Source organism: Ammospiza nelsoni, chromosome 4 (genome assembly GCF_027579445.1).
Source record: "Ammospiza nelsoni isolate bAmmNel1 chromosome 4, bAmmNel1.pri, whole genome shotgun sequence".
NCBI classification, from domain to species: Eukaryota; Metazoa; Chordata; class Aves; order Passeriformes; family Passerellidae; genus Ammospiza; species Ammospiza nelsoni.
Window position 1 is genome coordinate 49346775 of NC_080636.1, and position 57479 is coordinate 49404253.

At 39.3% G+C, this 57479-nt stretch overlaps 1 protein-coding gene and 2 long non-coding RNA genes across 3 annotated transcripts in view; 2 read left to right on the top strand and 1 right to left on the bottom strand.

The window, feature by feature from the left end:
• USP38 (ubiquitin specific peptidase 38) overlaps window positions 1–11060 on the bottom strand; it is a 17145-nt gene extending 6085 nt beyond the window's left edge. Inside the window, exons 1-7 of the mRNA XM_059469952.1 lie at window positions 10297–11060; window positions 8793–8928; window positions 4203–4332; window positions 3851–3952; window positions 1247–1405; window positions 704–897; window positions 69–162 (exon numbers count right to left, since the gene is read on the bottom strand). Coding sequence (XP_059325935.1) covers window positions 69–162; window positions 704–897; window positions 1247–1405; window positions 3851–3952; window positions 4203–4332; window positions 8793–8928; window positions 10297–10981 — 1500 coding nt within the window. The 5' untranslated portion in view covers window positions 10982–11060. The remainder of the gene's footprint in view (window positions 1–68; window positions 163–703; window positions 898–1246; window positions 1406–3850; window positions 3953–4202; window positions 4333–8792; window positions 8929–10296) is intronic.
• Window positions 11061–21220: 10160 nt separating this feature from the next.
• On the top strand, window positions 21221–43719 carry LOC132072310 (uncharacterized). The gene is made up of 5 exons (XR_009418305.1): window positions 21221–21303; window positions 39944–40072; window positions 41747–41819; window positions 43439–43548; window positions 43674–43719. It is a non-coding gene; the product is annotated as an uncharacterized LOC132072310 (long non-coding RNA).
• Window positions 43720–43724: 5 nt separating this feature from the next.
• On the top strand, window positions 43725–48001 carry LOC132072309 (uncharacterized). The gene is made up of 2 exons (XR_009418304.1): window positions 43725–43840; window positions 44132–48001. It is a non-coding gene; the product is annotated as an uncharacterized LOC132072309 (long non-coding RNA).
• The last annotated feature ends 9478 nt before the right edge of the window (window positions 48002–57479 follow it).

Consider the following 57479-nt stretch of genomic DNA (forward strand, 5'->3'; position numbering starts at 1 on the left):
CATGTTTGTTTCTCAATTTTGATACATAGATCTAAGCTTAAAGAAAAACAGATGAAAAACTGACATACCTGGGTATGGGCCAAAAATGCAAAAAGATGCTGTAATTTTCTCATTAGGGAATTACAGCCATTTAGATTCAGAGATAAAACATGTCTTCTGAAACTGAAAGAGAGAGACAAATGAAAGACTTTCCTAGCTAGACTTCTAACAATTCAGTTATCATTCCAGCTCAGATAATTACTTCAAATTGAAAAAGCAAAGCACATAACACTTCCTTTAATACTGGAACTCTGCTCTAGTGCAGATATAAAATTACTGTATGGTAAGAATTAACACTGCAAAACACCCATGTCTTTAAACATTTAAATGTGTAGGAATGGGATACAGACAGACCTTTTTAATACCCTTCCAGAGTATAACAAAAGCATCACCAAAATTTTTTACAATACAGCAGTGAGCAAGGACAGTGAGGGAAAAAGGACTTCTCTTTTGACACTGGGTAGAAGGATCAGGATTTTTAGTGGCTAAAATTGCAGCTTCCAGAGCTGAACTTGAACAAAGCAACCAGTAACTGAGTGCAAAACAACCCACTCAGCTATAGCAAGGTAAGAGACCCCAGGACAAGTCACTATTCTGTGAAAATCAAGAATGCAGTAACTGCAAGAATTATTTGCAATTAAAAAAGCTGTTAAGAAGCACTTACTCTGTAGCCATAAAAAGTGCCTGAATAACACTGTTCATGTAGCAAGTATTTCCTAGATTTATTAGGCCTGTCTTCCCAGTTTCAGATTTTCCAGAAAGTCTAGATAAACAAGATGGCAAAGAACTGGATTGAGAAGTCCAGGCACTCTGACTGAGGATCAACTTAATCTTCTCTTCAGTGGGTTTGGGCATGTCCTACAAGAGAAACATTTAACACGCTTAATAGGTTTGTTTACTTGTTTCTGTTTGTTTGTTGCCATTGAGCAGTATTGTATCTCCCCCTGCTCCCCAGTTCTTCAAGGTCTTGCTGCTGCCCCTGATAGCCAAGGAGATACAACAGACTGCCCTCCCTTGTTCCCTTCCCTCCCCCAACCTTCTTCAAAGCTTTATACTCATTTTATATTTCAAACACAAGAGTGACATGAGATGATGTGGTTAGCTCTTTTCTCTATGTGGAAGCGCTAACGAATTTGGATCTGTGGAACTACAGCTTCACATCTGGGAAAACAAAAACCATTCCATGCTCTTAACATTCCTAATGTACCTTAATAGCTTCCAGAATGGGTTCATAGAGCTCTGGAAAACCTGAATAATGATACATCATACAGTGTATCAACTCTGTCAACTGCATCAAAAAGGCTGTACTGGAAGGCAAGCCATCTCTCTTGAAGGAGTGAACCAAACTCACCACATGTGGGACAATCTAAATGGGAAAGCAAAGAAACAAGCAAAAAGGTGTTAACTCCATTTTCTCCTTTTTTTCCTTCTACAAAATACTTAATTGAACTTCATTGGTTTATACATGCCAAATGACAGAAGATCTTTTGTTATTAAATAAGTGGTTGAGAAACAATGACTTGAAAAACATACATGACTCTTAATACATTACAATTTTCAAGCAGCACAATTAATTATTCAATGCTCTCTTTAGCTCACATAGCAAGTTTTAAAAGGAACTTTATGAACTTAAAAAGGTGCATGCTAACATTTTAAACAGTCAAGTGTCCAAAAGTACTCATCTTATTAAGGATATTAACTGCAAGCATTTTGCTTTTGTGCCACCACTAACAGTTTAGTATCTTGTTCTGATTTCACAGATACAGTTTTTAAAACAAACCTCTAAATTTTCCTTTAACAGAATCTAATGCTTGGACTCAGGAGACAATGAATAAATTCCTGCTATTCCTACAAGAAGGAAACTGGCCCATAGCTCCACCTAGTGAGGCAGCTCAGCTCCATAAACCACAACCATGCCATTTACTACGAGCTGAAAGTTTACCACAGCTATAGTAATCTATCTGAGACTTAGTTCAGATTCAGGAATACTTTAAACCGGCCAGATTGGAATCAGAAATGTTGACTTCATCTCCTTCCTCTTCTTCAGCACAGCTCTCTACTTTTAAATGCGCAAGACGTTAGCCTTAAGACATCAAGCAGAAGTTTACTTCAAAGCAGACACCTTTGCCAGTCTCCAAGTGATTAAGATTGATTAACTGTGAAAGAAGCTGATAGTATAATTTCTCATCATTAATTACTTCCAAACAATTTTTAAGCTAAAAGCATAAAATACAGAAGGGGAATCATAAGAAGATAGGAATCTGAGGAAGGCATAGCAATTACAAGAACTGATATAGTTCAAAACACCAAAGTAAAAAAGGCTAGGTGCAAAATACAGATTTGTATCTGAGATACGATAATTCTGAACAGACAAAGCACATGGGAAGAAGAGAAAAAGGGTAGGTTCTCAGTTCTGCCAAAGAGAGTAAAATTCTGCAGGCTGGATAATACTGCAAGTTACGCTTTGAATACACAGAATTATCTCTTCTGGCTCAAGGTTGCATTAAACTTTTATATATCAGTAGATTTTTGATGATCGTAATTTCTACATCATACACTATAAGTACAAGACTGCTTCTGCTACAAAAATATCAAAATAATTTACATTAATGATGCTCAAGTGTAAGGAGATGGAATGTAATTTCAGATGCATTACCAAGTAAATTAATTTCTATTTATCAAATGTGCATTTGACACTTTCATAATCAGACCATTTGTTACTAAAAAAGTAAACAAGTACTTAAAGTGAAGGAAGATATTACAGAACACTAAATGGTAGTAGCACAAATAAATGATAGTGAAGAAAATGGTTTAAAATGGTCATGAAATCTTGCAGGGAGATATTTACGCAAGACAGCATGCAGCCTCCAATAGAAATTTCCGTTGGTAAATCAAATTCCTCTTACTAGAATAGGCTATCTGATATATTACATTTTGTCTAATGTTTTGTCTCTCTCAGGAAAAAAGAAAAGACAGAAAAACATATGAAATATTTATGCTTTGAACATATTCAGAGCTTTTAATTGTAACTCAAATTTCTATCCTAAGACAAGATCAGGGCACTGGAGAAACTTCGGAGATCTCTCGGTAAAAGCCAACGTAACAGGCACAAGGCAATTACTCTGACATTAAACAAAGGGCTTCATGCCCCTTCAGAGCCTTGGAAACAGTTACAGAGACAACGTGCCAGGCTGTTACTACTGAATCTCAGATGTTCTCCTAAGCTTTAAGCTTAATGCCAAGTGTGGGAACACATTGCTGTGTTAACACAGTCACTCTCACACCCTATCCATGGCCTTAACTAATGGAATGCATTTTGAAAAGGGGTCATTAAAAATAGTGACCTTTAATTTGCCCATGAACACTGACACAGACTGCACAGCCTTCTGGAAGTTAACTACTTCTGGGTCTCATGAGCCTATTCAGGGTGACCAGGTTACACAGAGCAGATTATCTCTGTTACCTGTTTTCCCCAAACAGCTGTCCTCAAAAACCTACTTGCCGTCCAACTTTATCAGCAAATTTCACACACAAAATGGATTTCCAGAAGCATGCAGTTAAAATGTGATGCCCACATACTCCTGCCAGAAATAGGTACATACAAGGAAGGACAATGCTTGTTTCCAGTTATAGATGAAGTGGTTGAATCTGGAATCTAAAAAGCCTTCCTATAACTACAGGAACCCGATTCTACAACCTTCCAACAGACAAAATCCAAGCACATCAATTCTGTTGCTCTTTACACCCATTTCAGAAACTACACAGTGAGTGACATTTCAAAGCACTGAAAAACAATTATTTAGTAACTCACCAAATGAAAAGCTTCTGGAGAATGCTGGAAACTAAGTAACATGTGGGAAAGGACAGCAAGGGCACCAGGCCTCACTAGAGGAAACCAAAGTCGATTAAAGACCTAAAAAAACCCACATTTATTTCAGTGAATCTGCAAAGTAAAATTTCAGTTAACACAAAAAATCTTCAAACACACAGCCATTTGAAATAGACAAAATCATTACATGCAAGTGACAGCCATAAATGCATTTACATCATATTTGCAGAATAAGAAGATACTGTATGTTACAATAAAAAGGATGCTACAAAATTGCATAGCTGGTAGCAATTCCTTTCCCTCTCCCTTTTTTGAATGCTTTTTTCCAACATACCAATTCAATCTTAAGCAGGGTGACATCAATGAGGATGGTAAATTTCTGGACTGCAGCCAATCCTTTCAGCAGTGCAATCACCCATGTTTCCACGTGCTGAGCCAGAGGCCAGGACAGCCAATCAATCATTCTGCAAAACAGGAGAACAAAAGCTATTAAAAAAACAATATGCTGCTAACTTTAACCTCAACAAAACAGATGCTTGCAACATGCTTACACAGTAAGACTCACAATAAGTAATGCAGCAATGTTGGGCAAGTGATAAAATATTTTTTTTTATATCTCAAGTAATTTAACTCTGAAATTAATAATGATTTATTTAATACATTTGAAGTAAATATGCATCCCCAAAAACACCTTACCATAAAAAAGTCAATATTTTGTTATTGCTTCTTGTTGGTCTACAAAATGCACTCTGATGTTATAGACATTGAGCTAACATATGGCAAAAACTTACTGCTGAACAAGTGCCTGTACCTGGTAACCTCCCCTCTAACACCTTTTACTCCAAAGCAGACCAAAACTGACTGCTAAGGAGGACTCTTCAACTTACAGCTACACTCCCAGAAGCCACTCCAAATACTCCCAATTAACAGTAAAATCTAGTCATTTTAAATACATTGAGCAGCCTGGGGTCTGCTACAAAAACATCAAAAGGGATCATTTCACTTGAACTAAGAAAAAAGTGAAGGGACCTCCTGTGACTAGAAAATACAGTCAAATATCAGGAACAGAAACCAGAGGTATTTTAAATGAATAGTTAGTTTATCCTGATCCTTAAGGCAGACAAGCAGATGAGCTGAAACAATTCTAAGACAGACAATATTGTAAGGGAGTGCCAGCTAAAACATGATATCTAGGCTTTGTTCTTCTGAGATTTTACTTGGCAATATTTTGAATTTTCTTTAATTGTCCGTAAGATTCCTTTCTTCAAACAAGATGAGGCAGCACTAATTTGGCAGCACTAGGTAGAAGAAAAAGCTTTCTACCACAAGAGTGGACAGATAGAGACAAGTTATACTGTATATATCTTAGAATCTGCACTTATAAAGTACACAGGGTTCTCTAAAATAAGGGATCTTTAGAACTGCCTTTTTAACAAACAAGCACAAATCTTACCAAGTTTCATCCATATTACTATAAAAAAAGGGAAAAAAACATGGCAACATCATAATCAGTGCTCTGAATTTACACAAAGCTCTTATTTCCTCAAGATATTCAATTCAAACATGTTTATCCTGAGCAACCTTTCCATATATCCTCTGAAATACAGAATCAAAAACACAGGCTCAGACTGCTTTTGTCTGTGAAGAAATAACCTTAACCTAAAAACAAAACCCCACAACTCACAAACCAATCATGTTCAAATCTTCCCCTCCTTGATTTGTAGGCTTGGTATTTTTCAGGAGTCAGAAACATCTGCACAGCTCATTTAAACCCAATGACAATATATTGCTTTCTTAACTGTTTACACAAGTATTCTGTAGAGTCCTACATTAGAACCACTATTCTAAAACATCTGACTGTTCATCTGAGAGTTAATGATTTTGAGAACAGAAACAAAAGCCAAAAGAGACAGAAGTGAACTCATTGAGACTCTCCTAAAAGGCATCACATTTTACATCTGGTAGGTGAAGACCAGGTATTTTGGTTGCATTTACTTGGCTTCTGCTCTGTTGCAATCAATGAGTGCTCATTTTTAGGCAGATACTAGTATGGGCCATGATGATCATGAATATGAACAGAGGATTGCTTTTTTGGGTTTGACTAGATTAAGAAAACCTTAAAAGCCTCAGGAGGACCTTCTTCCTCATACCACCCTAAAATCAGTAGGATTTTACCCACATATATGGCTAGTAAGGACAGTATTTTTGATATCTTTGAAAAGAAAATTCTTTGTGCAATCTCAGACAGTAACTTCTTTCACAAAGTATCTCCACCACATCAAAGAATCTGGCAGCTCAGATTATGGAAAAAATGCCTCAGATTAGGGAAAAAACCCAAAACAGCAACAGAAGATCCTCTGACTACCTGTCACCCCCAATAACTTACAAGTCTTTTACATTTTTTCCAATAGGACAGAGCACCTAGTTATATCCGGAGTTTTTCTCAGCAAAATTTTCAGTTTCTCTTAACAAAGATACTTGGGTTGAATGCAAAGAAGCATTATACTTGCCAGGATCCTGAGTACAGCCAGTTCATTCCCTCCCAGACTTCTGAGGTAGACTCCTAAAGGACCCATATATCCTCAATGAGATTCAACAATTTTCTGCTTTTTCTCACTGATGCTTCAGGTAAGGCTTCAAGAGACAGCTCAAGCCAAATTCTAACATGATCTTGTGTCTAATGTACCGTCCACTCTGAGCAAACTCAACTTATGAGTGTGTTAAATATAAATTTTTACTATTCTGTGCTCAGCTTCATAAAGATTCTGCAGTGCCACAGATGCTATACTTAGGAAGTGAGCAACAAGGTCTCTAATTTACAGTCACCAAAGCTCTGCTAACTCTCATCAAACCTTGTTGTGCCTGGAGTTCTGCACCTCCTGGGAATGCTGCAAGCCCCACGACAGCAGAGCCATTTGGTGCTCCAGACATTCCAGCTGCATTAACCTCTTAACAATTGCTGCTTCACTAAGCCAGAAGAGAGTCATAACTGCAAGGGGCTGCCAGAGGTAGAAAAAGAAACTGGATGCAATGTGGACATGAGGCTCCATGGAACCAACAAGGTTCCATGGAACAAAACTAGAGGCTCTGAAGAGAGAGTATTACCTCAAAGAACGAACAAAGCAAGTAAGATTACCCTTCCCTTTCAAAAGCAAGAGAAAAATTCACCCATTACATGGCTGGTACCAAAAAAAAAGAGCACTTATTTGATAATAACAGCTCCTGCTGTAACCAAAGCTCAGTATTGCATTGCTTCCCTAAGCAGAGGCACACAGCAAAGGTGTTCTCAAGCCACAGTTTGTTGTATTCATATTGTTATTATCATGTTTCTAGAGTCCCATACCTTCTGGGTGGTTTTCTCACACACAGCTCTTCACAGCAGTGTTGCACCTGCTTCTTCACCAGGGCTCCTCCAAGGCTCTCCCTGACCAGCCAGCCCACCCCCTTTTATCCCAGTTATCTTCACTAGCCACAGCTGCCACCCAATTAAGGACACCACAGCTGTAGCCCATCTAGAACAACTAGGATGGGGCAAAGCCACTTATACAATACATAGATTTTACTAGGGCTCCTACTATAACAGTTCTATGATTACACTATCTTGATGCAGCAATGAAACAGAAATGTTAAAACTACACTAACTTGAAATTGAATCACCAGCACATTACTGGCAAATTATCAGCATGACCAAATCCTGAATTTCCCAGGTCTGACCTTTAGATTAGGAACACAGCTTTGTTGAAATCTCTTCAGCCAAGGGGATTCTCTTCAAGTCCCTACACAATATGTCTTACCCCAAATTGTATTGCTAATGCTGCTTCTTTTCATTATGTTTTCAACAGAAATACAGTTTCTCAACTTACTGTAAACACAAGGAATGTTTTCAGTGTGAGAAAGCCCACCAAGATATTCAAGTGCTACACTACATGAATGCTTAAGTATAAGAGTACACCCAAATGGATGTACTTAAAAATAATCATATTGCAGACACTGAACTCTTAGTTTAAGACTTCTTAAAAATTATTTTTTAAACAGTACAGATTTCTAGTAATCCCCTGTTTAACTGCATTACCCATTTTCCTACCCTTCAGTACTCAATAACAGCTTCTTCAATCGGATTCCAAAGAAAAACCCACCAATTTCAAGGTCTTCATCCTTCTATCACTGCCATTTTTCTGCATCACTATTATTCACATATCTGAAGATACCAGTCACAATTGCAATCTGAATCCCAGTCTGTTTACACTGCTACTCATCTACACCACACTTACTCGAGGTTAGATTAGTGACAAACATAATATGCAATTGCTTTTACCTAATTTCTATTTCTCTGTCATTCAAAGAACACCCAAAAAACCTATGAAGATTTGAGTGAAAACAGTAATAGAAGCTGTTCTCTGTGAATCCTTCAAAAAAAAATTAAAACATCTAAGCAGAAAAAAATCCCTCAAAGCTAAGCAGTTAACTGGCTCCTTTCTTCTGAGCAGGAGCTGATGGTTAATATCACACAAGAATGCTATCCTGCTTCTTGGAAAAGCAGAAAGGTTCATCTTCTGAAAACAAGGCCTTGTTTCTCAGCTTGACTGTAAATCCTAAGCAGTTTCCTACTTACACCATCTTCCATAAGGCAGAAGACCTCACTTAAGATGTCATCTAAGAAGAACACAGGTGTTTCCTCTCAGTTTCTATTTAACCCTCTTCATCCACCCCAGCCGGGCTGGAGAATGAAGCCACAATAGCAATAAAGGCAGCAACCTTAAACTGAAACCATGGGACTTAGAATACCATTTCAAAAGTTCCTCTTCTTCACACTTTTGTTTTGTTTGTTTTGTTTGTTTTTTTTTTACTGGAACTTCAGTAACAGCTTCAAGAAAGGCAAGATTAAAAAGATACTCTTCTCTCCCTTGACAATTAAATAGATTACCTGCACAGAGCTTGAGTCATACTTGTATCTTTCACGTTAGGGTCTGTAGTAAGGCTCCTGATGAGTACTGTAATCATCTGCAATGGTATGTGCTGCACAAGACTTGCCAGTGCAACAGAAGGCTCGAATGAAGTATCTGCAACAATTGAATATGACAATGTAAGGAACTAGAAAGAAAACCCCATAGGAAAAAAGTAAGCTTCTTGTTCTACCATACAACCTCACCATGGTTTAAAGTGACAATAAATCTATCCTATATCTGGCATTCTATTATCACAAACCAAACCAAAATTAGAATACATCAATGAATTAATTGATAGCAGTCAATTACAAATGCCATTACTTCACTTCATACCCATGCAAGAAAGTGACCATCTGCCAACTCCTTCCTCCTCCGCCCTAACTGGAATTGAGAAGTAGGTTTTGTATTTTTCTAAAAAGAAGTACCATAAGTTGTTTATTATACTTCATATTAAGCCTAGGAATTTAGTGCAGCTGGTATTCTCCACATCCCATCTCAGCAACTCTCTGCTGACCATACCACTTACGGCAAAATGCAATGGCAAGTTTCCCAGGTGCCTCAACAGCAAAGGCACTTTGCAATGGCAATTATTATAGTACTTCAGACTTCAGAAGTCAGAAAGGACCTATTTGCAATCACATTTCCATTACTGAGGCACTGGATGCTTCCTAAAATTTTATACATTGCTTTTACATATATTACTTATACATATTTATAAATCCGTATTTGTTAAACAGTTCCAGGGAGCAAGAAGAAAGAGTAGCCTTGCATGGAATCACAGAACTGTGTTGGAAGGGACCTCTGGAGACCATGTAGCCCCAAGGCAGGGTCACCTCGAACAGGTAACACAGGAACACACACAAGTGGGGTCTCCCTCTCTCCAGAGACTCCACAATCTCCATGGCCAGCCTGTTCCTGTGCTCCACCACCCTCAATCTAAACAAGCCCTTCTTCGTGTTCAGGTGAAATTTGTGTTTTAGTTTTTGGCCTTTGCTCCTTGTCATGTTGCTGGGCACACAAAGACTCTGACAGCAACTTCTTGGCAAGAGCCTTTGAGATATTTGTATGCATTTTATATTGATAGTTTAAAATCTTCCTTAATAGGGCATCCAAAATCTCATTTCAGTATATGATTTAAAGCACTGTATCAGGAGTTTTTACAAACACAATCCTGCTCCCCAGCAAAAAAAAATTAAAAAAACCCCAGTATTTTCTAGCTTTTGGGGGGTGGGTGGGAAATAAAAAAGGCTTTGCTTTCCCCACAGTCAAGAAGCTGCATTTTAGCATGTGGGTGAGAAAGCAGCGGTTACCAGGTGATGCCTGCAGAGCGCCCACTGCCTGTGTTAGGGCTTTCCTCCTCTCCGAATAACCCACTGCCTGCGCTAGGGCTTTCCTCCTCGCCGAATAACCCACTGCCTGCGCTAGGGCTTTGCTCTCCTCTGAATAATCCCCGCCCCGTTACTGAGCGCCGCTCCCGCTCACCCGCGGCGGAGATGACAGCGAAGAGCTCCTGCAGCGAGGGCAGCAGCGTGTCGGGCTCGGCCTTCCAGACGCTCCGGAGCAGCGCGCTGACCTGGCTCACCTGCGAGACGTAGAGGCGCAGCTCGGCCTCGCGGGTGCCCTGGCTCTGGAAGTGGGCGATGCTGCGCACCAGCTGCTGGCAGAAGGCGAGCGAGAGCTTCCTGCCGCGGGGCAGGCACTGCGGGAAATCGCCCAGCAGCTGGCACAGGCGGGCGCAGAGCGGCGGCGCCGGCCGCTCGCACACCAGGCGCAGCGCCTCCACCTGCAGCAGCTCGAAGAGCTCCAGCACCGAGGGGCAGCTCATGATGAGGCGCAGCCCCGCCTGGATGTAGTCGAGGATGGCGGGGTCGCGGTTGCTCAGCTCGCCGTAGCCGCGCTGCAGGAGGCCGAGGACGAGGCCGCGGTTGAAGAACGCCTCGAACTCGGCGCGGTGGAAGCGGCCGTAGGCGTCCAGCACCTGCCGCCCCACCTGCCGCTGGAAGGGGTCGGGGCCCTGCAGCACCAGCCGGGTGCCGAGCGCGAACATGGCGCGGCACTGCGCCTGGCTCAGCGGCGTCTCCGCCGACTCCACCACGCGCCGCACGATCACCCGCTTCAGCGGCAGCGGGTGCGAAGAGCTCACCAGCCCCTCCAGGATCTTGTCCATGGCTCCAGGCGCATCGGCCGAGCGGCGGCGGCGGCGGGCCGGACCAGGCCTCGGCGGGGGCCGCCGCCGCCGCCGCCGCCTCCCCGCGGCCCTCTCGCCGCCCTGCCGCGCAATGCCGCCGCTCCCCCCGCGGCCCTCGCGGCTCCGCCCGCCCCTCGCCCGAGCGGCGGCGGCCTCGGCCCCGCTCCCCGGTGACCCCGACGGACGCGACGGAACTCCCGGCCTGACCCGGAAGCGGAGCCCCGCGAGCGGGAAGCCGGTCTGAAGGGGGCGGGTGGAGCAGAGCGCAGGCGCCGGCTTTTCCGCGGCACGCTCCGCCCCCCGCGCTGTTGGCAGCCAATGGCGAGCGAGCGCGGGGCGGGGCGGGGGCGGGTCCGGCCGTGAGGGGGCGGAGGGAGCGCCGCGGCGGGAAAGCCTTGGCAGGGCCGTGTGAGGACGGGTCCGGCGTGCCGCGGGAGGCTCCCAGAGGCCGCAGAATTCAGAGCTGGCGCGGGTTGTTCCCCTGCGTGAAAAGCGCCAATCACTTGTTTTTAACATTTTAAAAGTTTAATAGTAATAAAGTGATTATAAAAATACTAGCACAATTAGAGTAGTAACAATTTGGACAAATTGAATTAGGACAATATGAGACAATAAAAGACAAAGAGTTACGGACGTCCGAGTACCTTTTTCTGGCCATCACGAGCCCGAAAAAGGACCCCTGCGAGCAAAGGATTAACCCTTAAGAACAATAGCCTGTTGCATATTCATACATCTCATACATGATGCATAAATTCCATTCAAACACAGGATTGGACTCGATGATCTTACAGGTCTCTTCCGGCCTAGAATTTCTGTGATTCTGTGATTCTGTCTGATCATTGTCAGCTTCTTCCTGCTAATCCTAACAGCGCCTTCAAGGCGGGAAGACATTAGTTTCTTCTGATAAGAAGGCAATAAATTCTTTTCCCTGAAAGATTTAGGTGTCCTGTGGCTGCTATCTGGTGCGAGTGCCTCATTCCTTTCTTTTAAAAAACCCCACTAATATAGTTCTTATTTTAACAATTTTTATAACCTAAAACTATATTTAACACAGTCATTTCTGACGCGATTTAGCTCCAGTTTCAAACAATCAAATCTTGTTAATGCACTTTGCATTTTGAGAATAAGTGAAAAAGAGTTCTGCAAATTACAAAGACTGAATATTATCATACACTCATGGAATGGTTTGGCTTGGAAGGAATCTTAAAGGTCATCTACTTGCAGTTACTCCAACCATGGGCAGGGATGCCACTCAGTGCATCACCTTCCTCAGAGCTCCATCCACCTTGTTCACGTTAGCTCTTTGAGAACAAGGTAACAAGAAAGATCACAAATTGAATTAAAGCCATCATTGCCAGTAAACAAACTGGAGACCAAACTGTACTCACTCAAATAAAATCCTTTAGGCTAGCTCGCTGGTGACATAAGCTGGGCAAAGCCTTCTTGGTTTGCTGTTTCTCAGTAAATCTTCATGCTATGTGGTTTAGCAAAGCCTGTAATTCAGCATCAGGAGAGTATGGGAAATGAGCCTAATTAATCCCTGCTAGTATTTGAACTGGAACAGGTGCAGAATCTGAGCTGGAGCTTAGGCTGACAACAGATACCATTTATTTTAGAGTAAGAAAAAAGACCCACAAACTCTCCAGGGAGAGCTGTGAGATACTACAGCTGTCGAACAACAAAACACAAAGCCAAGAAGTTCAGAGATGGCCTGAAAATTGAGCCCCCTGTTGATAAAATATTTCAGTTGCTCAGTTAAACAGCTTAGATGACTTGAACTTTGCTCCTCTGTCCTTCACTTTTCTGTTTGCTCCTCACAGATGTAAAGTCTGGTTCTAGAAACCACTGTGCAATTTGCTAAGTTATTACAGTCCAGTATAAAGTGTGTTGATCAAGGGCTTTTTTACAAGAACTTTTTCAAAGGCCAGATGCTGTTACTACCAACATCTTAACTATGTAAATTGTGTATGTACAGTGTTCTGTATGGGAATGGTATCTAAATTAACTAATTTTTTTCAGAAGGACTTTGTTGTAAATATACATTAAAAAATTAACCTTGAAGAAGGTGCTGGATTGTGTGGCTTGTATACCTGTGGAACTTAAAGCTTTGCCTTCTGTCATCTTGACTAGGAGTATTTTAATTTTCTTATGTTTACTAGTATGAACTTTTTTTTTTTTTTCTAGCACTGTTTATGGTGAGTTCTGAAGCCAGAAGAGGAGAGGAGTCCCCTCAGGATCCAAAACAGAACTCTGAAAGAAAGAAGCACTGAAATCAAGTTGCCAGTGACACATGCATGTAAAGGGATAAAGTGAGACCTTATCTGGGCAGGGAGTCACGGAGAATGGAAGGAGAAATAAAGTTTGGAAGTATGTGAAGCTGAAAAGGTGCTCAGAGAGTAAATGAGAAGAAAGGGAGAAAGACAGGTCATGTGGCAGGCTTGTGGAACACATGGAGTAGGAAAAGCAGAGGGATGTTGAGTGAAGCAGTTGCCGCAAGTAGGGAAGAAAATGTGGAAGAGCTACAACAGCAATTTGAAAAGCTGGAAACTTATGGATGATTTTCAGGAGCATGGATATATGGGGAATGCTGAAAGCATGAGCAGCTGCAGATTCGCAGGATCAGAGGTTCCTGTGAGCCAGGAAATCAGAGGTCTCAGCAGGTTTTTAGTGCTTTGCCCTTTGTTTACATAGCAGTGTGGAAGGGAGGGGAGGCAGTACCCACTGCTTGGGATAGGGGAACAGGTTTCCTGACAGCCTTGGAACTGTTCTGTCCGAGCAGCCCAGTCATAGAAGGCACTATGTAGATAAAGCAGGTTCTTCCCAAAAGCCCCAGGAAGGTCTGAAAATCTATAGCCCCCATAAAAATTAAAATTGATGGCTGGAGGTGAGTAGTTGGAAAGAGGCCAAGGTAATTCTAACAGAGAAGCTTGAAAATAGTAATCTTGTTTGCAGACAGATGACCAAGTAGGCATAGTCCTTATTTAATGATTGTATTTCAAGTATTAGAGCCAGCAATGAAAAACAAGTGGTTAAGTGTAAGGATGTTTGGTTGAGTCACTGAATTGCCTGTGACCTCAGCGCTAAGACTGACCTGAACTGTGGGGATGATCCTAATTACAACCTTACTATTAGATATGCAATTACCAATCTGTAATTACAAGCTGAATTGTAGAACACTGACTGTTCCTCTGTTTACAGTGTAATCTGACTCCTATATATAAGAACATTACTAAATGTGACAAAATTAAAAATAATTTAATTCTTTAGTGAGCAAAATATGTCTTTAAATACTTTCTCTGAAGAAGTAAGTAAACACCCAGTCATGTTTCATGAAAAGTAATGAATATTATTAAATACTAATTATTCTTACTGTGAAAAAGCACAAATAGCAGCAGAAGGTTAACCACAGTGGTATCTCTGTGATAACTCAATGTCACAGACATCTTTTATGAAAAATCCTTTCCTTTTTCTATTCTTTTAGTATAGTTTTGATGTAGTATATATCATAAAATAATAAATCAAGCCTTCTGAAACATGGAGTCAGATCCTCGTCTCTTCCCTCATCCTCAGACCCCTGTGAACGGACAGGAATGCAAACAGGCTTCTCTTTTCAGTCACAGCTTGCTCTTTGAAGTGTGACATGAGACTGCACCATGAATCAGGACAAGTCACTGTGACATGAGACTGCACCATGAATCAGGAGCTCCTGAGCTCTACTTGTAGCCTCCATATCTGCTTCAGTGGTGTCTGCAAGCAGCTGAATTAACTGCAGGGTTGGTATCTGCCAGGTACAAAGAGTGGTAGCTAGGTGCTTGAGAGCACTGCAAGGTTCAATTAATAATGTTTGCTAACTATTAATTAAGTGTTTGAAGTTCGGAAGTGTTGATTAGAAATGCCTGAACACTGAATCACTGTGTTCTAGTTGTACACTGTTGCATGTCCCCAAAGGTTCATTTAACTGATAAACAACAGGGCCAGAGTTTTATTTATCCAAAAATCAAGACAGTGGCCCCAGTGTCTTACTGAAACCTGTTATGATGCAATTATTTAGTTTTGCAGGAGAGAATCTTTGATTTGACAGAGCTGTTTTGCCTCCTGCAGATACAATCTGTCATGACTCAGTTTTGCATATAATAACTATATTTGCCATGTCAAGGAGCAACATCTGACTGAATGTGGCTTTTTATTTCTGTATTATTTTTTCTCAGTTGTAAAAGAGAAATATTCCAGGGCTTGCATTTGGTATTCTAGACCGGTGCAGTGATTGCTTTGAAAGCATCCATAGCTTCAGACAAGGAACTGACTATTAACAGCTGAGATTAAAGGCTTCAGTCCAGCAATGGTGGGAGATCTAGGTAGCTCCTTCACATTTATGTGGCTGTAATCTGCCACAGTATTAGGCTGAGGCATGAAGAAAGTTTAAGGAGACTCAGGCCTTAAACATATACAGCGTGGACTGTGGGGCCAGAAAGGGGGTGTTTTAAAAGGCAAGCATATCCACATGAGATAAAGTAATAGACAATACCTGCCACAGCAAATTTCCAGGAATAAGCATCCCTGTGATTCAGCACGGCTCAGATATATTTTGGCTGAAAAACTGTGTCTCAACTCAGGCTTCTTTGCCAGATATATCTGCCTTCTTCACTAAGTACTTCACTAAGAACTCAGTAAGGAGTTCACTCACTGGTCCACTGTGGTGAGTGTATTTTGTATTTCTTCCTTTTACTCAGAAGGATGACTGGCAAATCTTTACACAACATCTTTCTCTCCAATCTCCCTTACAGGAATAAACAATACTGCTTGTTACCAAATATACTTTTCTCTCTGATGTCTGTCTCAATGCACACCCTAAAGAAAGTGAAAGTACTAGCCATAGTGCAACAATGGTGGTTAGATTGATATTTGGGCAGCTGGAAACTCAGCTGTGCATTAGACTCTCCTTGTTATTCTTCACTTTGTGAGATTCAGAATTATATCAGTGAAGTCTCACAGTGGTCAGGAAGGTTTAAGGTCCCTAGACATTCACAACTATACCCCAGAGACAATCTATATGCCAACTTTGTGTTTCAGCAGTATGAAGTGAATAACTTTTCCAAGTCCTGACAACCTAAAAAGTGAACTTCTGGTGGCTCCATATCTCCTTTCTCTTGCATTGCAGCAAATGTTCATGATAAACATCCCAGATTTTAAATTGACATAAAGTCCTTTATGTTTGGGATGTGTGAACCTAGATGTTTAAATATACAGAATCAGATTAACCCCTTGAATTTGTGAAATCTTTTCTTTATTTTACTTGTGCAGATGCTTACTTTGCATGCATAAATTTGCAACACAAATGAGACTTGAGTGTGTTCATATGAAAATTTGGCGTTATGTAGAAATTTATGTGGAATGATACATACTGTTTTCAGGGAAAAATTTGTGATGGTGATCATCTCTTTCAAGTACAGACTGCTCTTAAACCCAGAAAAGTGAGCCTCTATGAAGAGCTTAATTTGATAAATGATACATTTGATAAAATTCAGATATCTGCTGAGGAAATGGCCTATTTATAGAAATAGAGTTATACATCAACCCAGCTATCTGACAGAAAATAATAAAAGTTGATTGCCTGCGAGGTCATCTGTGACTCAGAAATTAGACAGAATGTGGACTGTGGAAATCAGCTGTGAGGCTGTGGCAGAGAACAATGCATACGTGACTGAATCCTCCCCAAAAGATGTGTCAAATATCACACCTTTCTCAAGAAAGAAGAGATTCAGAAGGTGAAGAAAATATGAAGCATTCTACTTCCTTGCATAGCATGCACAACTGACTTAACAGGTTTTTCATGATGTGATGGTTCTGAAATTTTTGTGAAATGTTGGGTAGTTGCACAGGCATCCAAATAGATACATATTGTAATTTGTAAAAATGTGGCAGCATGCTTCACAGTAGCAGGAAAAGTAGCAGGTTTAGCTCAAGTTAGACTGCTGTTTCTTTTATCAGTTTTTAATGAGACACTTGGCAGAACCAATACTGAAATCCTGTTAGCTGTTGGCTGACACACACAATGTCTACTACTTAATGAAGGAGTAAATAGTATCATAAATCTCCTATTTTTATTGCTGTTTCTTTGTATGAGGAGTGAAAATCGCCTTTCAAACTTACAGATTTCTGCCGTCTCCTTCTTCATATATTATCAATGTGTATTGTAAAGGATACCATAAAAGGATGTAATTTGTCCAAGACCAAATATCAAAGATGCTATCACATCTTCTGGTTATATATGTTATATTTTTATTTTATAAAAAGTTTATATTTAAACTATAATATTTTATTTTTTTTATATTTTATGGATGTAATTTCATTGAATAATTGAGGACTAAATGCATATTATCATTAAAAACAAGTCCAAAAATATATGGGGAATTCAGAAAAAAAAAGTAGAAAGTAAAGTTTCACAGAATAAAAAGTTTTATTCCTGAGAGATTTGCCCACGGCTTGATTTGTGTGTATTTTAAAAGATTCACCTTATTGGAGTCCATAGATTTTCCAGTATTACAATATCTCTGCATCCTGTGATGATCTCTGTGTACCTTTTGCTAGTTATTACCTTACATTTACAGCATTTCTCTCACTAATCCAGCATTTTTGCATGTATAGAACCCCTTGCCCTGAGCTAATGAAACAAAATGTTTCAGTATATGCCTGATAATGCAGCACAAAAGAAATCTCATTATTTTCAGTGGGACTTCTGTAAGGTTAACTTGTCATCATTGCCTGGACCTTTGCTGTTCTGCTGATGTGTGCAGACTCCTCCCAAGTGGAGTAATCTTAATAAAGTCTGTATTTTCTCTTACTACCATAGTGCTGTTATTACCACTGGTCAGGCCTCGTTCATTTCCCAGGCTGTGCCACTTCATTTGTTCTGATTATTTTGCCAAAGATTAAGCATTGGTTTTCCCAGCTTCTGGGAATTTTGTTCCAGGTAATAACCATGATTTTCCTTTCCACTTAAGCCATCAATAGATTTGTTGGTTGAACATCAGTCACAGATATCTCTTGGCATCTTTTTTCACCTAGCAAGTGAACTGCTCTGGAATGAGGAATACAGCAGATCTAGACAATAATGAGGGGAAGAAAATAAAGAGTATTTTCGGCAAATGTGCAAGCATGTTTAATGAAACAGAAGTCAGTTGTAGATCCACTAGCAGAAATCCTCCAAGAGTAGGGCAGCATTAGTGCATTGTGTTGGCCTTGTACAGACATCCCTAAAGATTTCACACTTAAGTGAGCAGATCACAAGGGGTAATTTAGCCCTAAGACACGGGGCAGTCACACTGGTAATTAGAATGTACAATTAGTTTCTATCTTCTGCCAGAAATGTCAATGCAGTTTAGTGAATTTTTTGAAGAGTTTGCACAGCTGCAGTTTTATTTACCTAGTAGATTGTGGAATTTTTTTGATTTTTAAATTCAGCTCCAAAATTCAAATCCCCTGAAGACTTCTTAGTAACAAAGCCATGTATCTTAATTCAGAATATTTTGATTTGGAATCTGTGATACTCTTCAAAAGAAAGCCAGCCTGTCTGTACTTTGATACCTTGTGTGTGGTATTGGATGCACTGAGATGCATAACAACAAAAGGAATACTAACCATCATTTGGGTTGAATAGCTGCATTCTTTGTTAAAATTTGGATCACTAAGAAAATTTTGTAGACCTCAGGCTTACTTAAGATCCATGAAAATAACTTATGGGGTACAGAAAAACAGTGCAGGGTCAAAAGTATACTTTGAAATGTGAAATTTTTTAAATACATTTTTATTTTGATTTCATTTTAAATGGAGCTTGTGATAGTTCAATAGGGGTGGTATTTTGTCTCCATCTGAATCCAGGATCTGATGTGTTCTTCTCTCACAATAGCTGCTCAGGGGAGCTTAGGTTAATGTGTAAAATAATTGGTTCTCTGAACAGTTGGGCACAGTCTCAAAGAGTTCCAGTTTCAGTATCAGATTTCTTTTAATCAGAGAGAAGTATAGTCTTTTTCTGATGCTCTGTATGCATTGAAATTGGTTGGAAAGAAATTGCTTTGAGCAGTGCAGTGTAGAAGCAAAGGTTCAATGTTATAAATAACATATGATTATACAAATATTCTGAACTTATAGAGCTTATTTATGCTGAATCAGGTGTCAGGGTATACTATGGACTTTTCTGTCCTGATTTCAATGATCAATGATCTCATTCTTCTGGGAGATGACCTATTTAAAGTAAATTTCATGCAAAACATAAATACATATAGTCAAATAATGATTTTTTTTAATTTAAGACAAAATTCTCTACAACATATAATCTACAATACTAAAAAATGAAACCTCATTACTTGTGGCGAAAACATTTTACAAAAATGAGGCAGATCCAGCCCCATCTTTTAAAAAATTACCTGGTGTATGCTGACAGCTTGATATAACTTAGCCAGATTAAAAGAAGACGGACACTTTTCTCTCATGTAGTTGTTACATATGTTTGAGTATCTCCATTTTCCTAGAAAGATTTAAAGCAATGAGAAGATCACAGAAAGTTTATAGTGCCATAAATTACTGTAGGAAAATGTGGATAACAGAGAGGAAAATAATTTTTGTTTAAGTGGCTATAAATTGTTCTCGGTTTGTTCATTTAGCTTAATGTAAATCAGATGCCTAATGTATGTATGGAATGTTCTTTCTTTTAGTGCTTGATCACTTAAAGTTTGTCTTATCTACTTTCTCCTAGAACCCTTGCAAAAGATCAATTGTAGCCCTCAAGTTGCTTGTGAAATAGATATCACTGTAAACAGTCTAAATCATTCACCAAAGCCCAAATAAGGATTTTACAGCACCTGGGACTCTCAGAGAATTATACTTGACCTTATTAAGTAAACCAATTTATTTTTGTTTAGATAGTAATTTGTCTGTATTTTAAAAGTGGATCAGGGGAAAAAGAAATTACCCTTGCACCTTTCAAAGTGCTTTGTGAGTCACCAGCCTTACTAAAAACCAGTAGGACGCATGTTCTGAAATTTCTGAGATGCCTGTGAAAATCCACCTCTGCAAACACCTTAACATTTTTCCTCATGAAGCTCCTTCTCACATACCTTATAAATACCTGCAAAACCACCTCACTCTCTTTTTGTCACTTTTTGTCAAATTTGTCTTGATGTGATACTTACAGAAAAAATCTGGTTTGCTGTTGGAACCCTGGTTACTGAGAATGTTAGACTTTCTCTGCTGACCCCCAAGAGAACACTGCATTTGACCTGAGGCCATGGAGAAGGCTTCCAAAACTGAATGATAAAACTGGAATTATGGATGTGTAGTTTGAATAGAAGTGTGTAATATCACAGGGTGGAAAAGTTAAAGTTTAAGGTTTTAGAATATAGGAATAGTGTAGAATTGGAAATATAAATAGGGACTGTATAATACAAATGCAGATGATTAAATAAAAGCATTTCGGAATCATCTGGAAAGAATGAAATGAAACTGATTTTTACTTCATTTGGATAGTTTAAATAGAAAAAAGACCATTATAGTGCCAGTGACACACTTGCTAGCACAATAGAAATAATCAGGATTCCAGTTTAACGAGATATTGTAGAAGGTGAGAATATTTTGAAGTGCTAATGAAAAAGAAAGAAGTGTTATAAGCATTAGAAAATTGTAATTGGTAGATAGCAGCACTTTTAAAGAATAATGACAGTTTCATATGAAAAAGCATTGTAAGAATGTTGATTAGCTTAACTGGAACAGGAAAGATTTACAGAAAGAAGGGATTCAAAAGTAGAGCAGCTTTACTTCTGTCCTTGCAAAGCACTGAGTAGTGTTAATTAAAACTGAGACAGGAGAAAGCTTAGGGCATGCACAATAGCATGAGTATCCTCTGAATGGCATTGGCCAACAGAGGTGATATTTGAGAATATTGCAAAACTTGGGAGAATTACTGATTGCAGAGCTCATTGCCTTGTACCTGAGACTTTGCAAGGGTAAAGCATTCCTTTTCCAACTTTTGGTTTGCACTGCCCTATAGTAGGAGTCCCAGTAAAATATCAGTATTGTATTTGAATATCTGTATACAGGCCTTGCCCTGATAAGGCCCAGTTGTTCTTGATGGGCTGCAGCTGTGATGTCCTTCATTGGGCTGCAGCTGTGGCTAGTGAAGATCACTGGATAAAAGGGGGAGTGGGCTGGCTGGTCAGTGAGAGCCTGGAAGGAGCCCTGACTAAGATGGAGCAGCTTGCACAGGGCTGTGCCGTGAAGAACTGCCCCCAAGAGCTATCACTGAGAAGGTATGAGACCTTAGAAATATGATTGTGATGGTATGGGACTTTAGAAATGTGAATATAATGTTGCCCTCCCTGTGTTTTTGTATGTAATTGAGAGTTAGGGATTGTGATGCTTCTGGCATGGCTTTGTGCATGCTGGTTTTAGATGCAAAACAGTGAAGCAGCAAGTAATAACCTGAGCTTCAATCTGTTTTTTTTTTATTTAGGTCTGCCTTTTTCACACTACTCAATGATGAAACAAATGCAATGAAAACTTTGATTTTTATTTTATGTTTCTTATGGTACTACAAATGGTTTTAAAATATGGTTTTAAAAATACTTTTAACATAAAGTGGAGGGTTTTTAATTCAGAGCTGTCTGATGCTGTTGTCAAATATCTTACTTTGAATTGTACATAATTAATTTCTTACAAGTGAAGTAAATTACCATTTAATCATTATTCTCTGGTTTGTCAGCTGAAGTTAGACTGTATTTAATGGTAATGCTATGTAAAATCTGATATGCTGGGTGTATATAACGTGTTTCTGAAGGGCATGATGATAATCAGATTTGTCTAGACATGTAAAACACATTTGTGATGCTGTGAACTCCTCCAATTAATTTCACGAGTTTCTGAGACTCATAACATTTTAACTCAGGTGTAGTGTGGGAATTAGAAATTGTAGCAGCCAAAGTTTTTAGTGGAAAAGCCATGGATGTCTTAAAATATCAATGCCATGTCCCCATGTGTTATAAGTACTATTGCTGTGTTATTACCAGTGTTTAATGTATTCCCTAAGATTTTGACTAGATGCAGGTACTTGCCTGTCTGAAAAAGGGTAAATTTAGACATTGGGCAATGTAGTGTATCCACTGGTTAATTAATGGCATGCTGTCTTCTGCTGCAGCCATGCAGCTGTGAGCTTTTTCAGTTCATCGTGCTTCTCTCATCCTTATCCAGCACGTGCTGGTTGCAGCAATCCCCCTCCAGGGTGGCGGAGGAGTAGTGGAACAGGTCAGGATATCCATGATTTTCCATTGCAGCTCTGCCTGGTAGGAATATAACATTGTCCAAAACAGTACTAGTAAGCTGGTTGTGTGTTTCAAAGGTGCAAAATGAGAGGTGCAACAATTCCAGTTCTAAGCAGGTCAGTGGTATTGTTGCCACTGGCCAGCTTAAGTGCTGCAGTGACATTTAAGAAACAAATATCCATCACTGAAAGCTAGTCTCATGTCCTTTTTTTCCTCCCAGAGGAACTTGTAACAACCTGCTTATTCAGCTTGATTGCATTAATGTAACTGTTCTTTGCTGCTAATAATAATTACAGGGAAATATTACACAAAGAAAATAAAATTTGTCTTCCTTTAAATGGTGTGTCTTGAAAAGCTTTGATGTGTGAAATCCAGTTCTAGCTGGGAGCTATCTGAATTTCCCAAGTAAAATATTACCAATGGGGGTATGTGTTTCAGAATCAGAAGCAAAACGTGTGACCTAGAAGCCATAGGGGAGACCAGGAATTAATTGGAGAAAGCTCCAAATGGCCCTGCTGGGGAAACCATAGGAAGGATTTCCAGGAGGCTCATCTGTGTGGCATTGTTGTCACCTAGACGCCTCTGCAGGGATCTAAATGCCAGCCAGAGTGCATGAACAGGAAAGACAAGAGTGAAGAGTAAACTATACAAAGAGGGCAGTTCATTTCCTGTACAAAGGTGTAGGAGAAAGGAGGAGAAAATCTTTTAGGGAAAACTGGGATGATTGTTTTTCAAAGAACAGATGAAAACACTAAAGAATGATGCAAAATGGGATTTGAGGCTTTGACAGTCTGGGCTTGAGCACTTCTTGGAGTGTGTTGTGGGAGTAAATGAGTCTCCACTCTGGACGTTCTCCAAGTATCTGTAAGAGAAGGAGTGTTCCCACTGCCTCTGGGTTTATCAGCACAGGCTCTGGCTGTACCTTTGGAAGCTTTTGGAAGAACTGCTATTGCCAAAGCCAAGGCACACAACTTCCCCTTCCACCCTGTGTCCACAAATGGGTTGTCAGTGTTGTTGCACCTGAGGAAAAACAGCCTGACTGTAAACTTTCATTTGCCAGCTGTCTTCTTTTAGCAGTGCTTTGGTTTGTTCATCTACTTGGCTTCTTTTGTGTGGGTTGCTGCTAAAAGCAGTGGTGAGGTCTCCTCTGATGCATGTTTCAGCACAGAAGCTTTGGATACAGGTGTTTTCATTGTGAGCTAACATCTCCCAGCTTGAACGTATGGTGCCATGTTGCAGATATTTTTTCACAGAAATCCTTTCTTTGGGGTTGTGTATCTTCTGGGAAGCAAAAGGCCCCAGAAGAAGAATGTAAACAATGATTATCAGCTGCTGTGGAATGCAATAGGATGCACCTGTGATTGGGTCATGTTCCCATGTTTATAATTAAGGGCCAATCACAGGAGCAAGATGGGGACAGAGTCCCTGGACACAACTTTGTTGTAGATTCTTATTCTTAGCTTAGCAAGCCTCTGCAACTTCTCTCTTTATTCTTATTAGTATAGTTATAATGTATTATATATCATATATCAATAAATCCAGCCTTCTGATCAAGAAACAAGATTCTTGTCTTTCTCTCACCCCAGCGACCACCTCAGGATGCTGTAATAGTGCCAAAACAGCAGTTCCTCACAGCAGGAACCACGCATGAGCCTTATTTCTAAGAGTGGACCTTAGAGGGGAGTGCAAACAGTTTTTCCTTGGTTAACAGGAAAACTTTGAGGTAGCTCCCCAGCAAAGCTGAATCTCTCTCTCTTTGAGGGATGCCAAAGTGTCTGGGGAATACTGGTGAGCCTTAGCATCATCAAATTCATTAGAAGTTTTTCTTCCTCTTGAGTTTAATCAGAAATGTGGGGTTTAGCACAGGTCTGAACAAGTTTTTTCTTTTCATAGGAGGTCCTGAGCTATGGTATTCTTCATACTTGCTAGAAGTGATCACCTCTGAAATACGAAAAAATATTAGGTTCCTTTTCCTTCAGTTATGTTGTTGTAATGTCTTATTCCAGTACCCATCCTGGAATATATTAGTTATTACTAATACTGTAATACAATTAGAAGATCTCTTGAGTAGGTGCATGAATAAAGCCATCAAATAAGACAAAGTGCTAACAAAATCTAACACAGCTGGGAGAATATTACTATAATAACACTTAATGTCATAAATAACAAAAATACAGTAGTACGATGAAAACAATACAACTACCGTTAAGGGTTATTAAAATACTTTCCATTAATGTAATTTAATTATAGTCCTATTCCACTAGGGGTCAAATTCTTCCCTGGTGTTACTTGGAGGGAGTGTATTTGAGAGATGGATTTTTGCCTTTGGTTCGGGCTACTTAGAATTTTTTGTCATGCTGCTTCCGAAGAAGTTCTGAACACCTTCTTCTGGCATTTGTGTAAAACTGAGCTCCAGTTTTTCAGGTTTCTTAGCGCTGTTTGCTGAGTGTTCTTGAGATAACACTGATGAGTGTATGATCAGAAATCATTAAACCGTTTTTTTTCTAAATGCCACCTTTGTCCCCTGCTAATCAGCTTGCTGACTATTTCATAAGGATGCCCTGGGATGTATTGCCTGCAGTCAGAGGTCTGCATGTGCAGATTACTCTTTCATTAGGTGTGTTTTCTGCCTTCTCACCAAAGTAAACAAACCATCACTTGCAGTAGCTGAATTCATTCTGTGTTTGTTTGGGTTATTTGGTAATTTATTCTGTGTGACTGCTGGTGTTTGAGTGGAATAGCTGTCTGAGCTCATTAGTCAAACAATGAGAGGGCTTCCTGAAGCTATCTCTCCACGCTTGTAAATGTCTTGCTAGTATTAAAACTTTATCTCAATCAGTTCTGTTGTAAACAAAAAAACTGCCAATTTGTGAAAAAAGAGTTGCAAAACCAGTTAAACCAGTTACTGCCAAAGCGGAGTTCTACCTGTTATTGTAATCACAGGTGGTTTTAGCTAATTGCTCCTTTTGTATCAGTATAGCCCTGCCTGCCCATCGAGCTTCCCAGCCTTGAGCTGATCACCTTTAATAAAGGCATTAAAAGGGGAAAAAGTCTCCTGCCCTGTTTATTTCAAGCTTTACTGGTCCTTCCCACAATTTTCAGTTCTGTTAGACCACACTGCAGTCTTCTTCTTGTGTACATCTCATGTTCCACAGAAATTGGCTTATGCTGTTGAGACTGGATATTGTTTTTATTGTTTTAGTAGCTCTCAAAAACCATGGTGCCCCATAAAGCAGGCACTGGAACTAATACAGCAGTACATCCTGTAAGCTCTCCTGTTTTAATTCTGATCAACACAGCAGAACATGGAACACAGTAGTATTTCATTTGCCTCCTTTTTTGCATTTATGTATTGGACAGATGGATGTTTCAATGATTCTTTCACTGTAACTACAAAATCCCTTTTCTGTTCACTTTGCTGGGTGATTGCTCCATTTAGCACATTCCTAACTTTGATTCTTCACTTCCAGGCTAATTATTTCACAAGGTGCAATGGCTAATCTAAACTGTTATGTCGAGCTGTCAATACCTGTAATCCATTTTTTTCCCCCACTTACTGGTACAACCAACCAAACGTTCAGTAGAAAAAAATAATGTGAAGGACAACTCTCATTCAGCTGTCAGTCATATTGCTGTGTAAACCAGGTGGCAAACATCAATGAAGTAGCAATCACATTTCTACGAGTTTACTCTTTCAGTTATCTCGGTACTTTGCCACAGTAAGATCTGACAAGACCTACACTCTACCCACTTACAGTTATAATCTCATTTGTATGAAATACTGCTGCAGCAATGTTTTCTTTTAAAAACAGTAATCCCCTTTTTCTGCCATCCCGGGACTTAGTTTACTGTGACAGGCTATATGAGCTTTATACAGGAAACAATTTGGCATCCCTCAAACAGTGTTTTTTCTCCTTTTTCTCTGAGAGAGGCATTAACTTCTTTCAGGAACTTTCCAGGGACTTCATACTGACTAAGATATCTTAATCTTGCCTTTGCTAAAAATATCAGGGTAAATGATGTAGATCTCAGTATTTGCAATGAGAACTTGTTTCTCTGCCAACCAGGGATGTATCTTGCAGTAGGCTGATCCAAGATTCCAACATGCCATCAGGAAGTCCATGTCAGCAAAGCCCCAGCTGACTTATAGCCCTAAATTAGTGCGTGTATTTGAAAAATGCGTTTTGGAAGAAAGTCTGAATGCAGTCAGCAAGGACTGTTGCAACACCATGGTTGTCTAAAGCAACAGAAGTGGTCATGTTGTACCCAGATTTTGCCTCCCTCACTGTTGAAAAGAACTGAAAGAGGGTGTGGACTTAAAGAAGGCACCACTTACAGCAAGGAAAATTCCAGATAAACTCTAAGAAAATATTTAAGTTGGACAATCATTCTATCAGGCTGCCCAGGAAGGTTGTGGCATCTCTATCCTTAGAGATATTCAGCGTTGGACTGGCCATAACCCTCAGAAATTTCATGTAGTTTGGAAGCTGGATCCGGCTTAGAATTGGTGATACTTAGTGCAATGGACCAAGTGACCTCCAGAGGTCCCTTGTAACCTACGTCTCTCTGATTCTGTGGTTATAAAAGAGCTGATGAGTTGGAGTGAGAAAGTAGAGATTGGGAGGGTGAAGGGGAAAAGACAAGGCTAGTTTTGCTCTCTACTATAAACAATTTCCTTAGGTTCTTATTCTGTCTTGGGCTGTTGCAGAATATTTAAGAAAATGCTGCTGTGTCCAAATGACTCAGATTCACAATGCTTACAGCAGTGCCATGGCAGCACAAAAGGAGGTTTTATTTTAAAGCATTTTTTCTTAGCATGTTTTCTTGAACCTTGTTGAGTTTAACACTGTTAAGAGCTAGGAATACAATATTGAAATGTAGCAGGAATATGCATAAGAATAGACCATTTAAAGTCTGTCTTTGAAACAGTTATCTGTCAAACAAGAGCAAAAGTGCTAGTAACAATATCTGCCTTTGGAATGGTTGAATATTTTCTGTGCAAGAAAAACTAGATGGGATTTTTTAGTAACTTCAATAGTCAACTTCACCCTGGTGATTTATATCCATTCCTATTGATTTTTACATCCATTCATCAATCATTTGTTTTGTAACAGAATCTGCTAATTGTTTCTGGCTTAAAATTCTAAATTTTGGGATGCAATAATGCTCTAAATGGAAAATGACAGTTCAGAACAGAAGAGAAAGTAAGGAAGTACTGTGGTGATTATGCTGGTTTCTCTGGTTTTATCTTGTTTGCTTATGAGTCTGGAAACAGTGCTTACAATCCTTGGGCAAGGATGGTAGGATGGTGGTCAGTGAACTAAAAATAGCACTGATAACATGCACAGATTTAGCGGTGACACTGGTGATTCATGATTTATCTGATTCTTCCACTTCAAAAAATATTTTTTTGCATCTCTGCATGGCATCAACTTACATCTTCTCTCCAAGATCTGCATTAAAAAATCAGTAGAGCATAAAGTTTTTCCATTTTCAAAGTAATAGGAACCCGGTATTTTCTGGATTTCATGTTTTTAAGGACTCTGAATGAGATCTCTGCTTATATTGTACATTTTTACCCTTTCATTTTTCTTCCTAAAATATGCTGATCTAAGAGACACTATGTGAAAAGACCTGTAAGTAGTAAAAATTGAAATTATTTATGCTCCAATCAGTATTTTTCTTTAGAAATGCTGTGCAAACACAGCAGCACATTCCACCCTTTCACATTCATGGCAGACAAAGAATATACTGTCATTCAGTGATCATTGTAGGGGAAGCTCACTAAAGTGACATTTCAGTGTAAATTTATGATTTATTAAAACATTTGAAGTGTTCTGCTAAATCACTTCCCTCTTGCCTTTCCCTTGTGCCTTCTGTGCCTTATTCATTGGTAGTTCCTTCCTTCCTTACAGGAAAAGTCTTTGTGCCATACAAACAGTGACCGCATTGCCATCCACACGGTTGTTATTTCCTTGAGCCTGAGTGAGGGATGATGACATTGAAAGCAATGGGAAATGACTATGAGAAGTAATTTTAGAACCAATCTACTTAACTGAACACAGCCAAATGACAGTTACCAAAATGGAACTCCAGTGAAGTATTTGCAGCAGATATTTGTGTGTATGGCTCTGTGTTTATGGTTTAATGGTTAACCAGCAGTTGGTGCCATTGCTGTGCAGGCAGTGGAACTGGCCTCAGGGTGGTGTCCCAGCTCTGTTACCAGCAGAAGAGCTTCTGAAAGAAAGGTGTACACTCACCCAGACCCCTGTGCTTCTGTCCTTTCTGTGGGATGTAAGGGATATTCCAGGGCAGTCCCCACCAGGCAGTGCCTCCAGAAGGGCTGGGCTGGCCTGTGCATGCAAACAAGGAAAAGCCAAGAGTGTCAATGCAAAACATTTATTTCTGTGACTTTGCACAGAAACTGAGCTCCAACTTCATTTGAGTAGGGAAGGATATTGGTGCCTGTCCTGGTTTAGGGCAAATTTGTGAGAAAACCTCCAAAAGGGGGCCCCTCCAGAAAGCAAACCCACGCAGCCCCTCTCCCCAACTGGTTTGAGAAGGATTCCTCGGAGAGAAGTGGAAAGAACCTGTTTATTTAACAGGCACAGCACCCCCAGCACACAGAATGAACAACACTGGATTGTTGTCATATGTAGCACAAGAGTTCTATTATCATTACATTGCAAGAGTTCCATATTAGAGTTTTGTGCCTCCTTAATGCTTCTTGTAGGCAGCTCCTCTAGCACTGAGTCCTCCTTGTCCTCACAGCAGCCAACTGACTCCAGCTCCTCTTAACCAACCAATCTACAATACTTATTAGCTAGTGTTCCATGTTGCTGTTTTGCCAGTAAAATGTGAAGTACAAAAATCAGTATAAGGAAATATTTTGAAATGTCCTTAAATCATATAGAACATAGCTGGTCTAAGTGTAATAGGTGATAGAACAGATGGGTGAAACAAAGTGAGTTTATCTGCCAGTAGCTGCACGTCAATTAACCAAGAAAACATGTTTACCATATTTCTATTTCTGCCAGAAATGAAAATCCCAGAAGGAAAAAACCCACCCATATCTAATAAGAAAATGCTTGGTTTTGTAGGCCTTTCCCCCCCCCTTATAAATACTCTTCAATGGTGTGTGTAGGTGTTTTTAAATACTGTGAAGGAGCACCTCCTAGGAGAGCTTCTGGGAGCTGGTTCCAGTGCACACAGAAGTGTTATCTGTGCTGTAGGTTTAACTGCAGTACTTCATGCTTTCAGAGAGCAATATTCAAATTACTGTTCAGGATAAACTTTGTATTATGCATTAGCTGTTAGAAAAGCTGGTGCTGGAGCGAGAAAGCACAAATACCCCTTTCTCCCTTTCCTGACCTCAAAAGAGTGAAGAGAAATGTTTGTTTCGCTCCACAGATTAAGGGGTGAGAGACTGCAACAAAACCTCACTCTTTCTTCTTGTCCTTCTCATGTTTTTGAGTGTAGTGAGCAGTGACTCTAAAAATTAAAGTTTTATGAGTCAGTTTGTAAACCTTCGAGTATTGGTCTATCGAATTTCTTTTTGGACTCTGCCAATAATTCTTAGTCCCCTCATGACCCATTCAGTCCAGTTTACCTGCAGTTGCCTACAGTCAGGTTTTCCTGCCTCCAGTTCAGACAACTAAACCCCTACTGAGCACTTCTCTTTTCAATATTCACTTAGAAGTGTTACAGGATAAATGTAATCCTTGTGAATATAAAGAATGTCTGGGGCCATGACTCAGGTGTGTCTCTGGGGTACAGTGCCTTTCTGAGGACATGGCAGGGTGGCTTCAGGTGGTATCAGCTGTCCCTTTTATCATAACTGTCTCCCTTTACCATGTTAAAGGAAGCTTGGGAACAGGCATATGTCATGGCCAAAGATGGAATTCTGCAGGGAGGAACACTTCACAGATTCTATGCCCAGAACAAAATAATTTTTGCTCTGGAAACACTTTGAGTGCAATGGGGATATTCTGAAAGGCTGTTGAGACAGAATTGGTGGACTGAGGGCTGGTAATGGAGGAAATGGCTGGAATAGTATGAAACCGTAACGTGCAGTAACAGGATGTGTTTTCCAGTGTAAAACTTTTATGACTGCTGCTTTTTGGAGTAGGAATAAATCCCAGCTGAATTGCAATTGGCAGTTTGTTCTAGCAGCTTGTCTTGAATTTCTCATGAGCTGAGACAGTTGTTTTGGTTGGGGGTAAACAGTCCCCCAAAGGGAAGAAGGGTACTAACTAAATCAGAAAGAACTGCCTGTTGTACTTATTTAACTGGAATCTTATTCTAATATCATTCAGTCCTTCTGACGTCCATCTTTTTTCTCCAGATAATTTTAAAGAAGCATGCATACTCAAAGCTAATAAAAAAATGATTTGTTTAGGCAGTTTTTGTAAAGAGAAAAAATTCGGTCTGGTAGTTCTTTTCCCATCTCCATTTTATCTTCTACTTTGAAGAAACTTTCTTTTAAAGTGAAGAAAATTATTTTGGAAAACACTTAAATGTCTTGTTGAACAGCTGCAGAATGCAGTGCCTTGGGTTTTGCTCCTATTTAAAAAGTCTTTGCGTAAATTAACAGAATGGAAACATTTATAATTTATTGACATGTTTTGACCGTGGACTCATGTTACAAAAATTTTGATTAATTGAAACAATCACAATATACCTTTTTCTTCCAGCTTGGAATGAAATCACTGCATTTTTCAGTTACCACTATTTCAGAAAGAAGAAATATGGGAATGGGTAGGCATACCAGCTACTGAAATTCTCTGGGATGCCTCTTTACATTTAGTTCCTTTCTTACAATTTTGATCAGTTGTCATTACATTTGATTTTGCTGTGCTTTGGGACAAATGATGTACTTGATCGTGATAGCCCACTGTTTTACAACACCAATAGCAGGAAAGTGTTGATTATCACAAACTTAAACCAAAGCCCACAACATTAAATTATAATAATCCCTGGTTTTTTGTCTGTCTGCTGCTCTGTGCACTCCCACAAGCCTGACTCTGGGAGGCAAAATTTGAATAGATTTGCCAGTATTCTGAGTTGGCTGCAGTCCCAATGGTGAATTTACTACCAGGAGCTTTCTGGGGGCCTCTGCACTCTTTTGTGCTTGGCATTGCACAAGCACACAGTAAGAGTTTGTGTCTGACCCAAAAAACTGCCTCAAAGCTTGTGCAGGCAAACACATGAAGCAGAAACTGCTTCAAACTGCTTCAACAAATCTCGTGTGCTGACTCCAAACACCAATTAGCTGATTTTAAAATTAAAAGCAAAGTTTAATTCCTGCTTGATCCAGGCAGAGTTTCATTTGGTATGAAAAGGTGACAGGCTGTATCATTAATTTTCCACACTTTGTGTTCCGGGAAGAGGTTTATTATAATGAGTCCTTATCTTTTTTGGATTTTGTACAGTCCCAATCACCTTGTTTCTGGGAATACAAGTGAAGCTGCCCAGTTCAAAGGGTGCTTAATGTTATTTCTTCATTCTAGTCCCTTGTCACCTTTGCCAATAAGAGCAGTGAGCACCCCAGTTTGTGTACTGGTTGAGATCATGCACCACTGAAGGATATGCTATGCTTCAGCCCATGTGAGGAGCACAGTCCCAGTGGAGCCAGGAGGCTGCCACAGCTCCTCCTCAAAGAGCTGGATGGTTTCAGTCACAGTACAAAATGTACAGCAGTAAAGCATACAGTAACACAAATCTTGAAGTGATGTATTTAATACATAGGTGTAAAATTATTCTAGAAGCATCTGAATTGGCCTCTCAGTCTGTGCAGGAGCCCATACTGGCTTGTGAGTCCTGATTTCAGTGCTGTCCAAATCACTTTTAGAAGTCCTTTATTTTCTTCAGAACTGGGGAATAATAGACACTGTGCAATTTGATGTAATATGTTGGGTTGTGAAGGGCAGAAAAATATTAACCACAGTTGGCAGAACAGCTGGGACTTGAACAATTAGCCTCTAGACACATGGATAAAACTCTCTTCCTTGAAGCCCTAAGACATTTTGAATGAGATTAGTTCCTCATTCTCATTTTGCTTTGCAAAAATTGTGTGAAAGTTGCAAGATTATATATAGCCACAAAACAGCCTATAGCAGTGACCAGAATTATATGTTACCTGTGATTAATAAAAAATGATGGCACTGTATGTATGTGGCCTATTTTAGCAGGGGGAATCCAGAGATTACAAACACAGAGGCTGGTCTCCATCCTGCTGCTCTCTGTGGTGAAGGAGCCATCACTTTAGCCAGTGCAAGAACAGCCCTTTTGCAGAACTCTGCAAGCCCCACGTGTGGCACAATTAATGTCCCACTGTAGCCACTCTGTGTTTGACACACTGTAAGATCCAGCACTTCCACTTCATCACATCACTCCAAAATAAAGGACAGTAGATGGTTGAAGACTTTGGGACAGATGCTTTTTTTCCCTTTGGTTCCTGTCTGACCTGCAGGGCCAGAGGATCCCACTGCAAAAGCAATTTGTGGGAATGAGCCCAAGCTTTGTGCCCTGCCAGTGCTGTCCCATCAGCACCTGCATGCTGAAAGAGCTCCAGGATAAGAGTAAAGCCCTTGTGCATGGCTCTGCAGGGTTTCTAGGATTCCTGGTCTGCAGGTGGCCTATGAGGTGATCTTCTGGAAGTTGTGGTAGTTGATCACTTACCCTCAGTTATTCTAGCTTTAATTTCTAGCCTCCAAAATGGCCTACACTCTGTGCAACAATTAGCCATACAAATTCCTGGGATTTGTTTTGTTTGGTTTTGGTAGATTTGGTTTGGTGGTTTTTTTTTTTTTTTTTTGGAGGGTGGTGGGTTGTTGCTGGTTGGTGGTGGTTGTTTTTAAGTTTGGGTTTGTTGGTTTTTTTGGGTTTTTCCCTTTCTGTGCCATTTTCAGCAAATAAAACAATTTCTACATTTCCATTAGTTGGTTTCTTTTGAAATCGGGCACCTTCAGCAGCTTGATGCACCTTTCTCATAGCACGGAGGAAGTGATTCATTACTGATTGAGAGAGATGCTGTGCATTCAGTATCTGTTATGATTTGATTCTGCTGTGCTGTTGTACTTGCCTTTTCTCTAAATAAGAAAAATTCCTGTGAAGTGGGGGTGGTGTCAGTTCTGTGATCAGATGCAGCCTGCAGCAAGATAAACATGAAAATGGTAAGGAAGACCTTATATTTATTCCCTGAAGCTTTTTGTTCAGTGTAAGATAAAGGTCACTTTAGAGAAACATGTCAAGAATTCTAGTGAAGCTGGCTGACATCTAACTCAACCAGAGAACCAGGAGGTTTAAAAAGGATTTAAAACAGCAAAGGGAAAAAGGAAATATTCTAAAAATATTTTTTAGACATCTACAAGTTTGCTTTTTGAATGTAAGGACATTCAGTCTGGGTCATGTCTTCTGAACTGCAGAAAGCTTCAGGTGTAAAACGATTTCTCTTCATACTGTTTAGAGATGCAGCACAATGAACCCACTGCTTTCCCTTCCCTTGTGTTTTCCAGCCGTAGTAAACTTGATAAAATGGGATGGCACTTAGTGGATGTTTATATGCTGAATTTCAAAAACAAACATACAGCTATAAAGAGCAAGCCTCAACAGGTACAAACAATAATACCAATTTATGAATCACTTCCTGAAGCCTCTGCTTCCTTTGGCAAGTCTCATTCCTGCTGAAATTGGAAGAAATGGAATGTAAGTTATTATAGAGGTTGCAGTAATCAGGATTTGTGAATTTAACAAGAGCCTTTTAAATATTGTTGGCAGTGTGTAAAACGTGCCTCCTTCTCCATCCTTTCTGTGATGCAGAATGACATTGATTTTCTTCTTTGATGGTCGAGGTTTTAGAGTTTGTGCCCTAACAGATCCACCAGGTATAAAGGCAGAGGAAGCTCTGATTTTGAAACTATTGGGTTCAAAATTGGGTATTGGATGAAGTACATGTCTCTTACTTCACAGCTTGTCCTTTCCAGATGCCCATACTGTCATGGTGGCAGTCCCTAACTCCTGAATTAGATGAGAGGGGAGAGAAAGCAATCAGCTTAGGGTCACTTAGTGAAATGAAGCTATAAAATGATTATATTTGCCTGCTAGATCCTCCATCATGGGCACAAGCTGTTCCAATAGCTTATTGGCTCTGTAGGACGTGACTTCTCCATGGTTCAGGACAGGTAACACGGCTTCATTGCCGCTTCTGGGACTCCAGCAGTGCAACTGAGGGTAGCACGGCACAGCTGAGACCTCAGGCCATGCCTGTCCTTGTTTCTGTTGATGGTTTTAGTTGCAGCTTGGTGCTAGGACAGTCTGAAAACTGCTCTAAAAGATGACTCAGGGATGTGTGACGTGGCTGGCCTGAGAAGAAAGAATGAAATGGGCAGAAGTTACATGCAGGCGCTGGGGGGCCAGAGTAAAAAAAAAAATTGGGCCCGAAGAAAACTGGGGCCAGAGTACCTAGATGTGTCAGCAGGCACAGTGTTCATTTTCATGCTTTTTTCCGTTTCAGATTGATAAACATTGTATTCAGTCACTCACCAAAGTTAATGAAAGATGCTTGGCAGCAGGCTTGGAGACTGAATTCCTTTATTCAGAGGAGATACTCCACAGAGGCAGTGAAAGCATTCCCATCCCCTAGACAATTCTTTCAAAGTGCCTTTGTGTTCAGATGTCACCATCTCTGAGATGTTAAGGGTCAGTTGAGTCCCAATGTTTATGGAAGCCTTGCCCTTTCAACCTAAACTGCCTGCAGGGAAGGCAGCTGATTCTGGCTCCTTGGAATGGAATCAGTGAGGGCTGCTTTTTGAACACCAAACCTTCTAAGTATCATTTATAACAAGGTTTTTTAAATTTTATTTAAAACCTTCTCTACTATTGTAACTTCCATACTCTGCTGAAGTGTAGATTGTCATGACCAAATACTCTGATCTTTCACAGAGATGTTTTTTGTTAATAATAGCTCCTTAAGTGAGCCACAGGACTGCCTTCCTTGTACAGAAGCAAGAAATGGGGAGCTTCTGCTTATTTCTAACCTTGCACCCATCATCCTCAGGCTCAGAATGAAGGGGAGTGCAGGTCCATTCCTCCAGTGCACTGTCTCACTCCCCTCTTCTCAGGTGGCACATCAGTCAATAGCGTTTACTTCCTCTGTGAAGCATAAAAATCCCTGGATTTGTTATAGCTTGCAGTCAAAAATATTTCTCCTCCTGCAACTGGTCACGTACCTTGAACATCATCATGTTCTTAGCAGTTAATTCTAGGAAGGAGAATAAATAATGGGCTGTCAAGATTATCTGTATATTTAGCATCTTTGTATAGTCCAATTTTGTTGTCAAATTTTCATTATTTGCTAGTGGTACATAAATGCTTCTTTCTCCCCTGTTAAGTAGCAAGACTTTCATTTGAACAGCTAATTACTCAACAAAGTCACTGTAGGAAAAAAATCACTCAGAATTTAGGTAGGGCCAGCCTGTTTCTGGGGAGATTTTACTTTTTGTGGTGAGCTTGTCTGCTTTATACAGTTAACCTGGGTCCAAGCAGCCACTAAGAAAAGGGATCTTCTCTTCTTTTATTATTTACTGAAATAACTTTGTGAAGAGAAGATTGTAAGGGGAGATGTGCGTCAAGTAGCAGCCTCCTATTCCGTAAATTGCAGGATTTTAGGGAATGTGAAGAATAAATACAAAATCTCCCTGAAGTCCCTCCAGCATTCCTGCAAGACTTGACTTGATGGCCAGGCTTACCACCTACCAGAAAAGGGATATAAGGTAGTCTGCTCCCCACCTAGAGCTGTCCTTAAACATCCCATGCTCAGCCTGTTAATCCAGATAAAATTTTTTTTTAAATTTATATTGTAGTGTTACGTAGACTAAAAATAATAATAAAAAAATCCCCAAACCAAACAAAAAACAGAAAAAAAAAACATAAAAAAAAGCTTTCCCTTGCTGCTTTGTGGTAATTTAATTTCCTCTTACCTATTCTAACCCCAGTAGTTCCTGATCAAGGAGTTGAAACCTTGTGTTTTGTTTTCAGTATTCTCTAAGCAAAGGACTAAGTCTGACTGACATGGAAATAAAGAGGAGTCTGCTTTCTAAGACTAAAATAGTTTATCATCCTCTGCCTTTGTCAGTAAGTTCTGGGCTTTTAGCTGTTCTTTTAATGGCTGCTCTGACTAATTGGTTTGTTGTTTACAGGCAGAGATGTAACTGTCAGGCTTGTTCAGGGGTTCTGGTACTATATCCATTTTTACCTCTATTCCTGCTATCTCCTATTTCTTTTCCAAGATCTCTAATTGCCATTCCCAGCTTGTGCTGTCATTAGTTCCCTGTGCCTTTTACTTGGTGCTGCTGTGAATTCACCAAAATGGTGATTTAGGAGCTCTCCTACCTACCCAAAGTTTTGTGGATTAAATTCAATACATGCCCCCATCTGCAAGGCTTGAGAGCTGCCATGCTCTCAGGTGCAAGAGAGAGAAGCAGGTTTTGACAAGCATCCAAAATACAAATGTCCCAGAAACTGGTGGAAGAGACAACAGTTAGACTCTTAAATAATAGGAAAATAAAATTTTTGGTTCCAGACAAAAGACTTGATAAGAAAAGAGCTGAATGAGTTTTGACCTCTGACTTGTCAGGTTTTGTCAACTCTACAGAAGGGTGTTTTTCCACTGATAGGGAGAAAAGAGGGATGGCAGAATAAAGAAAGAAAGGATTAAAAGGTAGAAATTAAATGGAGAAAATAACAATATTTTCCTTTTGAACCTTCTGCCAAATGCTTTGATCTGTTTTTGGAGATGTGCTCTTTCTGCTGAGGAAGGTGAAGCAAAGTCTCTTTCAAACCTTTGCAGAGACATCTGTTGTTTTGTTTGTTCATACCAGACAGTCCAGTTCTTTATCTCCTTTTGCTCCATCAATACACCAGGCCTGGGGGAAGGGGTAGAGGGGAAAGATCAGGAGTTCTGAATGCTAATACAGCTTGATTAGTGTGGGAAAACCAAGCTTAAAGTATATTTTTGAGACCTGACCTAGCTACGGTCATGAAATCCTTTTCCTGCTCTACAGCATGATGCTAAAAAATATCATCAATGGCTTAGATTTTATGTGGTAACTGTTAAACAATTTCATGAGATTTTGCAAGGACCAGATTTTGTACACAAGTAGTCCCACTGAGCTGGATTTCAGCTCAGAAATACAGGGGTAAATGCAGATTAGCTCCTTCAAAGGCACTGGAGTAAGTCCAGATTTACTGTGGTGGTGTTTTATTATGACTATTTCTGTGAAAAAAAAAATACAAAAAAGACAAGCAGGCACTTGCTTAAACCCTGTTGAGATGGTCTGAAAGGAATTGTGTTCAGGTTATCAGATGTGATGATTTGGGAGGGAGAAAAATCTGCCTGTGAAGGTTTTGAACCAACAGTCCTTAGAGAAGTAAAATTTTCAGAGATGCCAACGGGGAGTTGGGTGAGGAGTGAGGATCTCAGTACTGCACGTAGATCTCCCAGAACACCAGCAGAGTAATGGCACAGGGAGACAGGGTGACTGCTGTGAGCAAATGCACAGGTTGCTTAGGAAAAACAGTACCTCTAATAGGTAGGAAAGGCTGACTTTAGAGCACAGGCTTTTACTTTGCATTTCAAGTTAGCTTATAACCCAGCCTAGCATTTCGATCACAGCACACCAGCCTGAGAAACTGCAGTCTGGGACGACAGCCAAGAGCTGAGAAAATTAGCGAAGGGAGAAAACACATTCTGTAAATGTTGGACTTCAGAGAAGGTATGCTCCAGCCTGGTATTTCTACAACTTTCTTGGGACTGATATTCATATCCTTAAAGCAGCCTGCTTTTATGTGCACAACAGTTGCTTTTTGATGAGAAATGAAAGGTTGTGCACCCCTGATTCCTTTTGCTGTATTCCTCCTGTGCTCACTTCTCTCCCCATTCCAGTAACAGTTTTACAGAAGTAGAAGAGTACTGAATTCAAGTCAAGAGTGACAACTCCTTCCTTCTATTTTGTCACAGACTGCAGATTTAAAAATGGCATGTACAATGGGTGTTTATTACTAAACTATTCTCTAACTGGAGAGAATAATGTACAATTAGCTTAGTAATAAACAGAATTGTAGCCTGTTAAAATAGTAAAATTTAAAAATTCAAGAGATTTTTAGCTCTGCACTTTATTAGTCTGCCAAGATGAATAAGTTTTTTAAATAACACATGCTATCACAAGAGTAGAGCTTGGACAGAAAAAATTCCCTTCAACTATATTGCACAAAAATGACTCAGAAAGGTGCAGTGTCCTCTGAAGAAGCAATTATGCATTTCACAGAGCTTATGCATGTGCCTACAGAAGAATTCCACTTTGGTTAACAAACATATTTTTAGGATGGAGTTACAGGATAAGGCACTGGGTGCTGGGTAATAACGTTTGCATTGTTTAGTACCCTGTAATAAAACAGGGGAAATAAGCTGGAACCATGTGGCTGATCTAATTTGAATTTACTGCCCAAAGACACTCATAGGACTTCCCTGTAATGTAAATCAAATAATGCTATATATCAAGGATTATAGAAGGTGGAAAAAGGAGCCTAGGTCACACACAGTCTTTTGTGGAGAGCATGAACTCCAAGTTGCGTTTTAAGGAGAAACACCTGAAATATTTTTTTGGTCAAATTAATTGAAAGTCTCCCCAAAGCAGTGTAGCATTAAATTAGTGTTTGCCTTCTGAAATTGTGGGGTTTGTGCATTAGGTTTGAGCACATCCCAAAGGTTTGATCAATAAAGTAGTTCTAGAGTATTAAGAAATTGAGAATTTTTTCAGCTAAAGGAAGGAGCATACAAAAAGCCTGAAACTGCAGAATGTAAAAGGAAAGAGAGAACACTTGCAAACTTATCAGAACCAACAAATTACCACTGGCACTAAAAGATTGTGCTGGCATGACCAGTAATGAGTCAAGCTTTTTGAATTGAATATAGTAAAACCTATTCCCATTCCTGTATGGGTTGCAAGAAATTGAACACAGTAGGTGCTTAAACACAGCTGAATGTTGTCTTTTCTTAAATGATAAAATGCTTGGTGGTAAAGAAGCCTCACACAAAGTCATTTTATGCTCGTATTTTCTATAAAATGTTATTGTTTTTATCATTTTACTGTATTGTATTGCTGTCGTATGGTTCCTGTAATAATTTTTCAGCCTTATTTTTACCAGTAGAGTAGTGAAAAATAAGAATAGATTTATATGGTTTTTTAAATGACTTATATTTGAATATATATGTACACACACACATAGATATATATGAAATATCTATTTTCCCACTCAAAATCCTAATTAATTTATTACCTTAGATAGGAGACAGGTGAAACTATAAATAGAACCCCTATTTGAATGGCTTTACCACTTTTTAAAAAGCCCTGAACACAAAAATGAACGATCGAGGACACTAACAGAAACACTCTTTCTACAATGAAAAAAACCCCCAATATAATGATAAAATATTTCAAAGATATAACTATAATAATTACTATAATATTTATTTTCTTATATAATTGCCAAAACAAATTACCCAGCAATGATGAATCGAGAAGACGAGGCATTACTATTTTTTCTGACTGGCCATATTTCTTTCTGCCCACAGGGTGCAGGACTGGTTTCAGGTATAAACCAGAACAAGTTCTAATCATATTTGGTGCCAGTGAGGCTTTCCTGGTGGGCAGCACAGCTGCATCCTGTGTTCCCAGCCTCAGGTTCGGATGTTGTGCCACAGGTAAGCTACAGGACCTTTATGAGAACTGCAAGCCCCTTCTCCAGAGAAGTTGCTCCATTTTTCAGTGTCTGTTCTTTGCAGGGGCCCAAAGGGGATGCTGCAGGCCACTGTATTTTTAGACACTTAAATAAGAAAGAGATACATAAAGTTCCTGCTATGATTTACAGCAGGTATCCCAGACTAAATTGTGCAGATATTTTGACACCTGTGATAGATTATAGTTAAAACCCAGTTCTTTATTTCCATATGTACAACTTCAGAAGTCAGAGGGAATGACTGAGCTGACGTTCCATTACATTTTACAACAAGTTTGTTATAGAATTCCAAAATTTCTTGCTAAGCAGAATCCTGGTTTACTGTGTAAGAGTGAGAGCAGAGAGGAGCCTGTAGCACACCACTGCCAGGGGAAGGAGCTTTGATTTTCACTGCTTTTTGCCAGTGTGCTATGCCTATTGGACATGCCATCAGTCACATTTGACATGAAAATCTTCCTCAGATAAATCTATCTTTCCTACAAAGGAAGGAGTTTGATGCCTTCAGACACTTAGGTTTTTAGTCTGTCACAGAAGACATTTAAGAATTCACAGCTTCAAATAATAGCCTGAGAGTCCACAGTGAGTCTGGTAGCTATGATGTCTGCTTCTTGCCTTCAACCGCTTTTTTTACATTAAAATGGAAACAGGATTACTATTGTACAGTCTTACAATTTAATGTTTTTCAATATGCTGTACAATTTCCAGTCTCTGTAATAGTCAGAGCCCAGAAAATTAGCTGTTTCATGCTCAGGTAATCACTTTTGCAGTAGAAGTGGGTATAAACAAAGAATTATTTCTGAATCAAACACAGTTCTACTCTCTTTTTCTTGCATACTGCTCAAATTTCATTGCATTTACACTTAGTTGCTGGTAATTATTGTCAGAAGGGGCAGAACAAGGCCGGTGGCTCCTGACGTGCTGAAAGCAGCATTGAGCACTGCTGTGCTGAGCTGGCTGGAGGAACCTGTGCTCTCTTACAGCAGCTGAACTCCAGTGAGAGGAAAGGTGCTCACCATAGAAAAGTGTAGAGCCTCTCCTACAAGGAGGTCATCATTGTTTGTTTGTGTTTTGCACCTCAAAGGCTCAACTCTGAAAGTATTCTCTTTGACTTTTCTTGTGAAATGAACCCAGTGGAAAAATAGCACCTGCTTGTTTGCAAGCATGCCAGCTGTGCAGATATCTGTAATAACACACATGTCAGAACTTGTTAAATCATTTGGCAGCCTAATAGATAAAGAAAATCCCCTAAGGACAATATCTTAGTTTTTTCCTGTGATTTGAATTACCAATAATCTCAGTTCTGTTGTCTTTTCCTTCTTTGCAGAGCAGAAACTCGTGTTTAATTATTGCTTCATTTGATGGGCTTTTGGTCTGTTTAATTAATTAGAATAAAAAAATAAAGAACTCCTAAAATCTATAACCTGTTTTGAAGACAATTCCTTAGAATTGTTCTGTAGGTATCAGAATAGACCAACAAGAATGATACTTTTTTGAGCTTTTAGATACCAGTGGGTTTTCTTAGAGAAAGAAAGGGTTGGTGCATCAGAAGTAAAATGGTGCAAAGAAGCAGTGCTGTTCTTCCATAGCCTTGGTGCAGTTATTGCATTAGCAAACTTTCCAATTAACCTGTGATTCACAGCTTGACCATGCAGTGATCGCTCAGAGACGTTGCGGTTGTCCCAGAGGAATCTAAAGTGTCTAAAGCGCTAGAGGTATTTATCACAGAGTCTGCTTTCCAGTGTGCCAGATGCCATTCTAAGTTCATTCTCCATCTGCATTAATGGCTGCTTTAGCTAAAATGCAAACTTAGGCTGAGTGGTCTCTACAGAACCTCTACAGCCTCCACAACCTAGGGTGCAAATAAACACAATTGCAGCTGCTTTTGTCCAGAAGCAGCTCAGGCAGAAATCAATATATAAGGCAGGCAGAAGGTAACTGCCAGACAAGGAATAATTTTGGTCACCTGCCTGTACCCCAACCCAAAATCATTCGCACTTTTGGCTGGCAATCTTGCATCTGTTTTGAAAAGATTTGGATGCGCCATTCAGCAATTCTCATATGTGAGCTACTTGCATAAATCAGCTTATGCTTGAAAGTACGCTGCTGGGCTTCTCTTCAGTGTTTCTGTACTCCAGAAAGTGCAGCAAACATGTATAAAGCCCCGTATTTGTACCTTGAATTCCAGTTTGCTCTGAAAGGAAGCTCAGTCTGAATGATATACAGTACAAGGAAATAGGATGTTACAGCTCAAGTGTAACAGATGAAATGCTTCTATACCAGGTAGCCTTTGATATTGAATAACAGATATAATAAGTAGCAATATATGACTCATATAAAGAAATAAGCAGAGTTTTTTTCTTAAAGTCTTTACTGGTGTAACAGTACATGAGACTTGAGGTGTTCTCTTCTTGTTACATTTTTGTTTTGTACTTACCTTATGTGTAAACCATACAAGTAAAGCCAGAAAAATTTGAATATTCAGGAGAGTCTTGAATTTTGTTTTGGTGATGAAGCAGTTTCTATCAGCCATTACTGAAACTTCCTGTTTCTCTTACCAGTCCTTGAATCATTTGGTCTGCCCAGGAAAATTCTCCCTGTATTTAAAATCTAACATTGCAGATGTTTCAGGTCCCACATATAAGAGCAACCCTACCTAGAGATAGATTTTGTATTATGTTTTTAGTACAGATGAGATCATATCAATTTCTTCATAAGAAATTCAAGTAGTATTTGTCTCAGACCACTAAGTTACATATATAGTAACACAAATAATTTTGAAACAGTATTCTATTGCTCAAGCCCATATGTTATGTATCTACCCGTATGCAATGTTTCTGGATTTAAGAACCTAGAAACTGCAGGAAACAGCATTATCCATTATGCCATTCAATGGAAATAATAAGAATTGTATTGGAGACTAACCTGGAGCTAATTTGGCTATCAGGTGTTTCTGCAGCACAAGGTAACCTATCTGGATATTTTTGAACTATTGAAGTTACTACAGAGCATCTAGTAAAGATTCCTTTACTACTACTACTACTATTATTATTATTATTATTTTCAAAATATTAAACATGCTGCTCTTTTCTCATTAACACACACAAGACTCAGGGAAGTAATGTCCACTGTGGACCTGCATTGAGAGAATTTTAAACCTTAAAGGCAGAGCTTTTAAAAGATTGAGTGTTTCTATGACAATAAAGACATGAACTTTGAAGACTTAAAGCTAAAATAGCAAGATGATGATGAAACCATAATTGTCACCAAAAGGAAGAGCAAATTCCAAGTACTTTTTGCTTTCTTGAAATTTGTCATCTTTTTGTCAATGAAGCTGCCAGAAGAAACTAAACAAGTGTCTTGGGATGCACTGAACAGTTTAAAGTCCATCAAGTTTCTCAAGAGAAAATGACTTCCTTACTCTGCTGGAGAGTTTACAAGCAGGTGAGAGGTAAAACTCTTTGAGCTGAACACCAAATCTCATAAGATGCTACAGAAAACAGAGACTTTTGTTAAGGAGTGAAAAAATTAATATTCCCTTTTCTGTTTTGATTTTGATGACATTGTAGGAATGGCTTTAAACTAGAATTTGTGGACACACATGGACATCATAGGGGCGTGGACAAGGTACTGAGACCATGGTAGTTCTGATCAGTCTCTGGTCCACTAATTCTCGCTTAATGCTTTGCTGTTTAGTATTAAAGATGTGGAGGGAAGAGATGAAGTAGGACCCAAGGTAAGACAACATCTATAAGCACTGAAACTAATGCTGGTTGTCAATAAAATTAGTTGATTTTAGCACAGACTTTAGAAGATGTAAACTTAATGGGATGTTTTCCAAATTGTCATGTTATTTCAAAGTGTCTCTGTGTATCTGTCCCCCGCTTCTTCATATAAATTCTGCAATGCCTAGTTATATATGAGCTGTAGAGCTTCATTCGCTGTAGAGCTTCCTTTCTTCTTGACTGTCTCTATTACCAGAACTTGTAGAAATCAAACAATTTAGGGGATTCTTTATTCCTATTAGATTAAATGTGACCAGGATTTGGAACCAGTATTGAAGAAATGGGATGGAAATAAGCAGAGAAGTACATAGACAGAGCCACAACCTGAAGGCCAGTTCCACATAACCCAAATGTAAATAAAAGATAAGTTTCTGTCCGTGGATTGGCTACAGGGGAAGGTACAAGGAAGCAAGGAAGATCAATGTGTGTACTATGGTGTACAGAATGATATCCAGGACCTGGTACATGTGGTAGGATGTTCTGATACAAACCTCAGCTCTATCAAGACTGCAAGAAATGATGCACATTGAGAAATCCCTGTGGCTCAGGTGCACCTACCTTGGGGACGTAGCTGAAATATAACAGTTACAATAGTTCTTCCCTTTGCCTCAGGTACTTACATTTCATTTCCCAAACCCCTGGATGCAGCAAGGAATTTAGATTTACATGGTGTCAGATCCCAGCCAAGAGAAATCAGGAACTGGTTCAGACTCCTTCCTATTTTGAAGCTAAAAAATTATGGTCCAGAGCACTCAGAGGCTTGGGCTTAATTCAACTCCCTTATCAGAAACTCCTTAACTGTTTCTGCCATCTCTGAATGGGGAAAAAAACTGATCCTGTTATTTGGTATTTCTAGGTCAATATCTGATCCTCTGCTGAGAAAAACTGAAATCCATGGACACTTTATGCTCGCTGACAATTATAATTTTTCTCCTTCAGCTACAAGGAAAAGATGGAAAACCCCACAGGGAAAACAAGAAAAGAGAAGCAATCCATTTGTGAAGCTGGGCATGTGGTAGGCAGAAAGGCTCCTGGGAAGTCACTGGTTCCAGATGCATTGCTCAGCTCTCTCTGAGTACCAGCACCAAGTGTAGGAGTACTTTGGGCTAATCTGGACTACTGTGGGGTTCTTTTTCCCCTTTAAGGTGTGTGGTTTCTTCCAGTCTGTTGTGCCAGCTGCCACAAGGGCTGTAGCTGGAGGAGAATGCCTCTGACACCAGCCTGCCTTCAGCAGCAAACACCTGCCTCTGTCCCAGGGCAGCATCACAGTGCCAGGGCTGGCAGATCCAGGAGAAATGCCCGTGCCAGCCGCTCTCAAGCATGAACTGCAATAACTTTTACTCCTGCAAGTCAGCATGATGCCCATAATTTATTCATCCCAAGATGTATTCATCCATCCATTATTTATTTGCATTTGTTTTACTACTATCATTACAATTTCATAAACTGAAGCCTAGAGAAGGAGATGGGAAGTTAAAGGCAGAGGTAGCTGCTGGACAAAGACCCTGGGCTTGCTTCTCCTTGGTTTCTGACTGCCTTCAGGGGTTGTGTGAAGACATAACACAGAGTAAGCAGAACGTCTCCTCTCTCTGTTCTCTTCAGCAGTTTGGTGGAAATCCTTTCTGCCCCTAAATTGCTCTCTGCAGTCATTTATACTCTGTGGTGTGGTGAGGACACTGGAATGTAGCGGCATGGTAGTCAGTGCTGCCGTGTATGAAAGCCAAGAGAAAGGCAGGGATAGATGGGGAAGGAATGTTGGTGCTGCAGGTTACATCTTCCCTCCTGAGTGCGTTCTGAGGGAGCAGGTTTCTGTTTCTCTGAGCAGGAGGAATGAACTGCCTTAAGGTCTACTTAGACAATAACCATATTTAGGTTTACTATTTCTGCCCATGATGAAGTGTGGGGATTCCAAGGGAAGTGGGAGATTGTGTTGAAAGGAGTGGGTGGAAAATCCTGTGTAAAACATTCCCTCCCTGGTGCCCAAAACTTCCTAAGGAATCATTTTAAGCCTTTTCAATCAGCCAGATATTCACTTCATGCTACAAAATCACAGATTTGTTATTCAATTTATAGGCGAACAAAACTTAGAAAAATAAAGTAAAAAAATTGGTATTTCACTTCTACATAGGAGAAAAAAAAATTGCCATAAAATTAGATGGTGGCGTATATACCTTTTATGTAAATCAGGATGAGAGGCTAAGTAAAAATTCCTTAGCATGAAAAGTTCCAGATTATATATGTTCTGGATTTTTAAAAGGACAACTTATCTGTAGCTTTGTGTAAAACAAGTGCAGATGTTGAAAAACATGAATCCAACAAAATCAAATCACGGTCTTAGAGATGAAAATTTAATCAGGAAAAAGGCACTAAATAATACATGTCAATGCCACAGATATTTGAACATTTGTTGCGCAATATATGGTACACAGAGTTGTTTCTTACAACAGAAGGTTACATATTCTGAGGGGCTTTCTGCACATAAGCACAGATGAGAAGAACAGCTGTGAGATGGAGGAGCAAAAGTTGGCATCCCCTGTTCTCTCCTCAATAACTGTAGGAAGTGTGTTTTGCTGATTGCTAGGCATGGATGAACACACAGGCTCTAGGTCCAGCAGATCTGGGGCATTGTCTGTGTATTTAGATGTGTAACCAAGAAGAAAATGAAATTTTATGCACTATTCTCTTTCTTGGGTATCCTTACTGTATTATTTTTATTAGATTTTAAGGGTTCCCTGGTAAGCTCTGATTGCATTAACAACCTTATTTCCCCATTATTGTCAAACAAAAGCACTACTATTATCTCTTAAGCTGGGGTAAAAGCTATGGCCAAGGATGCACCATTAGAGCTCAGAACTGTTAAGTGGCAACAGTTTCCTTATTCTGGACTTGAAGGATGCAGAGCAAATGTACCCAACTGACATTTGGTTTGGAAATATTATCCCAAAATAATGTTCTCTCTCTGGGTAGTATGCAAATATTGGAACTTTATGGTATTTGTAAAGTACTTGCAATAATTCTGCACTAGAACAGTGTAAATTTGAGTCAGTTTCATGTGCATCATAACACAGAATGTAGAGGGACTTAAAATATTTATAGTATTGTGCTGTGTGATATCTTAATGCCATCCCTGCATTTACATTTCATTTAATGTTATCCTGCCCTTAGGGAAATCTCTTTTGCCCAAGAATGCACTCTCTCTATAACAAATAGGATCAAAAAATCTCAAAAAAGAATTGAACAGCAGTAATACTTATAGAAGTATTTGTGAATATGTGAATTCACCATTATCAAGAGTATTGACCTAGAGAAGCATTTTTGCACTTGATTAAAACATTATTAAACACTTGGACTATATATGGTGGCAAAGCTTTAAACGAAAAATGAGCACAGTATGTATTGTATAATGTGCTCCATTGTTAAAACTTTCTATGCATTGAAAGTGTCTGATGTGTCCATAACAATATCTCAAGGCATCTGATCCCCTGTGGTTTAGATTCCTGTTAGAAGGTCTCTGACCATCTCCTGTGTTGGAAGACTCAAACAGTTAAGGGAACCTGGACAATTTATAATTCTTTAGAAGTGCCTCTTTTACATCCTTTGAAAGAAATTGGAGCCATATCACCTCCAAGTATTTTACAATATGTTGGTTTCTGGAAAACTGGGAGCTTTTGGGCATTTTTCCTGGACTTGTAATCAAAACAAATGCAAAAAACCTACAGTTTTCCTCTCCAACGTGCATCCTGCTTATCAACAAGCCTTGCTACATAGTGTCCACCAAGATCACCATTTTAATAAAAATGCCTTCAAAGCATTAATTCCGTTGTTATTAATTCAAAAAGCCTCTCGGAAGCTCAGTATTCATAAAAGAAAAATCTTCTTTGGCTCACTAATATATAAAAGTCATCCTTCTAATACAGCAGCACTGTCTCAACAGGAACCAAATGCTACAGATATAATTGCTGGGCATCACTGGCTCAGGAATCATAAAACCCTTGAGTCTGAATAAAAAAGCCAAACTTCTATTAATAAATTATAACAACTACTTCTTGTAGCAAACAAACCCCATATCTTCTTATAATAAAGAAATGCATATTTATGGAAAGATTAAATAATCTGATTATGTAAGAGCATATTTGTGGCCTAAAAATGTCTAGCCATGCTGCTATCACTAATCTTTACACTGAATTATAATCAGGGCATGGTAACGAGAAAAGAAGAGTGCTGTCCCTCAATGAAATTTGAGAGACAGGGCTTGCTGACTTCCCTCTAGGCAAAGTAAATTTCAGAAATTTGATGCCTAGCTCCACCACTGTCTGTCAGAGACAAAGATATGTTTTCAAAAGTGCTCATCAGCAGACACAGCAGACTCAATTCTTTCAGTGGGAACTGAGCTGAGACACTGACAAGAGCTTCTTGACGTCCTTCCCTCCTCTGCTGTCCTAGGGCAAATCTCTGCTTTCCATGCCAGAGTGAAAAAGAAAGACTCTTACAGAAAGGAAATCTCGAGACTGTTTCTTTGTGCTGTTTTATTTTGGCTGTTGTTTTTCAAATTATAACACTGTGGGAAAGAGTTTACATCATTAGCCTAAATAGCAAATTACTGAGGTTGTCTTTTCACTCAAAAGCAGTAGTGAAGGCTTCCCATCACACTGGGACATTCTTGTTCAGGGGCCTGGTTCCACAACTGTCCTTGAAATCCTCTAAGAAAGGGTTTTCTAGCCTCCAAGGAGCATGACAGGATAGATAAAGGACATTTGATCTTACTTCCTTTTTCTGAATGCATTCCTGAACTTTCACAAAGCCTACTATTGATTAATCAGGGGGTAGCAAGAAAATTGTGGGAATAGCTTACTTTGAGGGGGTGCATAAAGAAATAGCTTTCCATGTCTGCGCATTGTTACTCATTCATGAGTAGAAGGGCTTGAGCAGATTCTCTGCAAGTGCTTAGATTTTGTCATAGTATTCAAAGGAGTACCATTTACCTATTTCTGAGAGAAAGCTGTTTTCTTAATTATGTAGGTATCTGTCAGTGAGAAATGAAAAAGGAAAGAAATATACTTAGCAAAGCATGTAGTCATTTCCAGCTCGTTCAGTCTGGGAATTTACAAACACTGGGTCTGTGCAGGCACAGGTTGCAATACAAGCACAGGCACCCTTGGATCAGAGGGCTGCAGACAGCAGAACAGAATGTCAGGCTGTGTTGGGGTTTGTTCATGCACTGCTGGGATACGTTCCCTGAGCTTTTTGGCAGCATCACCTAATTACATGGTTGAGACAATGGAAAGATGACAATGGCTCACTCACAGCCAGCAGCAGCAGCCGAAGGTTTCTTTGTTACAGAACATTTAAAAACTTTCCAGCCAAAAGCATATTGCTAAACTTACAGAGAATTGTTCTAACTAGTCACTAAAAGAACAGGTACACGTGCTCACACAACGCTGCCTTGCATGCCTTCCATTAATAATACACAATACTTCAGCATTAAGCTTAAGGCCTTCTACTATCTTGCTAAGCATATTTTTCTGTAGTCTTAACGTCTATCTTAGCCTGAAACTCAAGCTACTGTTTCCTGTCCTTGCTTGCTGTACCATTGTAACTTTTCCTACTTTCAGACTTTGCAGTTGCAGCTAGTTCTGAGTTTCTTTCTGTTCCTAAAGCCTGCTTTTACAGCTTTCTGGAAATCATCTTACCTTTACTATTTCCTACTTTTCCCCCTCTCAGTACAACTGAAAGAACTTGCTTAACTTTGTCATTTATTAACTACTTAGTGTTAGATAGCTGTACTATATTATGGGGTATTTTTTGCTTGTTTGAGGAACTGTCTTGTTTATTTTAAGTGTTGTCATTTTACAGAAATTTTTAATGTTATAAAATATTTAGTCTGTTCAAAGGATATAAGTTAAATGTGATAGTAGTTACTGTTTACTATTCTAATTAGTCTCACCTGTTCTAAGGTCTTAATTTAAAGCTTTTATCTATAGCTATACTTACATCTACTATCTCTGTAAAATCTTGAGAACTTTCTGTGATTCTATATTCTACATCTTTCTCTTGTATGATAAAAAATTCTTTGACAGTTTTGTCTGTGTCGCATATACTGAAGTATATAACGTACTATTACTAGTACTAGTACTAAAATTACTAACACATATAAACCTATTTTACAAAGTTCCTTCAACTAAGGTGTAAAGTTCTATCTTTTGAAAAAATCCTCTAACTGTGATCTGCCATCTTTTTTGATTTGAGCTGTTAGATCTTTTAGATTTTGTATGCTTTTGTGGATGGATTTAGAATGGTTAGAGAGATTCATATAACACAATCTTTCAAATTCTTCATAACTATGTTCCTGTGCCAGTAAAAGAAAATCAATTCAGTGAAAGAAAAATAAAAGAAAAGCAATTCCAGAAAGCTTTTACTTTTAAAGCACTAGCAGCTGGACAAAACATTAGAAATGGTGAGGAAAAGAACAGAGAACACAAGAGAGAGCAACTTCCCACCTCTGAATACTGCATGCTATTCTGGTCTTTGCATTTTAAGGGATCTAGAAGAACTAGAAAGGTTCAGAAAATGGCAACAGGCTTGTCAAAATTATTGGACAACTTCACTTGAAGGCAGGATTAAACAGACAGGAATCCTTCAGACTGACAAAAGAAAAGCCTGAGGGATGCAGACCAGCAAGTGACATGACAGAATGCATAATGATGGATTGTTCACAGCTTCATCCACTACAAGAACAAAAGTACATGAATCAGAGATAACAGAGTCTAAATTTAAAATTAAGGGTATGGTAACAGACCTGGGGAGCTCCCTTGTATATGCTGACTGTTTAGAGGCCTTTGCATGAAGGTTGCATGAATTTATATAAGGAAAATATGTGAAGGAATACTCAGTGCCCAGAAACCAGCTCTGTGTCAGGAATTCCCTGAGCTGGCAAAGGTTGAATGGTAAGAGAATCTCAGAGGAGAACCATGTTTCTCAGGCATCTACATTTGACCATTGGTGGAAACAGAATACTGGGTTATCTTCTTTATACTCCAGTGTGGTTTGCTTATGTTCTTCGGTAACATTCTTTCAGTACTTAAAGGGGTTTATAAAAAGTGTGAGGATGACTTTTACACAGGCAGACAGTGAGAGGACACAGCAGGAACTAAATGACCATTAAGGTCCCTTCCAACCCAAACCATTCTAAGATTCTGTGAGGGCCCATAACAGGGCAAAGCAATTTCAGGCTGTAGGCCATGCTGTGTTTTCAGGTTCTCTGTCTTATAGTTCAAGGAATGCTATAGAGACTAGGCTGTAATTACTAAATTTTCCTGTTCTTGGCAACAGGACCAAATATACCAAGTTATATATTTGCAGCAATACTGTGCATGCAATAAAAATTTAACTGTGAACGTTTCAGTCTGGATTGTTGGTTACTCTGAACATACATCCACTGGCAGTAAAACAGGGAACAAAAATTACCCTTTTACATTCCATTCAGGCACTTCTGTGCTGCCAGAGCAATCTGAAATGGTCTTAAATTAGTCAACAGCGAGCTGTTTCAGCTTAAATCTGCCCTTGTTTGAGAGAGGCAGTCCCTGCCTATTTGATTTCTGGCAGGAAAGAGGGATGAGGGAGATGGTAGGAAAGTAAACTGGTCACTGATGTGGTCCATAAATGCATGCTGCAGAGCTACTTTCTTGAGTTTAGGTGACAAAGAAAAACAAGTTGAAACAAATGACACAGAAAAATGTTCTTTAGATTTGAGCTGTTTCAACAATAATTTGTTGTCCATCAGACTCACGAGGCTTAACTAATGCTTTGTGAACTATATCAACTATGATATCCTTTTTCTTCAAATATCTTTTCCAGCTCATTAGTCTGTAACTAAAATGTCTCTTGGGTAAGCTACACATTCTAGAAACCCTAATAAACTGACTAACCTATAGTCTGTTCCCATCTCCACACAGCTTTCCCTTTGTAATTTGGCAGGCTTATTTCTGTCAATATATTTTTTCCTATAAAAAGCATTGATTATTTTCCTCCAGCTCTGTACTTGACCTCACCCTTCCTGATGCAAACCTTAAAATTAATGGGATATTACATGTATCAGCTGAATTTTAAATTTAAAGCCAGGCCTCTTTTTAATGACTCCACCAGGCCAGTGTCATAGATGTAACTTGCTTTGTACAGATTTGTGGCTGGTTTTAACTTTTAGATGCGTTTTGTTAAAAGATAACCATTAGCTGAGAAATATAAAATTTATTTTTTACCATGATATAGGTGTGCAGTACCAATTTTTGTGGGAAAGAAAATAAGCAGAACTCACCTCTAATTACAGTAGACTGTCAACATAAAAATCAAGCCTTGCTTAGCTGCCTTTCATTGTGGCTTGGTGTGCAGCAATCTGCAAAGCTTTTGTCCTGCAAAGGTTAAGGGAGAAGTAATTCTAATATATATAAGGCACAGATGCTTTCATTACCATGCTAGATTATTCATGAAAGTCCCACCTAGACAGATAAGCAGGCATTTGCCATTTATTCCTCAGTGCAATTAAACTCAAAATGTCTCAACACTTTTTAGGTTAACTTTGTGGAAGGTGTATTGATCTTAATTGGGTTTTGTATTAACACATTACTAAAACCCTGTACCCATTTGCACCCACCCATCCAGCGCTGGGCTGCAGAGCCATCCAACAGGGGCCAAAATGTAAACCTTTGGTATGGCAAGTTTTGCAAAGGGAACATTTCCTAGCAAACTCACCTTGTTTATTTTTATGGGAACAGGAGAGTACAGAAATTATGGAGAAAAATTGTTTCCCTAGTTTTTTATGCTAAAGAGGCAGAAATATATGCACATTTGGCTACCTCTCCCAGGTATGAGTGAGGGTTATATACATATGTGGCATCAATGACATCTCAGATTTTAAAAAAGCACTAAACTTTACACTGTTAAACTGAAAATAATAAGCTTAGCGCTTTTAACAGGCGTGTTCTTCAAGATGGTTGGCTGTGGGGTTTATCCAGCTCTCTCTTTCTAAAGAAATAAAATAAAACGTCCTAAAATTTTCTGTAACAAAAAATTTATTCTCACTAAAAGTCACCTTATTTCTATGTGAGTTTTTATGTGTATTATACATTACAATTCTCTATGAAACTATATAGTATGTACAAAAATAACTCAGGCTGAACATTGTGATAAATTTTGTTGCACAGTGATGCAGGGAAACCAAGGCAGATTTCTTGCTATTTCAAGTTTTTGAAAGGAGTTACAGGTATTTCCTATATCTGTTATGCCATCACTTTATATGGACCAAAATTGGGTCCTTATCTGTGGTAGCATTTCTGCTCAGCTCTGGGTATTTTGAGCCCCTGGCAATACTTTTGAACATCTAAGAATAGAATTAAAATATGCATTTCAGCCCAGTCACTAGGTGCAGAAGAAAATTGGGTGGGTTTTTTTTCCCTTCTGTACACTGTCCTAATTTTAAAAAATAAAATTAAAACTGTCTTTCCTTACAAGCTCATCTTGCTTTAACAGTGCACTTCAGAGATTTCAAGCTACTGTTTTGTCTGGGAATGGTTTGTTTTTCTTTTGTCCTTAGCAGTTTTTCATGATCAGTGAATAAAGGAACTTCACGAATGTTTTTGTTTTATTGAAATGGACACATAGAGATTGGGTTATCTGTATAAAGTGCACCACAGAATGCAATAAATATTTTTCCTATGCATACTGCCTGATCTCACAGACAGGAAAAGGGCTTAAACAAAATGTTAGCTGAGAAATGTGCTCAATTCTGTGTAGCCAATGACCAACTACATGTTTAATTTTAAAGAAGCATTTTGACATATTCCCTGACATTTTCACCTTTTCATTATGGCACCATCACCTTTTTTAAAAGCACTGTAGTGGCAATATAGATTTATCCAAGCAGCATTTCCAAACAGCAGGCTGGTTTACTACTCTTCTACACACTGTGTCTTCTAGAAATCCTAAAGTAAGGGGAATAAATGCCTCAGTGCTGAGGAGACTAGATTACATCTGTGCTGAAATGAATAAACTCTGTATCTAAATCAACTCTCCCCCATTTTGACAGTTTATGATAGCTTTTTGTGTTCTTTTTTTCCAACAACCATATTTACAGAAATTGTACTCTGAGATCTAAAGCACCCTGTTACATTTTATAGAAAGTATAACAGCACAGTAACTACCAGCCTGGAGTCTGAGGGAGCAATTCCTTGATATGACAATGACTGTTGCTTTAATCTTCCATCTCCTTTGTTTGTAACAAGTTGTGTCACAAGGAAAGTATCATGCACAACAATGCATCTGGCCAGAAAGCAGAGCTGCTATTGCCATTTATTGCTGAGGCAATAAATGTCAATGCTAAATGAAGCACTGCAACACCTCGAAGATCACTGGGTCATGTGCTTCTCAGCCCTTGCTCAGATTTTGTCTAGATTATCCCTGCAGTCATATCACTTTTCCTAAATTTTTAATGATTATTTTATTGTCAGCTGCATAAATATATACTGAGCTGTACAAGAAGAGTGAATGGCAAGAAGCCTTCTACCTTCCTTCATGAAATCTGTAGTTTTGTACTGCAGCACTCCTTAGTTTTAGTATGAAAATGAGCATGAAAAGAAATCCATTTCCACGGGTATAATCAAGAGAGATGACTCTCAGCAGTTTCCTCAGGAAACAGGCTTTTCCTTGGTGCCCTGTCATCCTACTCTCACCTTTAATTCTGAAATGCTTCTTCATTCTTGCCCTTAAGGAGAGGAAAATTAATGGGTAGCATAGAAGTGGTGTTGTGGTACAAATATTATCCAGTATACATGTTTCTTCTCTAGCCAGCTTCACATGAAGGTTAATTTTGTTCTTCCAGCCACAAGAGATGTTTGTTCCCCCTGTCCTTTGCAGGCAAGCTGGGGCTCATGCTGCATGTCCACTGAGCATGGCAGAGCTGAAACAGCTCTATCTCAAGGACTCTGTTTTATCTACAGCTAAAATTTCTTATCTCCAATAAATGTTCAGAAAAAACTTCCCCTCTGGGAGGATTATTTCCACCTAAAGGAGAACTTGCCTCCAAAAATGTAATAACAAATCCAGAATTTCATAGTTCCTACATAGTTTTTGCTTTGCCATTGTTTCTTCTGTTTTCTTTTTCTTTCTTCATTTTATATACTTTGCCTCTACCTTGCTGTCCACCCCCATAGTTTCTTCTCAGCTCATCTCTCACTCACCTTCCAGCCCACACCCCAGAGTCTGGCTCCTTGGTCTGTGTTTCCTGAGGTTCTGCGGGGTAATTTTGAAAGAAATGTGAAAGGTGCAAGGTCAGTTCCACCTGTGATAGGATGGAAGGCTGCTGCAAGTGCATCTTTTGCAGGGTGGGCAAATCCTCTTCTTAGTCAGATGCTGCAGCTTCAGAACACTTTAGATGGATCCAACAGAAATTCTCTGGATTTGTCACTGGGGGAAAAAATAAACAGACTCTGACACAGTGGATCAAATGCAGCTAACTTAATACTTCTGTAAGAAGCTGTACTTTTAATTTTTTTCCTGCTTGACTTATAAGTAATAAATGTGTAAACCACTTGACCCCACATTGTCCTCAAAAATAAAAGGGAGGAAGTGGTTGAAAAGTTATTAGCATCATCCACCTTTGCTAAAATGTTTTTGTTACCCTGGAGTTAACATCTTAGCAACTAATGCTAGCTAACTAGCAAAAGAGATCTTCCCCCATACGAAAAAAAGCCCCAAACTCATGAATGCAAATATTATATTGTAATGGGTTTATACTTCACCTGTGGAAATTGCCTTTTATTAAGTAGACTCAACAAAACTAGTGCTAGTCTCATAGGTCAATTTACCCTGAAATAGCTGAAGTAGTATTTATTCTGAGGACATTTATCTGTAGCCAGTGAGCAAATTAACATGCTCTGGAGTTATGTACCTACCAAAATATTTTTTTGAGAAGGATCAAGAACAAATGTTTCTTTCTAACCATATGTGCTCTATCAATTATAGTTATCTTCTCTGTGTGATTCTGCTGCAGGACACAGAATCCTTGATTTTTTGTGATAGCAGCAAAATATTAGAATGCTGGCAAACAAATACATAAAGCATAGAGCTAAATATTCTTACTGTCAAGCTGCAGAATGAGGTCCTAAAGCTGCATGAGAATAACTACATTAAATTCAGTGTAATATTTGCATATATCAAGATGACCTAGATAAAAGTGAGGAAGGAGCAGGGAATAGTTCTGGAAACCAACCTTCTGCTAACCAGAGAAACTGACAGATATTAATTCCCCGATAAAAATGGGCTTGACTTCTCATATGACCTTAAACATGACTTAAATTATCTTAAATGTGTCCCTCTTAAAATGAATAATAACACTTTACTCTTGCCTGGAGTCTGTTGGTTGAGGATTTTAACTTGTCCTAACCACACAATTAAAGGCCAGACTGTCCCAGACATGGAGAGACAGGCTCAAAGGGAATATGGTTCCTTCCTAAACCTTTATGGGCCAGCTATGCCACATGATTCTACGTTCTCCTAGCTCTCTGAGGTAATCAATTGAGCAATGGTACACAATGGAGAATTTCCCCTGACACTTTCCCAGACTTAATTAATTTTCCTTGGTCGAACTAAGGCACACAGGACAAAAATCTTTTTTTATACCCTGAAAGGCGCACAAATATTGAAAGGCTAATTATAGCCAGGACCCAAATTTAACTTACCTTGTGATGTCAGTGAAGGGTATTGTAGTTATTTTACAAGTGGTTCTGATTAATGTAAGTTAAGTTAAACTCTCAAAATTAAGTAAAAGATCAGTGACATAGATGAAACTAACCCCACTGTCCTCACCATAAATCACCACATAGTCGTTATTTCCATTTGTTTCATTTGCTTCACAGTGAAAGGCAGAAAATATTTTTAAACACAGACCTCAGCCAGCAGAATAGAGAGCCCACTTTAGGAGTGAACATCATTAGCCTTAGGTGGTTGATTCATGTTACACACAAATTTTTACAGGACAGACAGGGTCAAAATCCAAAATATATTAAAGATCAGGAGATGAGAAGTGAGTGACATAATCAGCCAGGCATATACTAAGCTCTCCAAAATATTCTTTGTATCACTCTTTTAAATTGCAGTACAGGGAAAGAGATACACCATTAAGTGGTGATGATTTAAGATCAAGCATTTACCCTAAGACAGGCTGCAGTATCATACACAGATAAGAGACTGCTGTTTTTGAATGGCATCAGATTGTGAATTGAAGCACAGTGGGTAGGAAAATACTGCAAAAGGATTTGAAAATGATTGCTCGTCTGTGTAGTAAAATATATCCTCTTTAAAGTCCTGCTGTGGCCAGTATAAAATGATCAGGGATGAGAGTCTGCATGTGGTCTGCCAACATGTAGGAAACAGAAGGAGAATCATTGTCCAAGACAGGGCTGTACATTACAGTTACATTAATAAGGCACTACCAAATGGTGATAGAAAGTTATCCTACAAGTTAAACTTTTCTGAAATCAAGGTGGCTGTGATTTAAAGTTTTGCCTGATTAGAACAGGGGCTAGCAATTTTCAAACAAGG